Raw genomic sequence first — 72,089 nt, forward strand, 5'->3', positions numbered from 1 at the left:
TGTCCTCAACGCATGAGTTCTGCTAGTGGATCGGGATCACAAGTTGGATCTCAAGCTTCTATTTTTCCACGTCAGCAGCCAGCACCACAGAGTTCTTCTGGTTATCGTCCCCAGACTCAAGGGCAGGTGTTTGCTCTGTCTCAGGAGCAGGCTACGGAGGGAAGCGATCGCATGTTGGCAGGTAACTTCTTGTTATGTGGTATTCCTGCACTTGTATTAATTGATACTGGAGCATCGCATTCCTTTATTTCTAGTCGCTTCGTTAAGAGACATAGATTACCTTACGTATCATTAGATATGGATTTAGTTGTATCTACTCCGTTGGAGCAGAAGGTAGTAACTAAGCGTCTAGTGATGGGTTGCCTTCTGGAGTTTGAGGGTAATGTGTTATCGACTAATTTGATGATATTAGCGATGACGGATTTTGACTGTATCTTGGGAATAGATATGCTGACTTTGTATCACGCTACTGTGGATTGTTATCAGCGTCTGGTACAGTTTCATCCTGTTGAGGGTGATAGTTGGTACTTTTATGGTGAGGGTGCGCGACCTCCGATGCCACTTGTTTCGGCTCTGAAGGCATGTCATGTCTTGGAGTCAGGTGGGGAGGGCTACCTCATCTATGCAGTTGATATGTCCATGAGTAGTACGGGTATTGATCAGCTACCGGTTGTCAGCGAGTTTTCTGACGTATTCCCTGATGAGATTCCTGGTTTTCCTCCGGTTCGAGAGGTTGAATTTGGTATTGATCTAGTACCAGGAACTCCGCCTATATCCCGAGCACCTTATCGTCTGGCACCGTCAGAGATGAGGGAATTGAAACAGCAGTTGCAAGATCTACTTGATAAGGGATATATTCGTCCGAGTGTTTCTCTGTGGGGAGCACCTGTTTTGTTTGTCAAGAAGAAGGATGGATCGATGCGATTATGTATTGATTACAGGCAGCTGAATCGTGTCACCATCAAGAATAAGTATCCTTTGCCGCGGATTGATGATCTGTTCGATCAACTACAGGGTACTTCTGTTTATTCAAAGATAGATCTGAGATCTGGATACCATCAGATGCGGGTACGAGACTCAGATATATCTACGACTGCTTTCAGGACCAGATACGGGCATTATGAGTTTCTGGTGATGCCATTCGGTTTGACGAATGCACCGGCAGTCTTTATGAATCTGATGAATCAGATATTTCGAGATTATCTGGATAGATTTGTCATCGTTTTCATAGATGATATTCTTGTCTATTCTCATAATAAGGATGAGCATGCACAGCATTTGAGAATTGTTCTACAGACGTTACGAGATAAGCAGCTATATGCGAAATTGAGCAAGTGTGAATTCTGGCTTGATCGGGTAGTATTTCTCGGTCATGTGATTTCTAATGAAGGGATATCTGTTGATCCTAGTAAGATAGAGACAGTGCTGAACTGGTCTCGACCGACGACGGTTGCTGAGGTTCGTAGTTTCTTGGGTCTAGCGGGATATTACCGTCGGTTCATCGAGAATTTTTCACAGTTGGCAAGGCCTTTGACTCAGCTTACACGGAAAGATGTTACCTTCATTTGGTCCTCGGATTGTGAGGAGTCGTTTCATGAGCTGCGTAGACGTCTTACTACTGCACCTGTGCTAGCTTTACCTTCTGGATCAGGAGGTTATGTTGTTTATACTGATGCCTCTGGTCAGGGGTTAGGATGTGTTCTGACACAGCATGGACATGTTATTGCCTATGCTTCTCGACAGTTGAAGACGCATGAGAATAACTATCCAGTGCATGATCTCGAGTTAGCCGCCATTGTATTTGCGCTCAAGATTTGGAGACATTATCTTTATGGCGAGAAATTTGAGATATTTACGGATCACAAGAGTTTGAATTATTTATTCACTCTGGCAGAGTTGAATATGCGACAGAGACGTTGGATGGATCTCCTAAAGGATTATGATTGTGAAATCAAATATCATCCAGGTTCTGCTAATCTTACTGCTGATGCCTTGAGTCGGCAGGTGAGACTGTCTGCACTTCAGACTAATGAAATATCTCATATGATACAAGAGTGCTGTTCATTGAGTTTTACGCTCAAGCACAAGAAAGGGAGGAATGGTATTCGTTTGTATACTATTCTATCTGAGCCAGCATTGTATTCTCGAATCAGAGATGCTCAGATATCTGATGTTAAGACTCAGCGATTGACACGTCTAGCCAATGGAGTTAATACGTCTGGATTCCATTTTCAGGCAGATGGTTTATTGTGCCTATCCAATAGAGTGGTTGTACCTAATGTTGCGAAGCTCAGGAATGATATTCTATCTCAAGCTCACAGGAGTCGATTATCAGTTCATCCTGGAAGTATGAAAATGTATAAGGACTTGCAAACTAGATTCTGGTGGAAGGGGATGAAGCGAAGTGTGTATCAATTTATTTCGAGATGTTTGGTTTGTCAACAGGTCAAGGCTGAACATCGACGACCAGGTAGATTACTGCAGAATCTTGAGATTCCCGAATGGAAGTGGGAGCACGTGACTATGGATTTTGTCACCCACTTGCCTATGACTTCACGTCAGTGTGATGCTATCTGGGTCGTTGTTGACCGTTTGACGAAATCAGCACACTTTATTCCTTATAACCGGGAGTATTCTTATGATCGCATGGCACGCTTATACATCCAGGAGATAGTGCGATTACATGAGATTCCAGTAAGCATTGTCAGTGATAGAGATCCGCGATTTACCTCACGTTTTTGGGGTAGTTTTCAGGAAGCGTTGGGTACCACTCTGAGTTTGAGCACGGCGTATCATCCGGAGACTGACGGGCAGTCAGAGCGCACTATTCGTACGCTGGAGGATATGCTACGTTCTTCTGTCATGGATTTTGGTTTATCTTGGCAGGATCAGTTACCTTTGATTGAATTTGCCTACAATAACAGTTATCATCGTAGTATTGATATGGCACCTTTCGAGGCATTGTATGGTCGACGGTGTCGTACTCCGTTATTCTGGAATGAAGTCGGGGAACGGCAAGTCGAGGGTCCTGAATTGGTGCAGCAGATTGTAGACAAGGTAGATTTGATCAAGCATAGGATCAAAGTTGCTCAAGATAGACAAGCCAGTTATGCGAATATTCACCGCAGGCCACTTCAGTTTGAGCCTGGTGAATATGTTTTTCTGCGAGTATCACCTTTCAGGAAGGTGATGAGATTTGGTGTGAAAGGCAAGTTGTCTCCTCGTTACATTGGGCCTTTCCAGATACTGGAGAAGATCGGAGATGTTGCTTATCGTTTGGATTTACCGCCATCTCTTTCCAGTATACACAATGTTTTTCATGTGTCGTTGCTTCGACAGTACATAGCTGATGAATCTCATGTGATTCAATCTACTGATATTCAGCTAGAGCCAGATCTGTCTTTTGTTGAACGACCAATCTGTATCCTAGACAGGAAGGAGAAAGTTCTTCGGAACAAGACTATACCACTTGTGATGGTACAGTGGCAGCGCCGAGGCGTTGAAGAAGCAACTTGGGAAACTGAGAGTCGTATGCGAGCAGAATATCCTGAGTTGTTTGCTTTGTATTTTTGATTACCATATAAGATGTAATTACCGTTGTTGTAATAAGACATGGTTTGATGTTTCATATTGTTATCTTGATTTATCTTTAGATGTTATTTCGCGGACGAAATATCTAAAGGTGGGGAGAATGTAGTAACCCGGAACCCATTTTAAGATAATAATATGTTAAACATGATTAAGGGTTGGTAATTGATCTATTTCGGAGTGTTATTGGAATTCGGAAGAGGATTTTGGGCTTTTGACTTTGGGCCAGATCGGAAGCTCCGATCCCAGTTCGGAAGCTCCGATCCTGACCACTTCGGAAGCAGATCGGATGCACAGGGATCGGACGATCCGATCAGGAACGGAGGTTTCGATCTCAGCCAGCCAGCAATGCTCGATGACTCAGCCGTAAGTTTTGACAAGTGTTGATCGGGGGTTCGATCGGAAGTTCCGATCCCGGAACGGTGGTTCCGGTCCCGACGTGTCGGACATGCACAGAATGAGCTGGAATCGGAAGCTCCGAACCCGAGATCGGTGGTTCCGATCGTTGCCGAGATTTTGGCTATAAATAGGGCTCATTTGCTTCAGTTTTGAAATACGAATTTCCGCGTTTCCTTCTTCAGTTATATAGTGTGAGATATACACTTGAGGGCCCTATCGGTTAATAGTGAGGTTCTGAAATAACCACGGTGAGGTTATAGTCATTCAGGACTAGCGACTTCAAAGGGCTAACTACGGACGAAGGTATGGTCCGGGAATCTATTTAAGTTTTGGGAGTACTTATTAGCTTAGTTAAGGCTTATAGAATTTATGTAGTGATACGGTGAACTTTTGAATATAGGCTTGGAACCTAGGATCTATTATACTTGAACTAGCCTAGAGGTACGTACACATTGACTGAGATTGCCAGCGAGTATACATGTTTATATGTTGCATTTATTTGGCATTATTATATGGCATGTTATATGATTTACCGCTTTCTATATCCATATGTCATGTGCATATACACGTTGAGCCTATACCTTGTTATACCTGACTATAGAGCCGCTCAGCTCTATACTCGATAGTCTGTCACTGAGAGTACCGCGACGGCGGGGGCATTTATTTCTGTCTACTCTGGTGTACTAGACGAGTGTGGTTGCACCCAGAGGTTAATCCGTGCGGTGGCAGCACTCATATGGCGCCGGTTCTGAGCATGACTTTTCAGATGACCCTGTATCAGTCATCATGTTGCATGCATTATATACATATGTTTACTCATGTTTATGTACTGAGCGTAGCGCTCACGTCCTAGTTGTTATCTTGGACACCCTATTCCATGGGGCAGGTCGCAGGATGGACGGAGCTGGTAGTTCAAGGCAGGACTAGGGAGCAGGAGCTTTGAAAGTTTTTATACAGCACGATTTATTAGCTGTATAATGTTTACTTTAAGAATTTCGATATGGTTGTGTCACTACAGATTTAAGCCTGGATTATATTACTAAGCTGATATGTAAATTATGGATTATGTTTCCGCACGTTTTTACTCTGTTAAGTATTTTGCTGTATTAAGTTTAATGCATGCTATTAGTTGCCAGTTAGTAGGTGATTCCATGCAGGGTCACTACATATTCATATCTAGAATAGTGTATCACAACATGCTAGCATTTATAACTGCATAATCTAAATCATAAAAAACTCTAGGTTAATGCATAAATGCAATGCATGTGCCAAGGAAAAAGCTATCAAATCTGATACCAATAAGCTTAGTTCTTGGGATCTCGGGGAATAAAATCTTTAACTAACCACCGACTCTCCCAATTTAGGTGATGTTAAATATCTCAATTTCCCTGACTTTGGTGCAACTATAGTGAGTTATCTAGCTCTGGATATAAATCTATATTCCGTGCCATGAGTCATCTGACTCTGAAAGTAAATCTACATTCCATGCCACTCAACTACAGTTCTCCAAACGTCATATGCACTCTAGGCCATTCTGCCGTCTGTGCTATTCAAGGTAGGGTTCAAGATGAATGCAACATAATCTGTATGCATTAATCAAATAAATACTGATAAACATATTGAACACATAAGTCAATATTCATAGCAACAAAAGCAAGTAAATCACATAAGAGCACTTAAACAACTAAGTATGTGATTTCAGGATAACTCGAAAACCACCACGTTCTCGAGTTATTCTACCTGGCAAGAATAATGCCAACTCATACCTTTCATCGCGATTCAAACATCTTGAATCTGTTGCCAATGCTGAGTATCTCAAAGCTAGCCAAATCAGTCATACAATTCTGCTCATTTCAATCAATGCTACTTGAAGATATTTATGATTCAACTTCAAACACTTCAAGTCATTCGAACTCGAACTCGTCGATTCAACTTCGATAATCTTCAATTCAAATCTGAAATATATTATAACATATCTAAACATCAATTTCCAATCTGAATCGATGATTCTTTAGAGCTTATTCAGTTCAAATCTTGCTAATACAATCGGAATTCAAACCGACGTCGCAACTATTCGAGTTCGATAAATCTTTCGATTCAAATATCATTATATCTTCATTCTCAACATAATATCATATTCAATTCATCCACAATAAGCTTAAAGATCAGCTCTAGACATTCATAATGTCTATCAATTCAAAATCTTGAACCGACCGCGTAACGGTACGATTTCAAAAATCCCAAAGGCTTTAACATCTTCATAACAAGCATTTCAACTCAATAGCATTACAAATTCAGTAGCTTACACACGTGCATATCAATCCCTAAAAATCAGATTTCTAAAAAATCTTTCTAAATTCTAAAACATGTTCAAACGACGATCTTTTCACGATCCGTCTTAAATATGCTATCGTCGTATATGCTATAACATGTATATACAATCAAATCATAATTCTAACAACAACTTAAAATTCAAACATGGTAGAAATTTATAAAACTTACTTCAAAACGAAGCACTCGGAGCTGTGATCGCAAATATATGTTCAATCGAAAATTCTACCGGGCGGATCAAGTTTTAACCGAGTTTGAAAAGGAGAAAATATGGCTTAAAAACGTTGCTGGTTCTTCCTTCCTTCCTTTCTGCTGAACACACGTGAAATGCTAGGAAATATGTGTCAATTGTGATATATATTGGCCTATTTGCAGTTTAGTTCCTGAACTTTGGCCGAATTGCAATTCAGTCCTCGGACAAGCGATTTAATTCAATTTCAATCCTAAATAATTTAAAAATATTAGAATTTAATTCTAAACTCTAAATATTCTCAAATTAAATATTTTTGGATTAAAATTAAATCATTTCGGACCTTATCGCATTTTAGTCCTTGAATTGCTCAATATTTGCAAATGGGTCCTTGCTCGGATTTCATCCTCAAATTAAATCCTTGATATTTATCATCTTGGAATTTACATCTTAAATTTCATAAATATCAATTCAAATATTTTTAATCTTTTATTTTAAGAATTCCGGATATTAAAATCTTAAAATCCGAAAATCCTCAAATTAAATATTTCTGACCCGAAATTGAAATCTCTAATTTCCATATTCTTAAATTCATCTTTTCACTTTTATTCGAAATTTAAATCTTAAATCCCGTAATTAAGAACTTAATATTTTTGGGCCTTACACTGTTAGTGGTTGGAATTCCATCGATTTGGGTCCGGCATATCCACTGGTATTATGGTATAGGAGCCACCTCCTGAAGCGACGGTACAGCGTGCTACATACCAGGGCCCGATCTGTCTCTGTTATCTGATCCTTGACCTCGAGTTATAGGGAGTTCACTTTGCATGCATGTATACTCATACTCTCGTACTGAGCATTTTATGCTCACGTCTCGTACTCTGTGTTTCTGGACACCCTATTCCATGGGGCAGGTTTGCGATTGGACGAGGAGGGTGGATCCAAGAGGGGCTAGGCAGTTGTTGGCCAGCTGGAACTTCGCCTAGGTTTTTATTCTGTTGTTATTGGATTGATACGACTATTCGATTTGGTTGTATTATATTTGGGTATTTATAGATTCCTTGCCTTGGAATTGTATAATGTTTATGGTTTCCCCAGTTTTATTTTTATATCCATTTAAGTAAGTTAATTGCATGTCTAAGTTCTGTTTAGTAGGTGATCTAGGTAAGGGTCACTATATTTATGGTATCAGAGCATGCAAAGTATTCTTGGGATTTAGATTCTACATAAGATACCGTTATGTTAATTTTGTAGATGGCAGATCGTGACGACCAAAGTTCTCATGGCAGTATTGGTGGGCGTTGGGGTGATGCCGACCGGGAGCCTCATCGGGAACGCCGCCATGGTCATCGAGATGAGGATCGTTTCAGTGTTCATCGATTCTTGCAGACGGGGCCTAAGCCCTTGGTTGGGGGTGAGTCTCCGGAGGATGCGGAGAACTGATTAGACCGCATGGAGATGACTTTTCAGACTTTTCACTGCACCAAGGAGCAGAAGATGGAGACCCTGGGTTATCTTCTGGATGGACGTGCGCGCAGGTGGTGGAGGTTTACTTCTGCACCTTTTGTTGCGGCGAGAGGAGTGGCCACCTGGGCCGAGTTCCGCACAGCTTTTCAGAAGCTGTATTTTTCTCCTGCACTCCGTCAGTAAAAGGCGGGCGAGCTACTGAGTCTGCGACAGGGAGCCATTTATATTGATGAGTATCAGCAGAAGTTCTTTGATCTGCTATCCTATTGCCCCGAGATTGCTGACAGCTTTGGGATGAAGTATAATCTGTTCCTTCAGGGCCTTAACCCTGAGATCCATGACCGTATGGCGGTTGGAAACGACATGTCCTACGAGGGTTTGGTGAGCCGTTGTCACCAGGCGGAGGACAGCATTCGGCGAAATAGGTCTTTCTCTCAGTCGAGACCTGCTAGTTCTTTGGGTTCCCGTGCCCAATCTTTCAAGAAGTCTGGATCTACTTCTTCTTCCTCTGGATCTGATGGTGTTGTCCGTTTCGAAAAGAATGACAAGTGTAATCACTGTGGGAAGAACCATCCATCCGACAAGTTCCGTAGAGCTTCTGGTGCTTGTTTCCGTTGTGGAGAGATTGGTCATATCCGGAGGGATTGTCCACTATCTGGGGGAGGCGGTTCTAGTTCTGGTTCAGGATCTGGTTCTCAGGCCACCGTTCAGCAGAGGTCGCAGGGACAGCCTGCTGGGAGTTCTCATTTGAGGCCATGAGCTTCTGGCCAGGTGTTTGCCCTGAGACATGATCAGGCAGTGGAGGAGAATGAGAAAGTCATCGCAGGTACATTTCTGCTTTATGATATACCTGCTCTTGTACTTATTGACACTGGTGCATCTCATTCCTTCATTTCTGCATGTTTTGTTAAGAGGCATAAGTTACCATGCATTGCACTAGACGTATTGATGTTTGTTTCTACTCCGACGGGCCAATCTGCTTTGGCTAAGCGTCTAGTGATGGGTTGCCCTTTAGAGTTCGAGGGAAACATTCTGTTAGCGAATCTCATGGTTCTTGCGATGGACGACTTTGATTGCATTCTGGGAATAGATATGTTGACTAACTATCGAGCTTCAGTGGACTGCTATCAAAGATTAGCACGCTTTCATCCGGAGGGGAGTGATAGCTGGTTTTTCTATGGAGAGGGAGCGCGACCCCCGATGCCTTTGGTATCAGCTTTGAGAGCCTGTCGAGCTCTAGAGTCTGGCGGGAAAGGTTACCTTATCTATGCAGTTGATTTGTCCACTGAGAGCATTGGGATAGAGAGCATTCCAGTCGTGGAAGAATTTCCAGATGTATTTCCTGATGAGATTCCGGGTTTTCCTCCTGTTAGGAAAGTCGAGTTTGACATAGAGTTGATGCCGGGTACTTCTCCTATTTCTCGAGCACCGTATCGTCTGGCTCCGTCAGAGATGCGTGAGTTGAAGAATCAGCTACATGATCTTTTGGACAAGGGGTACATTCGTCCTAGTGTATCTCCTTGGGGAGCTCCTGTTTTTTTTGTAAAGAAGAAGGATGGATCGATGCGGCTGTGCATTGACTATCGGCAGCTGAATCGAGTCACTGTGAAGAACAAGTATCCATTGCCTCGTATTGATGACTTGTTTGATCAGCTGCAGGGCACTTCAGTTTACTCCAAGATTGACTTGAGATATGGGTATCATCAGTTAAGAGTCCGAGATCAGGACGTAGCCAAGACTGCATTCCGTACTCGCTATGGGAATTACGAGTTTCTAGTGATGCCATTTGGTTTGACTAATGCGCCGGCTATATTCATGGACCTGATGAACCGTGTCTTCAGGGAGTTTTTGAAAAAGTTTGTCGTGGTCTTCATTGACGACATCTTGGTGTATTCGCGTAATACGGAAGAGCATGTTTCTCACTTGCGGTTGGTACTGCAGACTCTTCGAGATGAGCAGTTATACGCCAAGCTGAGCAAGTGTGAGTTCTGGATGGATCGAGTGGTCTTTCTTGGCCATATCATATCCAGGGAGGGGATTTCTGTTGATCCAAGCAAGATTGAGGCGGTGCTTAATTGGTCGCGTCCGACGACGGTTGCTGAGATCCGTAGTTTTCTGGGTCTAGCAGGGTATTATCGTCGCTTCATTCTGAACTTCTCTCAGTTATCTCGACCTTTGACGCAGCTTACCCGCAAGGGTGTGGATTTCGAGTGGTCCTCCGAGTGTGAGAAGAACTTCTGTGAGCTTCGACGGCGGTTGACTTCTGCGCCAGTGTTGGCATTACCGTCAGGATCTGGAGGGTATGTGGTATACACTGATGCTTCTCTTCAGGGGTTAGGTTGTGTCCTGACTCAGAATGGGCATGTGATCGCATACGCTTCTATACAGCTGAAGCTTCACGAGGAGAACTACCCAGTCCATGATTTGGAATTGGCAGCCATTGTGTTCGCTTTGAAGATCTGGCGTCATTATCTATATGGCGAAAAATTTGAGATCTTCACCAACCATAAGAGTCTCAAGTATTTGTTCACTCAGGCAGAGTTGAACATGAGGCAGAGACGTTGGATGGACTTGCTTAAGGACTATGATTGCGAGATTAAGTACCATCCGGGAGCTGCTAATCTCACTGCTGATGCTTTGAGTCACAAGGTGCGACTATCCGCACTTCAGACTTGTTGGATGTCTAGTGCGATCAGTGACTGTTGTACTTCAGGATATACTTTCAAGCATAAGAAAGGTATGCAGGGTATCCAGATGTTTGCGATATTATCTGAGTCAGCGTTGTATTCGCGGATTCGAGATGCTCAGATGTCTGATTCAAAGACCCAGCGTTTAGCTCGTCTAGCTAACGAGGGTAGTTCGTCTGGATTTCATTATCAGTCAGATGGCTTTCTGTGTTTGTCTGGTAGGCTTGTGATTCCGCAGGATGTAGAGTTGCGAGAGGAGATTTTGTCTCAGGCGCATCGCACTAAGTTGAGTATTCATCCTGGGAGCAACAAGATGTACAAGGATCTACGTACTCGTTTCTAGTGGAAGGGAATGAAACGCAGTGTTTATCAGTTTTTTTTGAGATGTTTGGTGTGTCAACAGGTCAAGGCAGAGCACCGACGACCTGGAGGATTGCTTCACAGTCTGCATATTCCTGAATGGAAATGAGAGTTTATCACAATGGACTTTGTGACCCATTTGCCGGTATCCCCGAGGAACTGTGATGCTATCTGGGTTGTGGTGGACCGACTCACCAAGTCAGCGCATTTCATTGCCTATAGCCGGGAGTACAATGTGGATCGTATGGCTAGGTTGTACATTCAGGATATCGTTCGACTTCATGGAGTGCCTGTGAGCATTGTCAGCGATCGGGACCCCAGGTTCACTTCTAGATTCTGGGGGAGTGTTCAGCGTGCGATGGGTACTACCCTCAGTTTGAGTACTGCCTATCATCCGGAGACTAATGGTCAGTCATAGCGCACTATCCGTACTTTGGAGGATATGCTTAGAGCGTGCATCATGGATTTTGGTTCAGCCTGGCAGGATCATTTGTCATTGATCGAGTTTGCGTACAACAACAGCTATCATACTAGCATTGGAATGACATCTTTTGAGGCGTTGTACGGACGACGTTGTCGTACTCCACTCTTCTGGGAAGAAGTGGGGGAGAGACAGGCTGAGGGACCAGAATTTATCCAGCAGGGGGTAGACATTGTTGATCAGATCAAGAAACGGATTAAGACTGCACAGGATCGTCAGGATAGCTATGCTAACACCAAGCGTAGGCCTTTGCAGTTCGATGTCGGGGAGAAAGTGTTTTTGAGAGTGTCACCTTTCCGCAAGATTCTCAGATTTGGCCTTAAGGTCAAGTTGTCTCCCAGATTTATCGGTCCGTTTGAGATCTTGGAAAGCATTGGCGATTTTGCTTATCGACTAGCCTTGCCACTGCATCTTTCCAGTATTCACGACGTGTTCCATGAATCTCTGTTGCGACGGTATGCGGCGGATGAGTCTCATATTCTGCAGCGGTCTGAGGTTCAGGTGAACAAGGATTTGACCTATGTTGAGAAACCTATTCGTATCCTAGATTATAAGGATAAGATTTTGCAGAACAAAGTCATTCCTCTGGTTCTAGTTCAGTGGCAACGCCGAGGCACTGAGGAAGCTACTTGGGAGCTTGAGGACAGGATGCGTGAAGACCATCCTGAGTTGTTTTGATTTCATTCTTAAAGTTGTATTCAGTTGCAAACTCTGTAAACGTTTGATTTGAATAAAGAATGTTTTTGATTTCTGTATTACATTCAGTACTTAAGATCTGATTTCGAGGACAAAATATCTTAAGTGGGGGAGAATGTAGTAGCCCGTAACCAAAATCAGTGATTAAGGAATTAATCATAATTACTTGGGAAGGGTTCGGAAGCTCTGAAGATGAGTTCGGAAGCTCCAAACAGGATCGAAAGATTCGAAGGAGCGATCGGAAGCTTCGATCGAATTACGTCAGGCATGACGTGTGGCAGGATCGGAAGCTCCGATCAGGATCGGAAGTTTTGATTTCCTCTATCCGAAGTCAACCAGTGAGATTTTGACACGTGGCAGATAAGCGAGATCGGAAGCTCCGATGTCGGGATCGGACGTTCCGATCGAGGAACAGAGGTTCCGATCGTCGTCTATAAATAGGGGGTGCCGAGCTCACATTTGAGTGCACCGATCCCTCTCTTCTCTCTCAATTCCTTAGCCTTCTAACTCAGATCTAGGGAATTCTAGGCGTCTCGTGGGGAATCCGGAAGTGGCATAGCGATCCAGACGTCATAGCGGAGCTGTGGCCTAGTTTTTAGGAACTCGACATCAAAAGGCTAACGACGGACGAAGGTATAGCTTTTGCTTCCTATAAATATTTAGGAGTATGCAATAGCTTAGTTAAGGCTTTTAGAGCACTTTAATGATAGTAGTATCATTTGGCAGTGTAGAGCAGACTATAGGCGTGGACCTAGAGTTGGTAGAGTTTGCACTGATTTAAGGTACGAAAGTACTGTTCGAGATATCCTGACTGAGTATGCATGTATTATGTGACTGCATGGTTTATATGTCATTGATTTATGCTGCATTCATTTGCATACTGAGCTATCTCCTTCGAGATGTCTGTTAGTAAGGTTTTTTCCTATCCTGTTAGTGGTTGGACTTTCATCGATTTGGGTCCGGCATATCCACTGGTATTATGGTATGGGAGCCACCTCCTGAAGCGACGGCACAGCGTGCTACATACCAGGGCCCGGCCTGTCTCTGTTATCTGATCCTTGACCTCGAGTTATAGGGAGTTCACTTTGCATGCATGTATACTCATACTCTCGTACTGAGCATTTTATACTCACGTCTCGTACTCTGTGTTTCTGGACACCCTATTCCATGAGGCAGGTTTGCGATTGGACGAGGAGGGTGGATCCAAGAGGGGCTAGGCAGTTGTTGGCCAGCTGGAACTTCGCCTAGGTTTTTATTCTGTTGTTATTGGATTGATACGACTATTCGATTTGGTTGTATTATATTTGGGTATTTACAGATTCCTTGCCTTGGGATTGTATAATGTTTATGGTTTCCGCAGTTTTATTCTGATATCCATTTAATTAAGTTAATTGCATGTCTAAGTTCTGTTTAGTAGATGATCCAGGTAAGGGTCACTACAGTTTCCGTCAAAACCTAATTACTAAAAGCAGGATGGTGATTAATGATGATGATGATGATGATTTTCGGTTCAAATTTTGAAATTCAATTGGACATTATCACTATTTTTGAATTTCGATTAGTTTTTTGTGTGTAAAAATATCCATAAATATTATATATAATAATGTACCAAATTTTCGATTTAAAATTTGAAATTTGATAGAATGTTATCATTATTATTTAATATTGATTAATTTTTGTGTTTCAATTTGTATATGAAAATATCATTTAATAATAATAATAATAATAATAATGTCCCAACTTTCGGTTCAAAATTTGAAATTTTATCAGATTTTATCACTAATTTTTTTATTTCAGTTAATTTTTTAATGTGTATATATATATATATATATATATAAAGAATCTCCCTTTAGACATCATCTTTTAAATTGTCGAAATTGCCCTTATGTAATATAAATATTACAATTTTATTTTTATTTGTTTTTTTTTTTGAAATTTTGATATTTCAAATTTCCATATTTTTCTCAACTAAACATTGTAGATAAGATAAATTGATAAAAAAATTTAAATTTTTTATATTATTTTATAAATGTTAAAAAATAAATTTAAATATTATTAAAAAAATAATATTTATATATAACATACAATATTAAATATATTGTATGATTTTATACAGACGCAACGCGTGTGCGATTATACTAGTTAATTATTAATAGTAAAGTCGTGAATGACCGTTAGACCAATGGTCTGTTTTCTCATGTAATGAACGATCAAATTAGATTTAAAATTAAATGATAGTATGAACTAATTAATTCGTTCATTTTCATATGTTAACTTAGATATGATAATTAATTGGGAGGTATAGGAAAAAAAAACCAAAGAATGAAATTGTTAGAAATTTTTTTTAAAAAAAAAAAAAAAAAAAGAGATGATGTGAATGTAGGGACAGTTGGCGGAAGGGTATTGGAGGAACAAACGCGCTAATTGACATGATATGATATCCATGGAACATAGTGATAGGGCCACACACATGACTATCAATATCTCTTTGGGAACTTGGACCTCACCAAGCTCCACTTTCACTCTCCTTTCTTCCACCCAATCATGCTGTACCTTGTGCTTCCCACATTTGTACCTCCAAGTTGGAATATTATATATTGAGCATAGCTAGCTACTGGAAAAATATCAATACATATATAATATTATACATTGCATGTTTAGGGTTTTCTAACAGCATACATAAATACTGTTTCGTATGATGACTCGTCGAAAATTAACGATCAAACTAGAACATAAAGATTTTGAAATCTTGATCATTAAAACAATGTTGAATTAAGAAATTATAAAGTATATCCTTGTGGGGAACCATGAATAATTATCATAAATATTATATCCACTCCCACTACTATATCTACATATAAATGTATACTAGATATTCTTCAAAAATATATACACACACAGCTATATATAAATATATATATTATTAATGCATGATCGAAATGATAACATATTAGCTCGCTCTCCTTTTAATGGCTTTGGGTCGCTAGCCATATTCCCTGAAATCTAAATGATAGCAAAGCATATATATATATATATATATATATATATATATATAAATGTGGCCACAATGAAAGGCTACTCAACAAATGATTATCATTCTTTTTATCAAATCAATATTCTGTTCATGATGTGTTGTAAAATCTATCTTTTCCTTTTTTCTGTTAGAAATGTTCCAGCACAAATTCCATATATGAGCTACATAGGTACCACTTACAGTTCGAAACACCGCATATATAAAAGTACAACAATTGTTCGTCTTGTCAGTTTATTCTATCATGTTTATTCGAGTACATATATATACATATATATTAACAAGATAATAATAATAATAATAATAATAATAATAATAATAATAATAATAATCCCATTTTAATTAATTAAGCCGCGTGCATGGTTAATATATAGAGTAATTAATTAACCTTGTCATCATATGCACGTCTCTGTGATTAATTCAGCAAGAAATTTCAATCTTCGAGATTAAAAAAAAAAAGGTGACTTTTAGTGTCCCAGGTTCTTGGCCCACGTAGAAGAGACTGCATGCATTAATCGAGATTCCAAATATTTGAATCGTCTATTAATTTAATTCAAAAGGATATATAGTCAGTTAATTAAGCTGTTAGTGAGGTTTTCATGAATTTTTCAATTAAGAAAAAATAAATGGCATTTAGCTAGCTAGTGGCTGCAGAAATATAAATAATTAAATTAAGCGGGGTAAAATATTTCTTACCCTAGCTAGCTAGACTAGAAAATTAATAAAGTTATAAACAAGGGGAAGAAAATATTATCAATTAAATATGTTAATTAAGCATAGGGTTCAAAATGTATACATACATATACATGCACAAATATTAATTGATGAGTCTGATGTGAATTTGAAGGGTGGCAAGGCATGGCTTTGTGGGACAAACCACCACCGACCTAGCTATCACATTTTCTACACCGCTAGCTCTCCACCATTTAAATCTTTACACTAATCTCCATCCCCTTTTCTTTTTATTACTATTGAAATGCCATAAAGAAAAACATATACTTTTGTTTACATATATCCCAATTAAATTAATAGGGTTATATATATATGACTTATGATGATCCATTATTGATATATAATAGAAAATGAAATGGTCGTTTTTTGGCGGGACAAATGAGACGGCGATATTGTAGTTTCTTTTGGCACTTCAATTTTATTGACTCTAAAAGATGGACAAGACGAGACAAGAAAAGTATAATATATATATATATATAGGTGCTACTTCATTCCCCCATCCACGTGGCATCCCACCTATAATAACATTGCATTTTTCCGATATATATATGTTAATGTTGTTTGAATTTGATCGAGGCTGATCATGCATTAATATCGGTTTCATGTCTGAATTTCTATAGGCATGTTTAATTAATAAAAACCCTCCATTTAAAATACTACTACATGTACGTAAATATATATATATATATATATATATATATATATATATATATATATATATATTTAGCGACTACGCGACTACTGGTTTGTGTGATATTAATTAATTAACTAATTAATTAATACTGGTGCCTACATGGTACAAGGAGTGGGTTAGGTTGATAGGGTACGTACGTGTTTATAATCATCTCCAATTAACATATTTATATTTTAACATTCTTTGAAATGAAAACATAATAAATATAAATTATTTTTACTATTTCGTTTTTAACATTATATATGATATATATATAGTTTATATTAAAATTTTAGATAATAAAAACTTTGTCTCGGAAGATATATTTTAATTTTATTTAAATATATAAATAATAACGGTATAATATAGCTTTTGAACATTAAATTTTTTTTCCCAAACTTTGATAATATGTTGTAAATTAAAAATTTTATATTTCAGTATTTTTAAAAAAATTTGAGTCATATTTTTTTATATCTATATATACTAGCACTTGGGATATAATATATATAATACACATTTAATTTAATATCAAAATAAATCTTTCGTTTTACTTATATATGATATAAGAGATTGTGATATTATTTTAAAAATTTTAGTTGCTAACATATAAAAGTTTTTTTATTTATTTCAGTTTGTTAATGTTAGCTAAAATTTATAATATAAGAATTTATATCGTAAAAAAAATATTATTATAATAAATTAATTAAATTGAGTATTATTAATAGTACTGGTGCATATAAAATATTATAAGGACAGAATTTTTCTAATTTTAAATATATAATATTTTTTAAAATATGAAATTTTTGTTTCAAGATATTTAAATTATTTCTGATATTAGTTTTTTCGTTTTGTTCTAATTAACATGAATATTTGTCATATAATATATTTAAGAATTAACTATTGCTTCACATGTACTTCTCGACTTCTCGTCTCCTCCACCATTATTTATTTATTTCTTTGACATTTTTTGTTTCTTTTGTAATAAATTGATTCACATTTTATAAGTTGTTTTCCCAAATATAGAATTTTTATTGAGAATTAATGTATCATCGGGTTATTAAATAAACAAAAAATATATGCGTCCTCCACCATTAAAATACATGATTTTTTTTAAAAAAAATGAAGACTAATGAAGATTTAAGGATATATTTTTGAAAAAAAAAATGCATACAAATATGCTATAAGGAAGAAAATAATATAAAATGGTAATTGAGTCAAATCATATGTCAGAATATATTAAAATATAATAAACAATTGCTTTCACAGCGCGTGCAATTACAACAAAGATCAGAGGGGGCTGTGTGCAAAAAATTTTAAAAATTCAAGGATATATTTGTTTATTAAATTTGTATAGGGGGTTTTGTGGCAATTAAAATTTTTACAGGGAGTCCGATGCTATTAGCCCACATAAATAAAGCGAATGTGTAAACAAAATATGTGTGCATTATTATTTTTGTATTTTGAATTAAATAATATATATTTCGAGTTTCTTTAATTAATTTTATGATCGGAATATTTTAAATTATATATGTGATCCCTTCCAACTTCCAAGAATGTCTTGTCTATTTCCTTCTATATATGTATGTATTATCATATATAATTGTTAACGGAGGCCGGCCTAGTTGTTTTCAATGCTAAAATGGGTATTATTGAACAATTAAATAGCATTAATCATAAGTATGGCCGCTGGTTGACTGACTCCATTTTAATCGTAGTGTCTTTTTTTTTTTTTTTTTTTGAAATAATGTTTTAAGCGGGCTTTCTGTTGTATATATTATATATATATGTCCCCACACAAAATTGTATATATAAATATAGATAGGGGGTCATGTGATTTAAAATTAAAAAGGATAGTGCATGTACTGGAAATTGGATGGAGACATATGTCTGTATAGGTTGGGGTCACTTCTATCTAGGGGTGGGCACGGGTCGGGTAGTTCGGGTTTCGGGTAGTTCGGGTCGGGTACCCGATTAGTCGGGTAGTATTTTATACTACCCAAAACTGAACCGATAACATCGGGTACCCGACTCTTCGGGTAACCGATTAAGTCGGGTTCGGGTCGGGTTCGGGTTCGGGTAACCTAGTTTTTTAAAAAAAACAAAAAAATTAATTTTTAAAAAATAAAAATAATCAAAATAAATACAAACTTTCTCTCATTAAAGAATAAGGACACAGTCCCTTCCCTCATTCACCAAATCATGCATATTTTGTACTAAAATAATGGGCCTCATAATAAAAGTCCAAACCAATAGCCCAATTAATTTTTATATTTTTAAATAAAGTAATAAAAATCGGATAGTCGGGTACTCGATCGGGTAATTCGGGTAGCAGTTTGCTACCCGAAACCGAACCGACTTAATAATAGTCGGGTTCGGTTACTACCCGAACCCGATTAAAAAACCGAACAACCCGATTTTCGTATCCGATCGGGTTCGGGTCGGGTCGGGACCCGAACTACCCGATCCGATTGCCCACCCCTACTTCTATCTATCTATATATTTAATTTTACATGGTCGATATGAATGTATGTGAATGTGACAATTCCTCTAGCTAAGCTGTTGCCTATTGGTCGATGCTTTGAATTTTTTTTAAATAGATTATCAGTTTCTCTTTAATGTAATTTCCTTGATACAAAACGCGTAGACAACAATTTTGACTTCTCTTGATTATTTTATGGTTTTTCTAATAATTTTGATTTGTTGTAATTTCGAATTTTTTTAGGTGTAATTAAAGCATCAATTTCAAATACAATACAACAAAATCACATACATCGATCAGTCATCATATATGTAATCATGATTTGATTTATTGAAAGTTAAAATCCACATTAAGTAATATTGTATTTGACTCAGAATAGAATGTTAATCCATTTGCAATGGGCAGCACATAACAATAGTAAATCAATTAATGCTTCCGGAATTATCCATTACATCACAATTTCATATGAAAATATATATTAAACGACTGTTAATCAATTAATTAAGTTTAAAATTGTTTTAAACACAAAGGTCGTCTTGGTCAAATCATAGGAATCCGTCTCCACTCTCCACCCACAATTAGTGAAGAAAAAGGCTTTTAAAAAGAATAAAATATTTTTAAAAAAATGGATTGGAGAGTGAAGTAAAAATAAAAATAAATAAAATTAGGGGGATTAATAAGTTAAATAGTAATATGGTAATAAGAAAGTGATGAATGGGTCAGAAACAGGCTGGCCACTGACCAAATTTCGTGGTATCATATTCATACATATAGGCCCTTCTTTATGTCACGTGGCCTGCACTTGTAATTTTGAAATGGTATATAGATTTTTATAGCTTTTAATTTTTTGACAAAATTTCAATTTATTTCGAGACATTTTTCAGGACAATTATAAAAATATATTTAATATCATATTATAGAAATCTTCTAAACAAAAAAAAAAAGTCATCCAAATCACTTATTATTCATGTTAATCCTATTTATTTTGAATAATATAATATAATTGTTGTTTGTTTTACAGAAAAGAAAAATTCAAAAAAATGGCAAGAGCGAGGTGGTGTAATAGTTGAATCACGAAAATGGTAAAGTATTTTGTGATTCAAAGTGAGCGTGGGATGTGAATCGTGAACTCTTTCTCTTCTTCTATGCGTTCATCATTAATTACACTCTCGTGGATTTCAGCGTTATTTTATGTTATTATTTATTTTATTTTAATTCAGCATTCAAACTTTTCCTCCACACCCGCGCTCAAAAGCAAGAATCCGTTGATTGTTTTTTGTTTTTTTTAAAAATAATAATAATATCAAACACCTCTCTCTCCCCCACGATTTACATTTTCCCAGAGAGAGAGCGTCGCACTTTTTTGGACTGCATGAAAGCAAACACCCTTGTGTTTGAACCCCATATAAAAACCAATCCCATGTTTATTTATCTTTTTTTTTTATTGATTACACACTTGGATTGCAAGTTTTATCTCTGTACAGTACCCTTCTTTTTCAAATCTCGAGGCACCTATTAAGGTTCATTTACCATTTAGTTTGTTCTTGTTTATGTACATATAGGTTGTGGTGTGTGTTTTCAAGATTTTCGATCTTTGTCAAAGTCTTGATTAAGATGATTGTTTTAAATGAATTTGCTGTTCTGTTTCAGAAAGTGACGAACAAAAGGAACGGGGGAAAGGTCGAATCCTAGGCAATTTTGGATGGATAAAAGACCCACAGTGTAGTGTAGTCTTTGGTGGTGCTGTTCTGTTCCGTTTTGTGAGCTAAACAGTTACTGTTAAGAGAAAAGGGCAAAAGAGTTAATCTTTTTAGGGTCTTACTTTTTTGGTTGTATACATAATATTCACTCACTAAGAAAGGATCTTCCTTGAGCATGCAAGAGAGAAGAGGGATTCACAAGTTACATACACAATGAAGAAGAATTTGAATGATAATGATAATAATAGCAACAGGGATGGTGGTGGTGGTGAGATGTCCAAGCAGAAAGAAAGGCATATTGTTTCTTGGTCTCCCGAGGTCAGATTTTTTTCCATCTTTTTAGGTGTGCCTATTTGCTCATCGTCTGTCTCTTTCTCTCTGTTTTTTCGGGAGGGGATTTAATCTGTTTTATCTGATGATATTACAATCGTTTGCAGGAAGATGATATCTTAAGGGAGCAGATTCGGGTACATGGGACTGAAAAGTAAAAAAACTCGATTCTTTTATCTTGTATTTGAAATTTTCCTATGGGGATGTGATCAAATGATTTCGATTTGTCTGAAGATTTTTTTATTCCCTGTAAGTGAAACTGATGGGTGTGATTTTGTGATAGTTGGACTATTATTGCATCAAAATTCAAGGATAAAACGACGAGACAATGTAGAAGGAGGTTAGAATCAAGATAAACATAGGCATCTAGCTCTATTCTCTACTGTAAATCTATTTTTGCAATCTTTTGGATTCTTCTTCTTATATGATTTTGAATGTGCCGTTGTTATTCAGATGGTTCACTTATTTGAATTCTGATTTCAAGAAAGGAGGATGGTCGCCTGAGGAGGACATGCTCTTGTGTGAGGTGACATTATTTAAGCCTGTTTTCTACGCCCTCAATGCTTCCAAGATTGATATTTGTCCGATCATACTTTAAATATTATTCTTATCAGAAAGCTGATCCCCAAAGCGCTCCTGTGAAATTTTATTTAGAACTATTGATTTTGATCGGTGGCTGAATTACAAGTGCATTTCCCATTGGATGCCCTTTAGGAAAAAAATAGTTTCATGAAAGAGTATTTATATATTTCAACAATGTGAAAATTGGCATGACATTAAAATATAAGACTTAATCTTAAGCTTGATCTGATCATCAAAGTGACTTGTAGGCGCAAAAGATATTTGGAAATAGATGGACTGAGATTGCAAAGGTGGTTTCAGGCAGGTAATTACATGGAAATCAAGATTTTTCCTTGTCCCAACAAGTTGGGTGTATTTTTTGGCGTAGAAAACTAATAGTTGTTACTAAGGAGTATATCTATTTCTCAGAACTGACAATGCTGTGAAGAATCGATTCAACACTCTGTGCAAGAAGAAAGCAAAGCATGAAGCATTAGCTAAAGAAAACAGCAACACTTCATATATCAACTTAAACAACAAAAGGATTATATTTCCAAATGGGCTCGATACTTATACAGGATCAGAAAATGCTGCAACTCTTAAAAAGATAAGGTGTGTTACTCGTCATGTTCCACTAATTTGAAAATATGCTACTGGGACAATTCTCACGAAGAACAACCAATCTGGGATTTAGGATATCAAACACAGCGGAAAGTTGCTGCCGGGATGAAAAAGTGACTGGAGAATGTGGAAGTGCAAATCAACTTCTTAGACCTCCATTTGCAGTAATAGCTCAAAACTTTCGTAGTTGTGAGGGTAAAGTTGCATCTCAGCTGCACGACAGCCACATGAAGGAGGTGTCATCTGATGAATGTGAGTTCCAAAGATTGTTTTGGTTGTAGGATTTCTGGTAGATTGCGATAACCGAAAGGCACATTATGTGGAGATGGATAAATAAATGATGCGTAAAATAGTAATTAAATAATTAATAACCGTTCTCCATGTAATTGAAGTTCAAATATATAGATAATGTATTGCATGTGGACGCTTGCGCAGCTGCAAATGACAAAAGCCAAGGAACATTTCTTAAGAAGGACGATCCTAAAGTACTTGCATTGATGCAGCAAGCTGAATTACTTAGCTCACTTGCTATCAAAGTTAATTCTGAGAAGACAGAGCAGAGCCTAGAAAGTGCCTGGATGGTGCGTAGATACAATTTATCCTGTCTTGAATCTTGTCAGATTTTGTACACTATACCACACCAAAGGGAAACATGCACTCCAGCTTCAGCCTTCACATATTTTTTTGCATCATTTTTTGTCAATTGTATAAACCTGCAACATGAACTTGTTCCAGCTTCTTCAAAATTTTCTGAAACAAAACAAAGAAAGCGATCTGCTTATGCACAAGGACTCGGATACTAGTTGTCAACTGAAGAAGTTCAAAGAGTTGATGGAGAATATTACGTGTAGCAATGAATGCAGTGTTCCATCTTGGAGGTAACTAAGAGGCTAGTTTATGTTTAAATTTAATTTAAATTTTCATCCGATGCAAGATCTAATTAATATCTTTTCAGGCAACCCGATATGTATGAATCCTCCCCGGCCAGTTCTGAGTACAGTACAGGATCTACTCTGGTGCCTAATGCATTATGTGATAAAACAGAAGATTTTAATGCTGATATCTGTGCATTACCTCAGAACACTGGACAGGAACTGCAATCAGATCGAACAAATGACCAACATTGTCTTGCTGAAGAAAGTGGAATATATCATGGTGCAAGCACTGACCAAGGTGTGGAACAATTATTTTTTGCAGGATGATAAAATAACTTCTAGTGTTGATAATAGTGTCATATATTGTAGCAGATACTATGTTAAGTAATGAAGGGATAAAGCCTGATGATGGAGCTCTATGCGAATTTTCCAACGCAGAATTCAGTTCCCCTGCTCAAGTGACTCCAATGTTCAGAGCATTGGCTGCAACAATTCCCAGCCCAAAATTTTCAGAAAGTGTAAGAGTTCTGAGTTTCTGATACAAATGTGGCAAAGCACCAAATTATCAACACCATTTATAGCAATTATATCTGATTTTTGCATCCTGATGGCATGTGGGTCAGCTTACAAGGTCAAAAGTATATTTATGTACAAACATACTGGTAGAAAGATTTATGCTGAGGATTTGATAAATCAATCATTTTTATTTTGTTGATTTGAGTAGCCATGATGCAAAAATTTGATCATTTTTTTACTTGACAATTTTTTTACTTGGCTCAATGCTAAACCAGCAAAGCATGAATCATGCAGTGGATAAATTTAGCACTGGGGTAGTTTTGGACCTTTATCTTCTGATCGAAGGACTTGACAAATGAAATCTGAATGCCTCTGAAGAATAAATAAGTTATATTTGGGTAAACTTTGCCATAACTTTGTATCTTGGATAAGGTTAGGTGAGCACCATTTTATTAGGCTTTGGGAAGAATGATTTTGTAGAAGTTTCTTGAGTGTTCTACTGGATTTGCCAAGCAGCTAACAGAGATATGATAATCCTGATATGAATATGGGCTACCAAATCAATAGAGTGAAACTAGTTGCTATGGTATTTATAGAAGTTGTCACTGGCGTACAGTTTGAGATAACGTGGGCATGAAGGTTCTCTAATAAATCACTTTAATCATATTTTTCAAATGTGACGTTGCAATTGATCGATGAGACTCGAAGAATATTGCGCTAGCCAAACTCAGAATCACAGATGTATTGGAGAAGTTATTGAGTTGAGTTACAAATCACAGTTTGGTGTGACTTCTTTAATCTTTGTTTTCTATTTCAAATTTCCGCCTTCTTTCCTAAATACATCGTATAATTGGTATAAATTCATTCCACAGGAAAAGCACTTCTTAATGAAAGCACTTGGAATGGAAACAACTCCAAGCCCAATGACCACTACTTCACAAGCTCCACTGTGCAAGAGATCCCTCCTCCATTGTCTCTGACCAATTCCACTGATCAATCTCACACATTATAGCCTGTGGAGTTCAGATTCATCGCGACACCATCGGGAGTTTTTGAACCGTGCAGTGTTTTTTAATCTTTTTCAGAATTTTCAGTTCTTGGGTTGCAGTTATCTTGACCTGAGTTTTTCCAAATAGGCCTGCGAAGATCTACTTTGCAATCTAGTATGCTAATGGAGCATTCTAAGAAGATCAATCGCCATGATCTGCGTCCCGGAGTTTTCTATCTCATACTCACATTGGTTTTGGATGTTTCCTTGGTGTGTCATTCTTTTGTTTGTTGTGTCATGGAGCTCGGATATGGCTATCCATTGTTCCAAGATGTTTTTGTGGCTAGATAAGCCTATTGTACAGAACCAACACTGAAAGTTATTTGATATTAAGTGTAACTATACCTTGGCAACTCGCCAAGATTTACCCTTTAGAGATAATGATAGGAGAAAAACAAAGTTGTTACGAGTCAAAGGTGAGAGCAAAGTAGGAATGATCGGCCTCCTATTTGCTTTAGTGTGCAGAGTACTAAATAATATATATGTTTCACGGTGTATTCGGATATTGTTAATGTAATTCAAACTCATTGGAGTGGAAATGGAATAGAATTCCTTGTGTGCAGATATACATTTCATCTTGTTGAAAACTAAAAGAAGTGAATGCAATGTAGAAATGGTGATATGTATTGAATTGAATATTTAGCAGTCTATTATGGAAGCTAAGCTGAATTTTTTACTTACAGAAGGAAAAATTTCTTGTCTTTTCTCTGTGGCTTCTATCTTCTCTGCAAAGCTGCCTCTTAGGAGATTTGTAGCAGGGTGGGGTGAGGGGAAGGGGGTACCTGTGGGGAAGAATGGGCATCAAAATTATCTGTTATTTAACTTGGTTAGCAGTGGATGGTGGGAAACAAGTGTCATCATTACCAAAGCAAAAGTCACTGGTACAAGGGAGAGGGAAACCTGTACAAAATAAAGTTTGCTTTGGATGTAATTCAGGTGCTGAAAGTAGTTTATGGAAATGTATCTATCTGCAAGTTGAATACTAGAATATGAATTACCACGTACTGATTGCATTTACCAAATATTATTGTAATTATTTTTAACTCGAATATAATTAATTTTAAATTTTGAAAATATTTTATAATACTAGTAAAAGTATGTATTGGAGAGAAAGGTCAAACAAAAGGGTAAACGTAGTGAAAGTAATATAAACACAGTGATTTTACATGGACCTACAGACAGGCTACGGGCCTCAATTATTTTGGACAACTTTTAAGCAAATGTGGAGATTGTTGCTGTGACCCACTTAGTTTACCTAAGACTTTAAATAACGTATATCATTTGTGGGTAATTGTAGTAGTGGATAAACCTTTGAAATTTCATTAACACTTAGTCTTGGAAAGAAAAAAAATGCTACAACATTCCTAAAAAAATCACGATCTCTGTCATGTCGACTTCCTCTTCTTTTGAATTCTTTGCAGCTTCTTCGATTTCAGGTAAATCTGGTATGACAATCCAGAGAAAACCATTGCAACACTTCCCCATTGCCTTTCTGACAGGGGGTTTCCGCTAAGAACTGAAGACACCACGATGCTCACAAATTTTCGAGTGGTGGTAATAGTCGTGTTGGTCAAAGAACCAAACCTACTGATCGTCAAGAATATAAAATTTTGGCCCACTGCGCCACACAGACAGTAGAGAAGAATGTCCCATGCAGCTTCTGGGTGCAGCTTGCAGAATTGGATCGCATCGTATCCCATGGCATTTGGAAAGCCAAACATGAATATCACGTTGTAAATCGTACCCCATAAGTTCATTCCAAGCATTATATTCCAAGCATTTGTTTTCGGGTACCTGAATGCAAAAGTTGACCTTTTTGTCAATAACTTTTGATATAATTAAATCACAAGCGACGGGAAAAATATAGTCATAACTGTGGACAAAAGAGTTAGGCCAGCTCATGTGCTTTTCTAGCTGACCCAAATATTGTTCGATTTAGTATACGGAATTATCGAATTTCAGTGAATTGACGTATTCAAATATATTTTCAAGTCAAATTCGAACCCGAGTTATTTCAAGTGTCGAACATTGACTGTTCACTATCTTTACCTGGCTGTAATAGAATCCTGAGTGGCATTGGTGAATCCATCAAAAGCAAGGTTTAGAAAACAAAGCCCATATCCAAGGGGAGCATTTGGGCGGGCTAGTTTTCTTATTGTCTTCGAGCTAGTCTAGGAGAAAACAAAGTAAAAGATATATATTAATGTAGAAAACAGATAATAATGTGGAATCACCAACGGAACCATCAATTCCTGGATTGTTTCTCTCTAATTACCACTAACACTAATTTTTGCAACTCACATGGAATAACCGACAGATAACAGAGGTTGAATTTTTATTTTTAAAGTTAAATCTAACACTCTGAAGGGTTCACAAATACTAAAAAACAGGGTAACTAGGACACATACTTTCAAAAGAGCAAAACCGGAGACCCCTCCAGCCACAAGCAAGGTGCAAAAATACTCCGGGAAGGTATATTTTATACCATAGACTAATGTACCCATCAGCATCACTGCAAAAACAAATATGCTGATCAACAAGATCGCACTATGGAATTTTTAATGTCAAATTTCTAATACTATCACATAGTGGTACTCCAGATAAAGTCCCAAAAATAAGCCAAAGAGTACAACCAAATTCCGAGAATGCTAACGGAAAATCAGTGCCACTTCGGTTCAATGAAATAAAAAGTGAGGATATAAATTATAAATTAAGATTGAAATGAAGCAACAAACATTGACTTATTATATTTCCAAACCATAATGACATATGTTATGTCCTCCACGATGAGGAAGAGCTTATTCTAAGTTTCAACTGTCATTCTTCCAATTGTAATCGAAGAATTAAACACATGGGGTGCAAAGGCAGTATTTTTTTACCTTTGTAACAGCAATTTCAGTTGGCAGCAAAAGTAATAAGACAAAGATTGTAAATATTTAACTCAACATATATAGTAATTAAAAAATAATTACTTACCCGGAATCATTTTTGAGGATTTTGCCAGAACCTAACAAAATAATGGCAGAATTAGTTCAAAATCTTGAATGCCAGAAAAAAATCAGGCTTCATGGTATCTCAAGTGATCGATTGGTCGTGAGAGAGCTAACTGACAGTATAAAACTCAGGGGAAGAGGCAGTCACAGAACCATTTTAATTAAGGATATTTCTTATGTTAACCATAATCCAATTTAAAGCATACTGTGCAGGCATTTCTGCAAAATTTGTACATAATTCTAAAACACTATTTGGGTAAGAGGTGGAGTATTAATGATCCGCAAAAAAGCTCTCAAATGCCCATCCAGACAAGCTCATAAATCCAGTCGAAGATAACATATAAATACTCTTAGGTGAACTATTAAGACATCAATTTTATCATTTCTACGCCAGTAAGCCTAAGTGGAGATCAAAGTCCATTTCACATTTCAATAAAGCAATCAAAATTCCTCAATCACGCACCAAGCTAAAGACACATTTAACCATGTTACAATTAGATATTTAGATTCATTATTACATAAAGAAACTAAATAAAATGGTGATGGTTCTTATAATCTCGAACGTGCCTGAGCCGGGTAACTAATGTACTTCAACGCTTCGATCCCCATTGCTGGGCCAATTGTGTTGGTGATACCAGCACTCCAGTAACTCCACCAAGGAGCTCCACCATCTCCGCCATCAGACCAAATCTTTATCACTGTGCAACAATCACATCACAATTAGAAAGCATCCAGTGGGAAAATTCAGTTTTTACTGAAACTGGTTCATCACAAACTTACTTATAAATGACCAAATTAAACAAACTACATTTTGTGCTAAGTTCAAGAACGCCAAGTGCTCGAACCTCTTATTATCAGAACCAAATCTTTTAGTCGACCTAAAACAACATAATCAACGAATTTTCCATTACAATACATTAAACACAAAGCATATTAGGCAAATGGAAGTATGCTCAGAGCTAAATATATTCACATTTATATGTATAGAAAAGAATTCGCTTTTATCTTAAAAAATTGAAACTCCAACGACAACAACGCCGCCGGAACTGTATATTATAAACTAACAGGTAAAAAATCACAACGAAATATTGGGCTGAATAAAAGAAATTAATATGCTTACACGGTCTCTTGAAGAACGCCTTGATAAATATAAGCAGTCCAAATTCCGGCAACACAAAAGGAGAGGAGAAGTATGCGGCTAAGCCCGGCGCCGGGAGACTGCATTGCAACAAGATAACCCACCGGATCACGGCGTCGGAACAATAGGAAGCAGGTTTTAATATCCAGTGTAATTTTATTTTCGGGTTTTTTTAAGGAAGACGAAGTGGGACCCAGACACGTTGAGCTTCCACGTGGAGAGTTTCTAATGGTTATAATTGGTTTTAATGAACTTTGATTGGTCGATATGATGCGACCAATTTAGGCTTGTTATTCGGGTTACATTCGGGTCGGATTGTCATGCAATACCGGGTTTTATTAAAAAAGGATTGATTCGAAGTGGACCTCATTTCACATAAGTGGAGTCAATTTCATTAACTCATGCGTCGATTAAATTGAAAGATGTGCACGAGCGGCAAAGATCTGAAAAAAAGGAGCAGGGGAATCTCTTCACATATGACTTCGGGTCTTACCAACTCGCATATGCCCTTATAGGCGCAATACCGGGTTTTATTGTTTTAATTAAGGACATTGAAATATTTTATCGAGACTCTCGTGAAAAATAAAGAATATAAATTTTTTTAAAAAAAATTAAAAACAAACTCCGTAATTTTTTAATTTAAATTCCTTAAATAAATAGTGGAATTAATTAAAAAATAAAATATTATTACAAAATAGTTAGTTTTATAAGACGAAAGGAGTTTTAGATGAATTCAAATAGTTAGTATATAGTGATCTTCTATTATCTTACAATTCGATTAAAAATCAACTATTTTACTAATTCTATACTAAGGTACGTATTTTCTTGTGTCGAGGTTCATGAGATTTCATTCCTTGGTCGATGAATTCGCTAGCTCGTCGTGTATTTGTTAGTGGGATATGTGAACTGTGTAAATTGTATTTTGCCCAATTTTAAGAACCGTTTGGAAATACACATGATATCATTCTGGAATTGTCTGAAAACTCTTCGTAGAGATTTGTTCACTGATATTGCTCTAAAGAACGATGATCTTTAAGACTGAGGAAGTGCAACTGTTTGCGATGGTGTGTTGGGCCGTCTGGAGTGAGATTTGCGAAAAATACCATGCTCAAGGGGATTAATTAAAGATTTTAATATTGATTTGGCTTATAGTTTATTGGTTGTCTTTCATAATTCCTGAAAGAACGTGTATATCATGTTATTTTCTAATTAAGAATTTTAGAATTTTGTTTTTCTTTGACATGTGATTATATTGATCTCATGAGTTTAAATTAATCTTATCATAATTATTTTATCGTGTATATTTTAGTTGAATAACTTATTGATTTATATCTTATCAAGTCTGTTGATCAAATATTTTATCCTAACAACTTTTGTGTTTGAATTTTTTGGTAGGATTTCTAAAAAGATCTATTTAAGAACACTATCCTACAGAACGAGAGAGAGCAACGAAGCGAGATCAACACAGAGAGAATAGTTCAGAATATATTTGAGAGTTGATCGATATTTTTTCTGAAGAAACTTTATTGCCGATCGTTGTCGAATAATCGTGTTGCCGTAAATTTTTGGAGACACTTGAAGAATCACGCGAGTGAAATGTTGATTCGAAAGTGGTTCCTTGGTTTTTGTTTTTTAGGCACATGTGTTAAAAATCATATTGATTTTTCTATTCTAGTTTCCACTAGTTTTTATGATGTTCTTTATTTTCTCAATTTGTTGAAAAAAATAGGTTTTCATATATGTTCACTAGTTGGTTTTTGTAAACTGGTTTGTTTTTTTAGTGATCATTTTGGCATGAGGCACCGCACAAGTATTAATTACTTGTGCAAAAATATTTGTGTTATTTATTTTATGTTTAATTATTCTGCTGCATAAGTGTTTTTCGAAGTGTTGACAACACTGAAAATAACACTACCTCTGAAATTTTATATCTGGTATTTCTGTAATTATAGTAACCCGTATCCAGAATTAGCGATTAATGAGTATATTAATCGTGTAACCATGTTTAGATTAAGTAAAACATGATTAAGAAAATTCCAAAAGGGTTAACGGAGTCCAGAAATGGATTCAGGACACTCAAAATAGCCGGGAGGTCCCAAAGGTCCGGAGGGTTCGGAAGCTCCGAACCAAGTCAGGAGGCTCCGAACTGGATCGGAGGATCCGAACTCAGGATCGGAGGCTCCGAAGTGGATCGGAAGCTCCGTCGGTAGGATCGGACGCTCCGATCGGGACCAGGGCACACGTCATCGCTTATGTAAGCAAGGTGACGTCATGACTGACGTATTATTGGGGCGATCGGATGCTCCGAAGATGAGATCGGAGGTTCCGATCGTGTTCGGACGTTCCGAACCGGGTTCGGAGGCTCCGAACTTCGTCTATAAATAGGGGGCCGAGATTTCATTTTCAAGTGTACCTTTCCCTCTCTTCTCTCTGATTCCTAAGCCTTCTAACTCAGATCTAGAGAGTTCTAGGCATCCTATTGGGAATCCGGAAGTGGCATAGCGATCTAGGCGTCGAGGCGGAGTTGTGGCCTAGTTTTGAGGCAATTGTCATCAGCGGGCTGACGACGGACGCAGGTATAGCTATGGTCTCCTTAAATTATTTAGGAGTATGCAATAGCTTAGTTAAGGCTTTTAGAGCTTAAATAATGATGCATGGGTATATGCATTGTAGAGCTGATATAGGCTTGGAAACTAGAGTGGGACTGCTAGGAACTGCCTGTAGTAAGGTACGCAAGTACAGATTGAGATTGCCAGCGGGTTTTGCATGCTTATATGTTGCATTTTGTATATCATTTATTATGCAGCATGTAAATATCATATTATGCCTGTCCATCTTGTGAGATGAGCCACGTAGGGTCGCTCAGCCCTGTCTGGACGGTTGATGTCTAGGGCCCAGTGACTGACGGGTCATGGGTGGCTAGCATCGAGGGACACGGTCCACGTCCTGTAGGAATGAGCAGCGTACACAGGGTTTGCTCCCCGGGTTGTACCACTCATGTCCTAGGCGCCATTACTGAGCAGTTATATACAGTTATCCCTGATATGGATACCCATCATTTGCATGCATCATATTTGTATGTTTTACCCAGTACTTTCGTATTGAGCTTAGAGCTCACGTCCAGTCTTTTCTGTGTACCTGGACACCCCATTCGACGGGGTAGGTGCAGGTGCAGGATTGAGCACCAGGAGCTTGGAGTAGCTAGTGACCAGTGAAGACAGCAGGATTAGCTGTAGGTTTTGCCTTTAGGCTATTTATTCGAATTGGTTGTATAAATCGAATTTATTTAACCGGTTGTATTCTGCCGGTCTGTTTTTATTTAAGTCTTCCGCAGCGATTTATTTAATGCATGTTTAATTATGCTCTTAAACTCTGATTAGATAGTGGATCCGGGTAGGGTCGCTATATTTATTGGTATCAGAGCATATACATGCAAGAGACTTGGGATATAGTAATAAGACTTTGGGTTATCCTTATAGGATGGATGAGACCTTGGAAAAGGTGATGATATGGCGACTAGTTTGCCCAGAGACTATCATCATCGACAGGATTTCTAAAGATTTGGCTTATGGGATTCCAGCAAGTGCGGACAGAAGTGATGGATCATATCCGTGTTTTCAAGAATTCTACTCATGTGGATCCTAGTTTTGGATCGAGTACCGGATGTCAGAGGCAGTGGCAGAGCATTGGATGGGACGCACTTGATGCTTGCATCTGTATCGTCCATACCATGATGACACTACTCTGAAGATTCTTCACTAGTAGTTGGAGAGATTGTCAGATAGACCTTCACCAGAGAATGCCTCGAGTGCCTAAAACATGACAGGCTTCGAGAGTGAGGTCTTTAACCTCATGCAGAACATGGTTTTGCCGGTATGCTGATATCGATACGTTTGGTAAGCACGCGGGAAACTTCATGTTCAGAAGCATGATTTGGTTACAAGAAGAACGCTGATGGTAGATCGTGAGCAGAAGGAGTCGACTGACAAGCACTGACGCAGAGCATAGCTGGTTAGCTATCACGAGCCATTTCTCCGGAGTTCTTCGTAGGAGGACATGTAGAGAGACTTGGTCGGGAGTATGCTTGTATCGATGCGTGTATCGATTAGAAGCTTCATGCTCAAGAAACGAAGACTAGTACGATGATTTAAATACTGTATTGATGTAGTTGTAAACAGTATTTCAGTTGTAAATGAATCATCATACTTTAGTTGTATCATTTCAAGTTCGATTGTACATTTCATTGTATTTTGAGTACTGTATGTATTACATGGAATTGTAATTGAGAAAATGTACATAAATGGAAGCAATGATACATGTTTTATTTATCCAGAAATTCGTGAATGATTGCGAGTGATTTTGCTAGGATTGTCATTGTTTTAGTTGATTAGTATTCAACTGTGGTAACTCATGGGATTTGAGTGGGCCGACTGTGACTGTTTGACTTGTGGTTAGTCTAGGCGTTTTCCTAGGATTGACCTAGTTAGTCAGTGGACTATGTTAGTGCCAGCGATGAGTGAACTCATCTAGAGGCATTAAGGGTATTGTTCGGTTTAGAACGTTGGGCTTCATTCTAAGTTGTTTCCTTAGAATAGTAGGCTGTCTAACCTTTGTTAGGTTGAGGCTTGTGATGATGGATTTTTATCAGGGATACCAGGTCCAGTATATGCCGAGAGTTGTGGACTATAACCATGACTAGACGTGATGGGGCGCGATCCTATGCCAGTGTTACTCTGGGAGTCCTTGTACTTCAGAGGTTATCTGGGAGCCTTGGTGCTTCAGGATTGGCGGTGGGAAGGCTACTCAGTCTAGGGATTTGGTAGCAGTCACGACGAGGTATGACCTTGGATTAGATATCAAGTTTGATATCGATGGTTCGATATCGTCTGGTGTGCCAGAGATATAGTTTGAGTATTCTGCTGTAGGAACCAGTCATGGAGGGATTTCCTTGACAAGTGTATACTCTAAGCAGATAGGTTTTAAAATTTAAAGTTACTGCTAGACGTGCGGATCCAGTAGGCGGATAGATTCAACCAGCAATGACTAGGGGTTGTCATCAGAGTTGTGGTTAGAATTTCCTTGTGATAGGAATTATTCAAGATATTGGATGGGATGTTGTTACGAGGACTACACCATGATGATTGAGGATATCATCTGACTAGTATCATATTAAAAATATGATTGGATACTCCTGATATGAGACTTATTCAGGAGGGGAGAGTGAAGACTATCTGAGACGTTGACTCGGAGGTGAGTATTTCCAGCGATGTTAGTCTTTCATCAGTAATGGGGTTGTATCAGACGCTATGGATTGTATAAGACTAATTAAGGCATGAGGGAAGCGTGATGTCAGTATACGCTTGGTGGTGATTGTCCAGGTGGGTTATCGCGGTAAGCTACCTCAGTCTTAATTTGTTGCACAATCTTAGCGAGGGATATAATCAGGAGCATGTCCGGGATGTTGGGAATCTTTGGAATTCCTTAGGTATAACTTTGGACTTGACGAATCGCGATGTTCATTCTGAATGAACAAGGTAAGGATAGTGAGTCCGATGGTTGCGCTAAGTACTGCCTGATATTTTCAGAAGTTGAGCGTAGGATTTTCCATGGGATGGAATGGCCTTAGTTTATCTTGATGTTTGCCTTGAGTGAACAAGACAACGATTAGTAGTGCTAAGGTGGCACGAGATCTGTGCTAGTGACTACTAGTGGTTATTAGGTAACTCTGTTAGAGTTAGGATGATTAAGTTCAGAATACGAAGCAGCGGTTAGTAGTGCTGAAAAGGCGCAGGACTTGTGCCAAGTAAACTACTTATGTACTGTGATCTGACACCGTTTGGAAATGATTCCTTGTGGCAGCTAAGTCATGGTTAATGACCGAGCCATGTAGGTTGGATTATTAGTGGTGGTCTGATTTGATAAGTGCGAGCTTAAGTAGATCGACAAATTCGATTGGTTGAGCCAATCAGGGATGATCAGGATGTAGCAATTAAGAAATACTTGGAGTAATATTTTTTTGAATAGTGCTTATGGGATGAGTACTGGATACCATCTCAGAGCATTTGACAATTCGGATGATTTAGGATCTCTAGGTTTGCCAGAGACGAATCTATTGAAAGATTGCAATTGACTTGTATGATCAAGTTAGGTGATAAATTGACAGTGGAGACAACAAGGGAGTTGTTAGTTTCCAGTATAGTGCATTCTTGTTAAGAAGGAAACTGATATTGATCCAATCAATTGCTTAGTGATATCAATAGGTCAGGAAAGGATCATGTTGTTGTTTCATGTGAGAGTTTTCCATTGAACAACAATAGTAAATATTGTTGACCGGACATTTCGGTTAAATGAGGGAATCTATGTGTACCGTTGTGGTTGGATCCGACGAATGATAGGAAATGCTAATGGACATTAGTAAGGAAACATCAATTGTCTGATCTATGTGACATTAGCTGGGATCTAATTCTCGAGATCCGACAGGCTGTGTCACTAATCTTCTAGCGTGTGATGAACGATGTCTCTGAAATGATAGAGATAGTCAAGGATCGACTTAGTAGCCAACGAGGTTTGCCTTTGGGATAGAAGATTTCGCAAGATCGTGACGGATCGAAATTTTTCTTTCGAAGTCAGTGAGTCACATCTATGTGGATTGTTTTGTCGAGAATATTGCGCATTAGCAATAATCGATATTCGGATGTGCGTCGGTTGGAAAGTTATTTCGAGCACAAGTGTCTTCCAGGATTGACTAGGGAATCGACGAGTTAGATCGTTCAGTGCTAAGGACGATGCATTTAGCAAGGGAGCAATTTGACTATTGAGAATCCGTTGAGATTTAGTTCCAGGATTAGCATGTTCAACCTTGGGAGGTTGGTATGAGCTGATGGTATTATCAGAGACTCTGAGTTGAGTTATACCAGGTGCAATGACTGTCGAGTTTCGAGATGGAATAGGAAGCGTTTCCATATATCTGTGCATTGTGGAATGTCCCAGTCGAGCATATTGGTGGGAGCTTGCCTTAGTCTTGATGAGCGCACGGTGATTGCGGGTATGTATAACTATCAGGAGGACGTTTATCGATTGAATTCATAAGGTGAATAACCTATGATCGAGATGATGTAGATCATCAGAGGTGTGATGACTTCCATTACAATGTATGCGTGATTTCGCAGGCCAATGGCTAGGAGATGACGTAGAGTCATGAATTGCAAGTGATGATAGTTATCATCAAGGCACAGTGTTGAGGTTATACTAAGAAATGTGGAAATCAGAATGTACTAGACATGATGGTTTAAGTTCTCAGTATTCCTTGGGAAGCCGGTTATGCTTCAGGGAGAGTGGGGAGGATAACCAGTCTAGGGAACATTGTGAGCAGTTACGTTGGAGTACAGACTTGAGTCAACTGGATTACCTTAAAGCGAGATTCATGTTAGAATGTGTCAGCACAATGTTGGGATTAGTATTTTCCTGACTAGATGTGTTGAGCACCGAGAACTTTTGGAACCATTAGATGGTTAGTTCGATTAGTGATTCGACGATTGTCGTAAGCCAGTCAAGTTATGACTTGGTCCTCGTCAGTATAAGATTTTCTTTAAGACGATAATCTTGATCAAGCGGGTATTGTATCCTTCGTGGTCAGGAAGATCATGGTTCGATTGAAAGATGTATCAGTGTTACTATACGCTAGCGCAAAGGAAGTTTGATTGTCGACCAGTAGCGCAGTAATTTTCAACTGGGAAAATGTTAATGCGGTTCAGCATTAATAGAGCTTGCAGAGAATTCGACGGGAGTCTGAGTGTGTCGGAGGATATCTCGACCAGACACTCGAGCAAGGGTTTCTTGTACGTTCTCGAGGTTTTACCTTAGATTTCAAGGACGAAATCTTTTAAGAGGGGGAGAATGTAGTAACCCGTATCCAGAATTAGCGATTAATGAGTATATTAATTGTGTAACCATGTTTAAATTAAGTAAAACATGATTAAGGAAATTCCAAAAGGGTTAACGGAGTCCAGAAATGGATTCAGGACACTCAAAATAGCCAGAAAGGTCCCGAAGGTCCGGAGGGTTCGGAAGCTCCGAATTGGATCGGAGGATCCGAACTCAGGATTGGAGGCTCCGAAGTGGATCGGAAGCTCCGTCGGTAGGATCGGACGCTTCGATCGGGACCAGGGCACACGTCATCGCTTACGTCAGCAAGGTGACGTCATGGCTGACGTAATATTGGGGCGATCGGACGCTCCAAAGATGAGATCGGAGGTTCCGATCGTGTTCGAACGTTCCGAACCGGGTTCGGAGGCTCCGAACTTCGTCTATAAATAGGGGGCCGAGATTTCATTTTCAAGTGTACCTTTCCCTCTCTTCTCTCTGATTCCTAAGCCTTCTAACTCATATCTAGGGAGTTCTAGGCATCCTATTGGGAATCCGAAAGTAGCATAGCGATCCAGGCGTCGAGGCGGAGTTGTGGCCTAGTTTTGAGGCAATTGTCATCAGCGGGCTGACGACGGACGCAGGTATAGCTATGGTCTCCTTAAATTATTTAGGAGTATGCAATAGCTTAGTTAAGGCTTTTAGAGCTTAAATAATGATGCATGGATATTTGCATTGTAGAGCTGATATAGGCTTGGAACCTAGAGTGGGACTGCTAGGAACTGCCTGTAGTAAGGTACGCAAGTACAGACTGAGATTGCCAGCGGGTTTTGCATGCTTATATGTTGCATTTTGTATATAATTTATTATGCAGCATGTGCATATCATATTGTGCCTGTCCATCTTGTGAGATGAGCCACGTAGGGTCGCTCAGCCCTATCTGAACGGTTGATGTCTAGGGCCCAGTGACTGACGGGTCATGGGTGGCTAGCATCGGGGGACACGGTCCACGTCCTGTAGGAATGAGCAGCGTACACAGGGTTTGCTCCCCGGGTTGTACCACTCATGTCCTAGGCGCCATTACTGAGCAGTTATATACAGTTATCCCAGATATGGATACCCATCATTTGCATGCATCATATTTGTATGTTTTACCCAGTGCTTTCGTATTGAGCTTAGAGCTCACGTCCAGTCTTTTCTGTGTACCTGGACACCCCATTCGACGGGGTAGGTGTAGGTGCAGGATTGAGAACCAGGAGCTTGGAGTAGCCAGTGACCAGTGAAGATAGCAGGATTAGCTGTAGGTTTTGCCTTTAGGCTATTTATTCGAATTGGTTGTATAAATCGAATTTATTTAGCCGGTTGTATTCTGCCGGTCTGTTTTTATTTAAGTCTTCTGCAGCGATTTATTTAATGCATGTTTAATTATGCTCTTAAACTTTGATTAGGTAGTAGATCCGGGTAGGGTCGCTACAGTAATTAAGACGTCAAACCCTTTCAAGTAGTATCAGAGCCCAACACTTGACGATACTAAGTGAGATTCTGGTTTGTGTGTTTGACAGAGTTTATTATGGAAATACCATATTCCGGCACTACTCAACGACCACCAACCTTGGATGGATCCAATTATGCTATTTGGAAAGTTAGGATGCGAGTCTATTTCAAATTCATTGATGAAAAAGCTTGGCAACGAGTGCTACAAGGCTGGTGTGAGACCTCTATTCTAAACAACTAATCTCGGGATTAAACAACAATAAGGCATTCAAGATCCAAGATTAAAAGCAATAAAATAAAAAAAATTTTTTGAAATAGTGCCTCGCTCGATCGGTAAGATCTAACCGATCGAGCGAGCAACTTAGCAAAAGTTACTGCGAGAGAAAACTCCCAGCTCCGCTCGATCGGTAAGATCTTATCGATCGAGCGGCCACCAAAATTTCAAATAGTAACTCAGCAAAAGGACCTTCGCTCGATCGGTTAATTCTCACCGATCGAGCGGTGACAGCTCTGAATCAAAAACAGCAGAAAACATGCTGGAAACTCAAGTCCAATACATTCAAAATACCAACATGCATTACAATCACAAATTATCCGAATAATACATGAAGGACTAGAGTTGATCAACTACGCATAAGGCTAGAACATGCAACCAAAAAGTTTGCATAATCGATATAACATAAACTACGAAGTTCGAGATCTAAACATGTTCTAACATAAACTAGGTAGACATGCTGACACGACTCCTAGACCGAGTCCCACTACTAGCTCTCCCTCTTGTTGCTAAGAAGGTCTTCGCTGACTTGATCCTGCCCCACCTGTTGCCAAGTACACATATAAAACAAAGCAATAGCCGGATAAACCGGTGAGAAAGATACTCCCAGTAAAAGCAACATAACTAGTAATGAAATCAGTAAACATGTTTTCCAAACAACACGTAATCAATATCAACGTAATGAAATGCATGTCTTTAAATCGGGATATCAAATCTGATAAACGAGGGATTGCTGTTGTGATTATGGGATCCCGAGGATGAGATCACGTAACGACTCACCAACTCTCCCAATCGAGGTGGTGCCACGTATCCCACTCCCCTAGACTTTGAGCAACTATAATGAGTATGCTAGCACCAGGCGAAACAACTACGACCTAGGCCACTCAATCATAGTTCCCAAACGTCTAAACAAAAAGGGCAGTTCTGCCCGCTAAAATCAAAGTTGGCTCAAGATGAATGCATAACCAAAAACATAACATAAGCCTCATAACAAAACTCAACTAATCAACAAAATACGAGTTCAACATGCTAGAACAAGTATTGATGCAATATGTGATTTGAAAGGGAAACTCGGGAACCAACTGTCCCGAGTATGCTATCCCGCTAACGATGACTGCTTTTACCTTTCAATGTCGTAGCTCCAACTCTGGAAATGCTACAACAAAAGTCTTAAATCAAAAACTAAACTATCCCAACAACAACAACAACAACGGTACAAGGTAATCTCTTTACCGATCTTCGTCCAACTCTTGACGCTCAACAGCTGTTAACTCCGGGCTTGAAAAATCCAACGAACTGTACGGAGACAAAAGATGATCAACATCATCGAACAAACTCAAAGCCCAAAGTACAACAACTCAAATGGTTCGAAATCTCAAAACTCAAACCGACGGCATAACGGCTATAAACTGAACAAACCGGAAACGCAGACAGCAGTTCAATACCGATATCAATACGAATCAATGCTAAAATAACAATATCAAGGCAATTCCAACAAATCTCAAAACCCAATTTTCGAACAAGGCTACCCAATTTTCGAACAAGGCTTCCAAAAATCAAAACAATTCCGAACGACGCTCAAATTCAAAACCGAAAGATAATAAACGATCAGAACTCCGTCAAGAACAACATACTCGAATCTCAAGCAATTCTAACAACATCCAAAAACTAGAATGAATCCGATCGTAGAAAGACTTACGATATAACGGAGCTCTCGTTGCAGTGATCACTAATCTGCCTTCAGAAATAAATTCCAACGGCCGGATCGAGCTCGGACTGAATTCAGAAAGCATGGAGGCTCAATGAATCGGCTTCAATGGAGGAGGCGTGCTTGGGGAAGATGGAGGAGACTTGTCAACTTAATTCTAAGTGTAGATAATATATAAAACTCAATATTTGCATTTTAGTCCCTGAAAAATCCAAATTTTGCAAAAAGAACACTGATCAAAATCAAGTCGGCTCTTGAACTCTGTAATCTCCGATTAACTCAAATAAACTCATTTAAGATGAAAACGGGGCGTTACAATTCTCCCACACTAAGAAGAGATTTCGTCCTCGAAATCAATAATAATCGCAACTCATAAGATAGAATAAAGAACTAAAAACAGTAAGAAGAAGTCACGTCATCCGAATAACTCAGGAAAACGTTGTCTCATGTCGGATTCTGTCTCCCAAGTCGCTTTCTCGATCCCATGACGGCTCCACTGCACTTTCACCAATGGAATCAACTTGGCTCTGAGCTGTTTCTCTTTCCGATCAAGGATATGAATCGGTCATTCAAAATAACTCAGAGTCTCATCTAACTTGGCTTCATCAGGCTGAAGGATATGAGAAGGATCTGGATGATACTTTCGCAGCATAGAGACGTGAAAAATGTCGTGAATACCAGATAAGGACGGAGGAAGTGCAAGTCTGTAGGCAAGATCGCCTATCTTCTCGAGAATCTCGTACGGACCAATGAATCTCGGATATAACTTCCCTCTCTTCCCAAATCTGACAGTACCTCTGAAAGGAGAAATCTTAAGGAATGCACGGTCTCCCTGCTCAAAACTCAGAGGTCTACGTCTGACATTTGCATACTTTGCCTGTCTATCCTGAGCTGACTTCATTCTAGACTGAATGACCTTAACTTGTTCTGCCATAACTCTAAGCATAACCGGTTCCAAATCAGGTGACTCGGATAAATCATCCCAAAACAACGGAGATCGGCATTTCTTACCGTACAATGCCTCAAAAGGCGCCATACCGATACTCACCTGGAAGTTGTTGTTGTAAGAAAACTCAACAAGAGGCAAAGAATCTTGCCAACTAGTGCCAAAGTCTAACACTACCGCTCGCAGCATATCCTCTAATGTCTGGATAGTCCACTCTGACTGTCCGTCGGTCTGAGGATGATAAGTTGTACTCAGATGCAATCGAGTACCAAGTGCCTTCTGAAGACTGTGCCAAAAGTGCGAAGTGAATCTAGGGTCTCGGTCTGAAACGATCGACTTCGGCACCCCATGCAATCTCACAACATCGCTAACATACAACTCAGCCATCTGATCGTGACGATACGTCATCCTATACAGAATAAAACAAGCAGACTTCATCAATCGGTCGATCACTACCCAAATAGCATCGCATCCTCGAACAGATCGCGGTAGCTTCGTGACGAAATTCATAAAAATGTGATCCCATTTCCATTCAGGAACAGATAGACTGTGCAACAGACCTCCTGGTCGCTTTCGCTCTGCTTTCACTTGCTGACAGTTCAAACATCGAGATACAAACCTCGCAACATTGCTCTTCATATTTCTTCCACCAGAACTGATTCTTCAGATCGTTATACATCTTACGACCTCCAGGATGAACACTGAAACGACTGCAATGGGCCTCTCGGAGAATACGCTGTCTCAACTCCGAAATATCAGGCACAACAATATGGTTATTCAAAAACAAAACATCATCTCTAACCTGGAATTCAGACTGATGCCCAGATCGGACTTTCTCTACTAAAACCTGAATGCTCGGCTCAGACTTCTGTGCTTCTCTGATCGCAACAAACAACTCCGGCTCGGCTTGAATAGCAAACACTCTGATAGTCTTACTATCTGTTTCAAACTCTAAACCAGAAGTGCAACAATCATCGATCAACTGAGAAACACCGATAGTCGAAAGAGATAGAGAACAAAGCTTTCGGCTCAAGGCATCGGCAACTGCATTCGACTTTCCGGGGTAATACTTGATCTCACAGTCAAAATCCTTCAACAGATCTAACCATCTTCTCTGTCTCATATTCAACTCTGCCTGTGAAAATAAATACTTAAGGCTTTTATGGTCAGAAAAGATCTCGAAAGATTCACCATAAATATAGTGACGCCAGATCTTCAAAGAAAATACGATCGCAGCTAGTTCAAGATCATGAACCGGATAACAAGTCTCGTGCGGCTTCAGCTGCCTCGATGCATACGCTATCACATGCTTATGCTGTATAAGAACATAACCCAAGCCTCGATTAGAAGCATCACAATAGACTGAGAAACCCCCAGTACCTTTTGGAATAGAAAGAATTGGAGCACTGGTCAGTCTCTTCTTCAGATCAACAAAGCTAGCCTCACAATCTGCAGTCCAGACAAAAGGCACATTCTTCTGTGTCAGCTGGGTAATCTGCTTGGAGATAGACGAGAAACCCTCAATGAATCGGCGGTAATAACCAGCTAAACCCATGAAGCTTCGGATCTTAGGTACTGATGTCGGTCTAGGCCAATTCATAACCGCTTCAATCTTGCTGGGATCGACAGAAATCCCATCACCTGAAATGATATGACCGAGGAAGACAACCCGATCTAACCAGAATTCACATTTAGATAGCTTGGCAAACAACTGCTCAACTCGCAAAATCTGCAAAATGGTCCTCAGATGCTCTGCATGGTCAGTACGGTTCTTATAGTAGATAAGAATATCGTCGATGAAGATAATGACAAACTCATCTAAATAGCGCTGGAAAATACGGTTCATCAAACCCATAAAAACCGCTGGAGCATTAGTCAATCCGAACGGCATGACTATAAACTCAAAATGACCATACCTCATTCTGAATGCGGTCTTAGGAAAATCTTCCTCTCGTACTCTTAGCTGATGATAACCTGACCTCAGATCGATCTTCGAATAGACAGAAGAACCCTGCAGCTGATCAAAAAGGTCATCTATTTGGGGTAAAGGATACCTGTTCTTGACTGTAGCCTGATTCAATTTGCGGTAGTCGATACAGAGCCGCATAGAACCATCTTTCTTCCGAATAAACAGAACAGGAGCACCCCAAGGCGATACACTAGGTCTGATGTATTCCTTGGCAATAAAATCCTCAAGTTGTTCCTTCAACTCTCTCAATTCAATAGGTGTCATACGATAAGGAGCTTTGGAGATAGGTTGAGTACCTGGCACTAAGTCAATACTGAATTCGATCTCTCGAATAGGCGGCAATCCAGGAACATCTTTCGGAAACACATCTGCAAAATCTCTAACCACTGGTATATCAACCAATTCAGGGCTAGATTTCAGTACATCAACTACATAGACCAAAAATACTTCTGCACCTCTTTGTAACAAACGAGTCATAGATAACACTGAAATCAAAGGAATTCTAGATCGAGAACTCTTACCAAAGAATTTTCACTCTCTGTCATTTCAAGTCTGAACCTGACAACATTCTGAAAACAATCGACTGTTGCCCTGTACTTGGTTAAAGCATCTATACCAACAATAAAATCAAAATCTGACAGTCCAAGTACAAAACAATCGAACTCTAACAAATTTTCCTCAAAACAGAGTTCACAGTTCCTGACTAATCTGACAGAAAACAATTCCTCCATCCAAAGGTGAAGTAACAGCTACTACAGTAGGCAACAACTCAGAGGCAAAGCATGTAATAACACAAATTTCTCAGAGATAAAGGAATGGAAAGCACCTGTATCTATCAAGAAATGAGCAGAATAACCAAAAATCGAACAGTTACCTGCTATAACGTCGTCTGGTGCTGCCTGAGCCTGATCCTCTGTCAGTGCAAAGACACGTGTCTACTGTCTCGGAGGCTGGTTCGCACTAGAGTTACCTCCCTGTCTGTTCTGTTGCTGGGGATGAAAAGAGTGCACTGCAGAAGACTGCCTCTCAGGCTGAGATGTAGGTCGAGATGAACTTCCACTATGAGCTCGATCTCTGTTACGCTGAGGGCACACCTTAGAGAAGTGTCCCGGTTGTTGACAGGTGTTGCAGTTCCCGAAGACTCCCCCGCACTGATCCGGTGAGTGTCTTCTGTTGGAACACGCGTTCTCTGATCACACGGATGTGATACCCGGAGCAGCGAAAGTTAAATTTTTTTTTATTTTTCGATATGGAACAATTCCATATCGTGGATATCAAATCCTAACGATTAAAATTGTTGCAAGTAAAATAATAAACACAGTTAAATATTTTACCTCTTCAAGCTGAGGCTTGATTATGGACTCCAACAGAATTTAATCTGCTCTTCTTGTAAATCCCGGAAATCGATGACTTGCTCGATCAATCTCCGGAATTAGGTCCACGAACAGAAAACAGAAACCCTCTGATTGATTGCACTAGAAATCAATCAGATGTTTATCGAAGAGATTAAACAGATTTGATCTGTCAATTCAGAATGTAATTTTTCAAAAAAATCATAGACTGAATTATCTCAAAAAGGAGTAGAGGATTTTCGAAAAATCCCCTTGAAAATATATGTGTGTAATTCAAAAATTGCAAGAGGAATTGTGTGTAATTTTCGAACACTACACATGTATTTATAGATAATTTTTAGACTAGATTAAGTTATAATTGTATTAGGACTCTAACTCCTTAGGGCCCACAATCCATAACTTAAGCCTAACAAGCCAACCTGTTATTATAGAAATTAATATAAAATTCATCGTGACTCCGATTGATAAACTGATTTTACCAATGTGCACAGAAACCATATCTGCATCTTTTGAAGTCAAGATAATTTTTCTGAATCCAAATTCAGTGATTTCCAAAAATGCCCATCCCTATGTCATTTTAGAAAATTCCACTCCCTTTAGTTAAGAAGTCCATGTTGGAAAACGGTGTTCAGATCAATCAGAATTGATACCCGGTGCAGCGGAAGTTTTAAAATTTTATATGGAACGATTCCATATCATGGGTATCAAAACTTTATGATTAAATTGTGCGTGTAAAAATTAAATAACAATTAAATTTTTACCTTGAATCTCGAAACGAGATTATGGACACCAACAGATAACTCTGCTCTTGTTGTATATCCCAGGAACTGATGGACGAACAATTCTTCAATCAGGTCCACGAACAGAATTCGAATCCCTCTGATAGATTGCACTAGAAAATCTATCAGAAGTTTCTACGAAGAGAATTAACGAATTTGATCCGTTAAACCAGACTGCAAATTCGAAATTCACAGACTGGATTTCAGAGAGAAAAACACAGAGAGGGGGGCGGCCACTCTAGGTCTCAAAACCCTAGTGTTCGAAAATTATGAGACTTGTTCTGTAATTTCTGCACTGCAATAACTTATTTATAATGTGGGCTGCTAACAGCTTAGGGCCCATTAGTCATAAGTTAAAGCCTGACAAGCAAAGCCTGCATATTCACAAATTAATATAAAATTCATCGTGACTCAGATTGATAAACCAATTTCACCAATGTGCACAGAAACCATTTCTGCATCTTTTAAAGTCAAGATAAATTTTCTGAATCCGAATTCAGTGATTTCCAAAAATGTCCATCCCTATGTCATTTTAGGAAATCTTACTCTTCTACTCTGATATAAGAAGTCCTACTTCTTTGTTCATTAAATTTAACTCTTTAAATTTAACTATCTCAACGGGAATTAGAAATCTATTACTTGTGTGACCCTCAATGGTTCAGGGATACAGCTAGCCGTGGGCTCACAACTCCTTGTGACTCGGAACAACAATTTCCAACTTGCCCATCGAATCATGGTAAGAGCGCCTAGCAACATCGCCCCATGATTCCCTAGGTATCACTGATAGTTCCTGCAAGAACCAATAGATTTTGGTTAGCGTACAGTACGGTCCCTTCATCCATATATCCCGATCGAATCAACAACCATTGGTAAATCGAGAGTCGTTCGAGATTCGATAACTATGCAATACATCTTGAAGATCAAATAGTGACATCGCATGTGCTACTAAGAAAACCATTTCTTAAAACACATCATGTACTCTGGCCAGAGATTCGTCACACTAATATCTCCTCAGATTGCATAGAATATCCACACTCGCAAGTATGTGGTGAATCCTTGACAACAAAGCATCGACTCCTATATGTGTCGTAACTGTACCCAATCCCGACACCTGATGACCCCAATAGAGTCGGTAAACGAGTCAAAATACAGTACTAGCATATAGAGTCTCAATGATGTTTCAAGTAGTAAGGACTAATGGTGTACAACCAAAACCGCGGACTTTATCCACTCGATAAGTGATAACCACTTGGAAAGTCCGGATAGGGTAGTTCGATCATTCATCGAATGAATATTCATTTGCATGCTTTGAACATCTCTATGTTCCATACCAATGAAACGTGGTACTCCGCATCGCAAATGCAAGTCTCAATCTCGAGCGATCCTTATCCTTATTAACGGACGGCTCAATTGACTAGGAACTGTTTAGAATATACAGTGACTTTGAGATGTGTTTCATGATAGCCATCCCCATGTGCTACCACATCTTACATACACTATAGTATATTCAAGGTCTTCATCTAAACATCTTATAGTATGTCACAACATAATAATATGATAAAAGATAAAGTAAATGCCATTATAAAAGTGTAAATTATATTAAACAAAAGATTGTTTATACATAGAGTCATAAAAGCCCTTAGCCACAAGTTGGCTCACTGGGCACCCACTCTTTCAATCTCCCACTTGCCCTAAAGCCAACTAGTCATACTACGTAGTCCCATTTCTTCGCGATGTTTGTCAAATAATGGTCCTGGCAAGGTCTTAGTAAGTGGATCAGCGATATTGTCTGCAGAGGCCACTCTCTCGACAGTGATGTCTCCCCTTTCCACGATCTCCCGGATGATGTGATATTTCCTCAGTACGTGTTTGGATCTTTGATGAGACCTTGGTTCCTTTGCCTGAGCAACGGCACCCGTGTTGTCACAGTACACCGGGACTGGACCAACAGCTTCAGGAATAACGCCCAACTCTTGGACGAAATTCTTCATCCAAACGGCCTCTTTAGCAGCAGCTGATGCCACAATGTATTCTGCCTCAGTGGTGGAATCCGCTGTGGTGTCCTGCTTGGAACTCTTCCAAGAGACAGCACCGCCATTGAGCATGAACACAAATTCAGAGGTTGACTTCGAGTCATCCACGTCACTTTGGAAGCTAGAGTCGGTATAGCCTTCCAATTTCAGTTCTCTTCCTCCATAAACCATGAATACATTCTTAGTTCTTCTCAAGTACTTAAGAATATCCTTCACGACTTTTTAATGCATTTGACCGGGATTGGCTTGATATCTGCTCGTGACACTTAGAGCAAATGCCACATACGGTCTGGTGGATATCATCCCATACATGATACTCCCTATGGCTGACGCATATGGTACGTGTGTCATTTTTTCTATCTCTTCGTCAGTCTTGGGACACATAGACTTGGATAGAGAGACTCCATGACACATAGGTAGATGTCCTCTCTTGGACTCATCCATTGAAAACCTTTTCAATATAGTGTCGATGTAGGTAGCTTGAGTAAGTCCTATCATTCTCTTAGATCTATCTCTATAGATCTGTATCCCTAGAATATAGGATGTCTCACCCAAATCCTTCATCGAGAATCTACCTGATAACCATATCTTTGTTGACTGCAACATCCGTACATCATTCTCAATGAGTAAGATGTCATCAACATAAAGTACTAAGAATGTCACAGCATCCTTAACTACTTTCTTGTACACGCACGGTTCCTCCGGGTTCTTGATGAAACCAAAATCCTTTATTGTTTCATCAAATTTCTAGTTCCAACTTCTTGATGCTTGTTTGAGACCATAGATCGATCTATGAAGCTTGCATACCTTATGCTCGCTTCCCATGGATGTGTATCCCTCAGGCTGCGTCATATAGATCTCTTCCTTAATGTTTCCATTAAGAAATGCAGTCTTTACATCCATTTGCCATATCTCATAGTCATACCATGCTGCTATGGCAATAAGGATTCTTATGGACTTGAACATTGCGACTGGTGAAAAGGTTTCATCATAGTCAACTCCTTGTCTTTGAGTATAACCTTTTGCCACCAATCGTGCCTTGTAGGTCAATACCTTTCCATCAGGCCCAAGCTTTCTCTTGTATATCCATTTGCACCCAATTAGAACAATTCCATCGGGAGGATACTAAAGACCAAACTTGGTTAGAATGCATCGAATCTATTTCCGATTGCATAGCTTCAAGCCATAAATTTGAATCCGCATCAGAAATTTCTTCCTTGAAGTTTCTTGGATCACATCCAATGTCGGGTTCACTTTGATCCCCTTCAAGAAGAAAACCATATCTAATAGGAGGCCTAGAAGTCCTCTCGGATCTTCTAGTAATAGGCGTGTCAATCAATGGTTCCTGAGTTGTAGGATCATTATTTTGTATCTTGGGTTCTTCTCGAATTTCTTCGAGTTCCATCATCTTGCCTTTCTTATCCAATAAGAACTCCTTCTCCAAGAAGGTGGCATTCCTTGAAACAAACACTTTTGTTTCAGTAGGATGATAGAAATAATATCCGATTGAATTCTTCGGATACCCTACAAAATAACATAAGGTGGATCGACTATCCAACTTATCTCTCACTGTCTGCTTCACGTAAACAGGACATCCCCAAATCCTCAAGTACGAATACTTAGGAGCTTTGCCATTCCATAACTCGTATGGTGTTTTGTTCACTGCTTTAGTGTGAACGTTATTCAACAACAATTCCGCCGTTTCAAGAGCATAGCCCCAAAACGAAGGTGGGAGCTCAGTGAAGCTCATCATGGATCGAACCATGTCCAACAAAGTTCGATTGCGACGCTCTGAAACACCATTAAGCTGAGGTGTCATAGGAGGAGTCCACTGAGAGAGAATCCCATTCTCTTTTAGATAGCTCAAAAACTCGGTACTCAAGTATTCTCCACCTCGATCTGATCGAAGTGCTTTAATCCTCTTACCTAGTTTGTTTTCTACTTCAGCCTTGAATTCTTTGAACTTTTCAAATAATTCAGACTTATATTTCATCAAATATAAGTACCCATACCTAGAATAATCATCAGTAAAGGTAATGAAGTAGGTGTGACCAAATTTTGTACCAATACTAAATGGTCCGCAAACATCCGTATGGATCAAATCCAATAGATTTTGACTACGCTCAGGTTTTCTTTTGAAAGGAGATTTAGTCATTTTTCTTTTCAGGCAGGACTCACAATTAGCTAGAGAGTTAATATCAGACATATCAAACATGCCCTCTCCCACTAGCTTGTTCATCCTCCTTGATGAAATATGACCTAGCCTAGCATGCCAAAGGTTTGCCGGGTTTTGACTATCGATTTTCCTTTTGTTCGTTGTTACCGGTTTATCAACATAATTTATTGGAACGTCTTTTAATTTTAAGTTATATAGATCGTTTTCAAGTTGTCCATTTCCAATCAAACATTCATTCTTGTAAATATTGCAAATCTCATTCACAAAATTACAAGAAAAACCATCTCTATCAAGCATAGAAATAGAAATAATGTTTTTAATCAAGTCTGGAACAAATAAAACATCTCTCAAAAGTAACTTAAAATCGTTCTGCAAAATTAAATAAACGTCTCCCATAGCTTTGGCTTCAACTCTAGAACCATTTCTGAGCCTCAGCTGGGTCTCACCCATTCTAAGCTTGCGACTTCTTGTCATCACCTGCAAATCATTGCAAATGTGAGATCCACATCCGGTATCCAATACCCAAGAAGTTGTATTAAGTGAAACATTTATTTCAATATAAAACATACCCTTCGCAGTTCGCAACTGCTCTAGATATTCCTTGCAGTTACGTTTATAATGATCGGGTTTCTTGCAGTGATGGCAAACATCCTTGGACTTTTCCATGTTTGAAGCCTTTGTCTTGTTCTTCTTCTCGGGTCCGATTTTCTTGGATGGGGCAGAATGTTTCTTACCCTTTGTACTTGGCCCCTTCTTAGCAGAAGAAGAGGAGCCCACCAAGAGAACCGGTTTATCCTTCTTTAAAGTGGCTTCATAAGTTACAAGCATATTGACCATCTCTTCAAGGGAGGCCTTTATCTTGTTCATATTGAAATTCACCACAAAACCGTCAAACGATGAAGGAAGAGAGAGAAGTAATAAGTCCACATTGAGTTCATGCTCCAATACCAAATCAAGCGTTACCAACTTCTGAATGAGCGAAATCATGCGTACCCCATGATCACGGACCGAAGTCCCTTCACGCATGCGACACGTCATTAACTCTTTTACAGTAGCGAACCTTTCAGCTCTCGATTGAGCCCCAAAAAGTTCCTTGAGTTGTACGTGAATGTCAGCAGCATTCACGGTATCCTCAAATCGCCTCTGGAGTTCATCGGACATCGAAGCTTGCATATAGCATTTGGCCTTGATACATGGTCCCACCATGTATCAAGTTTGGCCAACTCTTCCGGACTTACATCAGCTGGTGCTTCCTTCGGAGGGGATTTTTCTAACACGTAGAGCATCTTCTCCGAAGTCAAGACAATCTTCAACTTACGGAACCATTCCGTATAGTTTGCGCCAGTCAGTTTATTTTGTTCGAGGATAGAGAAAAGTGGATTACGCGAATTCATCTTTGTGAAATACTGAAAAGAAACAGACAAATATCAGTGATTGTTTAATTAATTTACTAAGACATAAAATAGGCAAAATTTATTTTATGAATCTCACTCCCACTATTTTAACGATTTCACTACCCTCTAGTGAAAACGAAAAACATTTATTTAGTGGGAACATGGAGTCTAATTGACAAACTATAGTCCCGAATAATATCAGCCAACCATAATTTTCAAAAGGTAGAGCCCAATTGCTTCCAAAGCAACCTCCATGTTTTTACCTCATGTCCAATAAGGGCCCAATAATATGACGCCGTTTATTGTGACATGTCAAGATGACCCATCAATATCAAGTTGTGATGGACGGTCGCCATGTGGATCCCCAATAATATGAGCCAATCCCATGGGAGTTCCATCCAACTTACAACATGTGTCGATCCAATGTACAGCTTTCCGACGAACGCCCCCCCCCCCCCCCAATAATATGAGCCGGACCGTATCCGCGGGTAGCATCTCATACATTGATCGTTGATGGAAGGTAGGAACATTTAAACAATATTTAAATTTCCTTTATTTATCTTGATATAAATTTTAAATCATATTTAAAATGAGAGATTTTAATTTTGAAAATTTGTCTCATCATTTAAAATTTGTATGCTTGCGGGATTCATACAATTTAGTCTAAACATGCATACAACGATAATATCATATATTATATTTTAGGATGATCGATTCCATTACTAATCGACTCGTGGTTGCCAATCACGAGTCTAAGTCCAATCCTAGGTGATATGCAAGTATGCAATGCAATCCTATTATATTGTGCTTTCAATTTACATTTCTTCAGTCTTTATTGTCTGCTGGGCCCACCTTCGTCTTCAAATCTTCATCTCCCACTAAGTATAATGTATTTACAATAAATAACTATGAAAAGTAGGGGATACATTTTAAGGGGTGGGAACGGGCCATAAACCAGGCCCACTTTTATTACATATGACAATTCATATTGGGCCATAAACCAGGCTCATTAATAAATCCAACAACAATAAAAACAAATGTAAATTCCCTAACATACACCTACAAAATTGGTCATGGTAATCGATCATCCTTATCCAATAATATTTAATTCAAAATTAATTTATTGGATAACATGCAATGACAATTAAATTAAAAAGGATAAAATCATATTCCATATATAAAATCTTATTTTACATACAAAATCATATTTTACCTTTTTATCAAATAAAATCATAGTTTACATATAAAATCCAATTTTATACATAAAATCATATTTTACTCAATATTTCCATAAGATCATATCTTATCATCAATTGTACCAAAAATAATTAATTTCATAAAATCTGATTTAACGGATAAAATCTATAAATTTTCCAAAAATTCAAATTTATCCAAAAATCAATTTTAAAATTTTCGGACTCGAACAATTCGATCCGACGCCTCGTGGACTAATCAAAAACAATTTTCGATCGGACCAAAAATAAAATCTTAACATATTAAAATTTTAAATAAAAATAAAAATTAATTTTCCCGGGCCGCCCGGGACGATCCCGGGCAGCCCGCGCCCCAAAAAGGGCTCGGGCCGGGCACCGACGATCGCTGCCCTGGGCGGCGATCAAATCGCTGCCCTGGGCAGCGATCCTTGGGCAGCGATTGGATCGCTGCCCCGGGTTTGCCCATTAATTTTAAATTTTTAAAATCCTTTTGTTTCAAAAAACCAAGGCTTAAAAATTTTTGTACAATCGATTAATTTAATCGCTTGATCTGAGCAACCTGGCTCTGATACCACTATTGGAAAACGGTGTTCAGATCAATCAGAATTGATACCCGGTGCAGCGGAAGTTTTAAAATTTTATATGGAACGATTCCATATCATGGGTATCAAAACTTTACGATTAAATTGTGCGTGTAAAAATTAAATAACAATTAAATTTTTACCTTGAATCTCGAAACGAGATTATGGACACCAACAGATAACTCTGCTCTTGTTGTATATCCCAGGAACTGATGGACGAATAATTCTTCAATCAGGTCCACGAACAGAATTCGAATCCCTCTGATAGATTGCACTAGAAAATCTATCAGAAGTTTATACGAAGAGAATTAACGAATTTGATCCGTTAAACCAGACTGCAAATTCGAAATTCACAGACTGGATTTCAGAGAGAAAAACACAGAGAGGGGGGCGGCCATTCTAGGTCTCAAAACCCTAGTGTTCGAAAATTATGAGACTTGTTCTGTAATTTCTGCACTGCAATAACTTATTTATAATGTGGGCTGCTAACAGCTTAGGGCCCATTAGTCATAAGTTAAAGCCTGACAAGCAAAGCCTGCATATTCACAAATTAATATAAAATTCATCGTGACTCAGATTGATAAACCAATTTTACCAATGTGCACAGAAACCATTTCTGCATCTTTTAAAGTCAAGATAAATTTTCTGAATCCGAATTCAGTGATTTCCAAAAATGTCCATCCCTATGTCATTTTAGGAAATCTTACTCTTCTACTCTGATATAAGAAGTCCTACTTCTTTGTTCATTAAATTTAACTCTTTAAATTTAACTATCTCAACGGGAATTAGAAATCTATTACTTGTGTGACCCTCAATGGTTCAGGGATACAGCTAGCCGTGGGCTCACAACTCATTGTGACTCGGAACAACAATTTCCGACTTACCCATCGAATCATGGTAAGAGCGCCTAGCAACATCGCCCCATGATTCCCTAGGTATCACTGATAGTGCCTGCAAGAACCAATAGATTTTGGTTAGCGTACAGTACGGTCCCTTCATCCATATATCCCGATCGAATCAACAACCATTGGTAAATCGAGAGTCGTTCGAGATTCGATAACTATGCAATACATCTTGAAGATCAAATAGTGACATCGCATGTGCTACTAAGAAATCCATTTCTTAAAACACATCATGTACTCTGGCCAGAGATTCGTCACACTAATATCTCCTCAGATTGCATAGGATATCCACACTCGCAAATATGTGGTGAATCCTTGACAACAAAGCATCGACTCCTATATGTGTCGTAACTGTACCCAATCCCGACACCTGATGACCCCAATAGAATCGGTAAACGAGTCAAAGTACAGTACTAGCATATAGAGTCTCAATGATGTTTCAAGTAGTAAGGACTAATGGTGTACAACCAAAACCGCGAACTTTATCCACTCGATAAGTGATAACCACTTGGAAAGTCCGGATAGGGTAGTTCGATCATTCATCGCATGAATATCCATTTGCATGCTTTGAACATCTCTATGTTCCATACCAATGAAACGTGGTACTCCGCATCGCAAATGCTAGTCTCAATCTCGAGCGATCCTTATCCTTATTAACGGACGGCTCAATTGACTAGGAACTGTTTAGAATATACAGTGACTTTGAGATGTGTTTCATGATAGCCATCCCCATGTGCTACCACATCTTACATACACTATAGTATATTCAAGGTCTTCATCTAAACATCTTATAGTATGTCACAACATAATAATATGATAAAAGATAAAGTAAATGCCATTATAAAAGTGTAAATTATATTAAACAAAAGATTGTTTATACATAGAGTCATAAAAGCCCTTAGCCACAAGTTGGCTCACCGGGCACCCACTCTTTCAGTCCAACTTCTCTTTCATTAAATTTAACTCTTTAAATTTAACTATATCAACGGGGTTTAGTTATCCATTACTTGTGTGACCCTCAATGGTTCAGGGATACAGCTAGCCGTGGGCTCACAACTCCTTGTGACTCGGAACAACGATTTCCGACTTGCCCAACGAATCATGGTAAGAGCGTCTAGCAACATCGCCCCATGATTCCCTAGGTATCACTGATAGTGCCTGCAAGAACCAGTAGGTTTTGGTTAGCGTACAGTACGGTCCCTTCATCCATATATCCCAATCGAATCAACAACCATTGGTACATCGAGAGTCGTTCGAGATTCGATAACTATGCAATGCATCTTGAAGATCAAATAGTGACATCGCATGTGCTACTAGAAAACCATTTCTTAAGGCACATCATGTACTCTGGCCAGAGAATTGTCACACTAATATCTTCTCAGATCGCATAGGATATCCACACTCGCAAGTATGTGGTGAATCCTTGACAACAAAGCATCGACTCCTATATGTGTCGTAACTGTACCCAATCCCGACACCTGATGACCCCAATAGAGTCGGTAAATGAGTCAAAGTACAGTACTAGCATATAGAGTCTCAATGATGTTTCAAGTAGTAAGGACTAATGGTGTACAACCAAAACCGCGGACTTATCCACTCAAATAATAATAACCACTTGGAAAGTCCGAATAGAGTAGTTCAATCATTCATCATATGAATATCCATTTGCATGCTTTGAACATCTCCATGTCCATTACCAATGAAACGTGGTACTTGGCATCACAAATGCTAGTCTTAATCTCGAGCGATCCTTATCCTTATTAGCGGACGGCTCAATTGACTAGGAACTATTTAGAATATACATTGACTATAAGATGTGTTTCATAATAGTGATCTCTCTTTATTCACTATCTCATCTTACTTAAACTATAGTATATTCAAGGTCTTTATCAAAACAACAATAGTATATCACAATATAACAATATGAAGAAAGACAAAGAAAATGCCATTAATGAATGTAAATTATATTAAACAAAGATTGTTTATACATAGAGTCATAAAAGCCCTTAGCCACAAGTTGGCTAACCGGGCACCCACTCTTTCATCTTCCCCCACACTTGCTGCAGTACATGGATGAAGATCCTGAACTCTGTCCTGAACCAAACTGTCGGGAACCACTGGAACTAGATGAACTGTTCCCCTGCCTCTTGAACTGTTTCCCTTTTGCTTTATACTGATCCTTTATGTTTCCTCCACTGTTTCCACCTTCGTACCTCTGATGTTGGTTCTGAACTGAGGTGGCTGATTCTGATGCTGAGATGGTTGGTTCTGAAACTGTCTCTGCTGCTGAGACACCATCTGATTACCTCTCTGCCTCCACAAGCCTGCTTTTGCACCCTTTGCGTGATTCATGGCATCCGCAAAGTTATCTCGCCTAGCGGTGTTCACCAACATGAAGATGTCGGGATTCAAGCCGTTGATAAACTGATCAGCTTTGGCTTCTTCACTGTCGGCAATGTGCGGGGCAAAATGCAACAAACTATCAAACTTGGCTACGTACTCCTCAATGTTCAGATTCCCTTACCTCAGATTGGCAAAATCGGCTCCCTTGTCCTTTCGGTACGAAACAGGGAAAAACCGCTTATAAAACTCAGTTTTGAAAAGAGACCAATCAACAACTGTACCTCTGTTCTCCATGGATCTCTTGGTCGTGATCCACCAGTTCTTGGCAACACCACGCGGCTGATGAATGACTAACCTGGTTCGGCGGTCATCTGTATAATCCAGGGAATCGAACAGCTGATCAATGTCATCCAACCAACTCTCACAGTTAACTGGATTCTTAGTACCCATCAACAAAGGCGGATTAAAAGACTGAAACCTCTTCAGCAAGGTTTCCATAGGAGTTGCTGTAGCATCCAACTGATCAACTTCAGTACTAGCTTGCTCAGTCGCAGGAATAACTGGAGGTGGGTTTCTGTTTATCACTCGACGAGGACCCATCTGATAATCAAAGGTTAGGACACGATATAACTCAATTGCTACAATCGGTGCCCTTACAACCGCTTGGAATACCGGATACCAGTCGATAACAGAAACAGATATACTCAAGTAGATCATGCTTTATTATTTAAATCACATAACCACGTAATTCAAATAATTCTCAAACAATAAAGCATGCTCGCATGGAATTAAGTACACAGTTAAATAATTCAAATACATGCGAGGAGCCAATACACGCAGACTCGATCTATCCCGCTCACTCTAGTTCAACCAAGAATCTTAACGCTCTGATACCACTTAATGTAAGACCTCGGTTCTAAACAACTAATCTCGGGATTAAACAACAATAAGGTATTCAAGATTCAAGATTAAAAGCAATAAAAGAAATTTTTTTTTTTTTGAAATAGTGCCTCACTCGATCGGTAAGATCTAACCGATCGAGCGAGCAACTTAGCAACAGTTACTGCCAGAGAAAACTCCCAGCTCCGCTCGATCGGTAAGATCTTACCGATCGAGCGGCCACCAAAATTTCAAAACAGAAACTCAGCAAAAGGACCTTCGCTCGATCGATTAATTCTCGCCGATCGAGCGGTGACAGCTCTGAATCAAAAACAGCAGAAAACATGCTGGAAACTCAAGTCCAATACATTCAAAATACCAACATGCATTACAATCACAAATTATCCGAATAATACATGAAGGACTAGAGTTGATCAAATACGCGTAAGGCTAGAACATGCAACCAAAAAGTTCGCATAATCGATACAACATAAACTACAAAGTTCGAGATCTAAACATGTTCTAACATAAACTAGGTAGACATGCTGACACGACTCCTAGACCGAGTCATACTACTAGCTCTCCCTCTTGTTGCTAAGCAGGTCTTCGCTAACTTGATCCTGCCCCACCTGTTGCCAAGTACATATACAAAACAAAGCAACAGCCGGATAAACTGGTGAGAAAAATACTCCCAGTAAAAGCAACATAACAAGTAATGAAATCAGTAAACATGCTTTCCAAACAACACGTAATCAATATCAACGTAATGAAATGCATGTCTTTAAATCGGGATATCAAATCTGATAAACGAGGGATTGCTGTTGTGCTTATGGGATCCCGAGGATGAGATCACGTAACGACTCACCAACTCTCCCAATCGTGGTGGTGCCACGTATCCCACTCCCCTAGACTTTGATCAACTATAATGAGTATGCTAGCACCAGGCGAAACGACTATGACCTAGGCCACTCAATCATAGTTCCCAAACGTCTAAACAAAAAGGGCGGTTCTGCCCGCTAAAATCAAAGTTGGCTCAAGATGAATGCATAACCAAAAACATAACATAAGCCTCATAACAAAACTCAACTAATCAACAAAATACGAGTTCAACATGCTAGAACAAGTATTGATGCAATATGTGATTTGAAAGGGAAACTCGAGAACCAACTGTCCCGAGTATGCTATCCCGCTAACGATGACTGCTTTTACCTTTCAATGTCATAGCTCCAACTCTGGAAATGCTACAACAAAAGTCTTAAATCAAAAACTAAACCATCCCAACAACAACAACAACGGTACAAGGTAATCTCTTTACCGATCTTCGTCCAACTCTTGACGCTCAACAGCTGTTAAATCCGGGCTTGACTACTCCAACGAACTGTACGGAGACAAAAGATGATCAACATCATCGAACAAACTCAAAGCCCAAAGTACAACAACTCAAATGGTTCGAAATCTCAAAACTCAAACCGACGGCATAACGGCTATAAACTGAACAAACCAAAAACGCAGACAGCAGTTCAATACCGATATTAATATGAATCAATGCTAAAACAACAATATCAAGGCAATTCCAACAAATCTCAAAACCCAATTTTCGAACAAGGCTTCCGAAAATCAAAACAATTCCGAACGACGCTCAAATTCAAAATCGACAGATAATAAACGATCAGAACTCCGTCAAGAACAACATACTCGAATCTTAAGAGATTCTAACAACATACAAAAACTAGAATGAATCCAATCGTAGAAAGACTTACGATATAACGGAGCTCTCGTTGCAGTGCTCACTAATCTGCCTTCAGAAATAAATTCCAACGGCCGGATCGAGCTCGGACTGAATTCAGAAAGCTTGGAGGCTCAATGAATCATCTTCAATGGAGGAGGCGTGCTTCGGGAAGATGGAGGAGACTTGTCAACTTAATTCTTAAGTGTAGATAATATATAAAACTCAATATTTGCGTTTTAGTCCCTAAAAAATCCAAAATTTGCAAAAAGGACACTGATCAAAATCAAGTCGGATCTTGAACTCTGTAATCTTCGATTAACTCAAATAAACTCATTTAAGATAAAAACGGGGCGTTACAGCTGGAGTCCACCCAGAAGAACTGATGGAAAAGGAGATTTTCTCCTCAAACCAGAAACAGATTGGAATGCTGAAGAAACAGCAGCTTCAAACATGAATAACAAAGCCCTTAATGCTATATTTACTTCTCTTGATTCTAACATGTTTGAACTGGTGACTAACTGTGTTTGTGCTAAACAGGCTTGGGAAAAACTTCAAATGCACTGTGAAGGATCTGAAAGTGTGCGTCGAACCAAAAGAATGATTCTCACTACTCAGTTTGAAAATTTGAGAATGGAGGAAAGTGAGACAATTGATGAATATGAACGCCGCTTGAGGAAGATTGAAAATGAGGCAATCGATCTAGGAGATGTTATATCAAATGAACGCCTTGTAAGCAAAGTGCTGCGATCACTGCCCGAAAGATTTCAAATGAAGATATGTGATATTGATGAATCTAAGGATACATCAATTCTGAGTTTGGATGAACTGATGAGTTCACTGCGAACGTATGAGTTAGATATGAATATGGGGAGAAAAGACAAAGGTAAGTCTATTGCTCTACAAGTTTCTAACGACTCATACAATGATTTTGTTGATCTGACGCAGGAAGTAAATAAGTCTGACTTAGGAGATGAATCCATTGACTTGCTTACTAAACAATTTGGTAACTACTTAAAAAGGATGAGGGACTCAAAGAAATCTGGACAGAAATCTAAAGCTTCAATCACTCCTGCTGTTGGAAGACCCTTAAGAATTGGTGGACCAGAACAGAACACCACCCCATCTAAGAGTCAATTTCGAACACACAGTGAAGGAAAAGCGCTGGCTATATCAAAGAAAATTGATTCTGTGAAGTGTCATGAATGCACAGGTTTTGGTCACTATGCGAATGAGTGTCCAACCAGACTTTGAAGAGAAATGAATGCTTCCTTAAGCGATGATGAAGTTGAAGAGGGTATAGAACTAGGAGAAGAAGAAACTCACAATGCACTAACTGTTCTGATGCAAAAGAAAAGCAGTGTTGTTTTCAGTGTTGCAACACTTAGCCACAACACTCACAGAAAACAGAAGTGCTGGAATGCATCGGTAACTGAAGACTTGAATAATCAAGATGCTGATGAGGATGAGCTTTCTCTAGAAAATGTCCAGAAGATGTATGAAGAATTGTTTGCTGATTGGGTGACAAGGAACAAGTCAAATTCTACTCTATCAAAGGAGAACAGTGAACTGAAAGAAGCAGTGGCTAGACTTGAAGTTTTTCTGAGCAAGAAAGATTTGGAGTTGTACAGAATAAAAGAGGAACTTGGAAAAGCTACAGCTACACTTGCCAAGTTCAACTCAAGCAAAGTCAAACTGGAATCAATACTAATGATGGGACAGAATGATAGAACTGGACTAGGATTTGAGAACAATAAATTTGAAGTGGGGGAGTCATCAAAAACTGTGTTTGTCAAGGAGAACAATAGCTCTGCTAGTATTCCAAGTGAATCTCCTAAGCCAAAACCAATTCCATTGAAAGTACAAGTTCCTGCTCAGAGGACCAAGCATAGGAAGCGTCGGTACATCTGTCACTACTGTAAAAAACCAGATCACATAAAACCTTACTGTTTTAAGCTCAGGTATGATTATATGTTCTCGAATACCAGGCAAGTGTTGTCACCAGTGTTTCCAGCACTGCACCAGAACACTGCCAGGAAGAAAAATACTGAAAAAAATATTTGGGTTCCAAAAGCTAAATCTAATTGTAATGTTGTTTATGCTTCCTTGAAAACTAATGTTGCAGGTTATTGGTATTTTGACAGTGGGAGTTCTCGTCACATGACAGGATCGAAGAAGTATCTTGCTGATTATGTTGAACAAAATAAAGGAAAAGTGACATATGGAGGAGGAGCTAATGGAAAGATTGTTGGTAGAGGCACATTGAACGTAGAAGGACTGCCCAAGCTTCACAATGTTCTATATGTTAAAGGATTGAATGCTAATCTTATTAGCATTAGTCAAATTTGTGATGATGATCTTTATGTTAAATTCAATAAAACTCTTTGTGAAGTTTTTGATAAGAATAATTTTTGTATTTTGACAGGCACCAGATCATCGGACAATTGTTATCAACTTGGAGAGGATATTTCTTGCTAGCTCACCAAAGAGAAGGTTGACTATCGAAAGATGATTGAGTTAGTATGCATGAGTTATGTGTACTCACAGGTAAGTCACTCCTATTTTCATCTGTAATATTGTGCCAAATAAAACACCTATGGATCAAATGAAAAACTGTGTGAGGACAGTGTTGTAGGTTGTGTTGACAACAATGGATACTGCAAGATTACTGGTTGTATTTTGTGTTTGAATGTTAGTCATCTTGATGTTATGCTCAGCATATGTTTATGTGCAAGTTTTTATTGTGATAATTCGAGAAAAATTGATATTTTCAAAGATCCCATCTTGACACTCTTGCACAAAACACATTGACATTGGAAATCACTTGATTCAAGATTTAGTAGAGAAAGGTGTGATTCGAATGGATTTTGTTGGAACTAATAACCAACTGGCAGTTATATTCACAAATATTTTAGATTTAGAGAGATTCTCAAATCTTTGGAGTTCTACAACATGTTTGCATTAAAATTATTTGTTGGTGTTGTTGCCTGTGTTACAACATCATAGACAACACTGTTGTGTTTTCTTTTCATGCATGTTTAGGATTTTAGGCATTCTGCATTCATCTTGTGATGTGTAGTGTTTTAATCTCTGTTACTGTGATTCAACTAATGCCAAGTTTTTCAGCAAAATTTTTTATTGAAACACACTGGCCCTTGAAAATTGAACTCTGACTAAACCACGAAGTAGTTGAGGGATGTACGTGTATTCCATGTTCTTGTCCCATGTGAAAGGTGGTTTCGCAAATTCAGTGTTCAGTTTTTTAATAAGTTTGATGACCAATGACATATATACAAACTTTGTAAATCATCAGAAGAAAATGGAAAAAGCTACCTAATTGAGTCCAATGAAGACTGTTCTTTTAGTGTGCAGGCTACCACTTCTGAAAATTTTCTGAAATCGAGGGTAATAAAGTGTGTAAATCTCAAATACTTTTTGAAAAACTATGGTGTTGTTGATGATGATGTCAACACGAGAGACAACACTACACTTGTGAACATATCATGTGCATGTGGTTGCATTTTATTTCTATGTTACATTCTGTTTTTAGGCATAAAATAAGACATGCATATGCATTCAAAATTGTGAATATTTTATGTTCAGTGTTTGAGGTTCTAAGCAAACAAAATTTGGTAAAATAGTCTATTTACTGAAAATTGAATGTTTGTGATTGACAATGATTGAGTGGAGTTGAGCCGATGAGAAGTTATTCATGGGAATATTTGGCTGCAATTAATCTCGGATTATTGCCATAATTGGGTTGAATTTTATCTTTTTAATTCAAAAGTTTACCCATTGATTTTTTCTCATTGAAAAGTGTTTCTGCATAGGTCTTTTGGAAGGTGATGGATGATTGTTGAATTCTTTGTATTGTTCAATGTACGATTTGTTCATCCTATATTTTGCACAAACTATTTTGTGTTGTTCAGTTTGATCTCTAACTCTGAAACGTCCTCTACTTCTAAATGCGGAAATTTTTTTTTTTTTTTAAATAATACTATTATACATACATGCCCATACACATATGTATATAAAAATAAAAATGCTAAATATTAAATAATCTAAGAAAAATATTAAATAAATAAATTCTTAAAAATATTTCATGCATCATTTTAAAATAATAAATAACTCTACTGAAAAATATCATATGCGGAATAATAATAAAATAAAACATGTTTTCAAAATTAAATCATAATAAACTAAAAACTGCGAAGGTCACGGGGTCCACTGCTCCGTGATCTCATACGTCCTCACCACCGGTAGGAGCTACATCAAATTCATCATGCTCACCTGCACCATATAAGCGTAGTGAGCCTAGGGGCTCAACATGTCTAATCCTTTATAACAAGGTTAAAAATAATGCATCACGTAAATACTAATACATATACATGTACATGAGCATGTATGGAAACATTTTTCATAACATAAATGTTGAATCATAAATCTTACATATATCATAACTTTCTTCATCATACATAACATAATTGAGCAATGCATTTGAAACCTGAAGATGGTCCTATCCATAAGTGTGACGCTCATGTGTCGACTGATCAGTCTCATAAACCAACGTACGATGGCGGTGATAAATCACCTCCTATGGTAGTAAACTACCGAATCATATGGTGGATAACCACCCTTATGGTAGTAAGACTACCGGATCATATGGTGGAAAACCACCCCTATGTCACACATACTTCAATTTCCACCAAAAATATATTTTTATTGCTCAACATAACATAATCATAATCATATAAAATTTTCATGAATGCATGCACTGAAAATATGTCCGTAATATATATTTAATTAATTTTTAATAATATAATATACTTATACTTAAAATATGAATTTCATGCATAAAATAATTAAATATATATATTTCGGACTTATTTATTTTTCATGGGTTGGTCCAGACTGCTGGTCTCTCTACTAAACCCCTTAACTGACTTAAAGCCTGATAACTAACTTAAAGCCCATAATTAAATAATTAATTTTAAAAATTATAATTTTACTAAAATAAAATACTTAAATATTATTGGGCTTAAATAAAAATATTTAGGCCCATTAACTAATTAACTCATATAAACTCATGGACTGGCCCAATAAAATCACTGACTGGCCCAAAAATTCTTATGGGCCCACGAGCCCATAAAAATTATTGGGCTAACTTAAAAATAATTTAAAAAGCCCAAATAAAATTATTTGGAGGCCCAAATAATTTCCTAACTAATTTTAAAAGCCCAAAACCAATTAATCTCTTAATTAATTAGAAAATAAAATACCCGAGCCCGGCCCACCTAACCCGGACCCGGACTCTACTGACCCGACCCTAGACACCCCAGACCCGACCCAGCCCCAGCCCAGCCCAAAACCCTTCCCCAACCCGTGACCCCCTTCTCTTCCCTTTTTCTGCGCGAGCAGCAGCCCTTCCAGGGCTGCTGCCGCCTTGCTCCGGCCATGGCCGGCCGGAGCGTCGCCGGCAGGACCTTCCCAGGGTCCTGCCAGTCCTAACCCAGCAACTGGTCGGCTGGTTCATGGCCATGCATGGGCCAGCCGACCCTTCTTCCTAACAACCCTAAACTGTGCTCTCATAGGCCATCTCTTGAACCAGCTCGCCCATAGCCAAAAATCCCGTCTCAAGTCACAACCCAAACCGAGCCTAGGACCCTAAGGAACCCCTTGAACCATAGACCAGAGGCTAGTACCTTCCCATGCCATGAAAAAAACGTGTGTGGCATTCAAACAAACCAAGAACATGTAATATTTAGGAATAAAATTCAAGATCTTGTATGAACTTGTAAAAATCTGTACACAGCACAATGAATCTGACAAAAACTTGTATATAGCTTATATGGTGTTCAAGAAAAAGAATTAAACATGCCTTTGATTTTTAAAACGAAGCTAGACCGCGTGAACGACTCCGGGACGACGGACCTACGAAGAACTCGAATTTTTCCTTGAATAAATCGGCTATGGAGGCTTGAGTTGCTGCTGTGGGAACGTGAGGAAGGGATAGAGGAAGAGGATGGAGGCGGCTTAGAAGACAGACGTGAGTTTAGAGTTTAGGGTGTGGTTTAGGATAATTTTAGTATAATAAATATTAACTAATTAATATAGATAATATACCATAGAAAAATATAATTAAAACTCTCTAATAATAATAATAATCTGATAAGATATCTCCAAATCTTGAAATTATTAAATAGGCTAATTTTAAAAATTAATAAAAGTCACTAAAGAGACTAATTTTGGCTAAAAAAATAAACCCTTAAATAAATATATAATTAAATACTAAAATTTTCTTGACAAAATACCTTAAAATATTATTTTAAGGCTCATAAAACTCATAAAATATTTTTGGCTAAATATTTTGGTATCTCGTCCGTCCACGGTCCCGTCTACGGGATCAAAACCAATTAATTTCCATAAATCACGAAAATCACTAATTTTGGGTTAAATACTAAAATAACTTAAATCATGCATATAAATCACATAATAACACATAAATTCATTTAACCCTTATTTTAAAATTAATTTCTCCTAATTATGCATGCGGATTTACGTATTAAAATTCTGGGTGTTACAAACTCCCTGCTCAAACTTCTATTTCACTTACTTTCTTAAACTTCATATATGGCAGGAAAATATTTTGAATCTCATGTTTGGTGAAGAATTTTAGGTTGCTTCTATTTTGCTGAAAAAAAGGAGGAATATAGACCTAGCTTGGTCTGCATTTGGTGTTGAATCGTGTTTTGCCAACACGATATGTCAACACTGGTGAAGCTCCACGCTACACTGCTTCCGACACTGATTTTTTACAGTTCACTCTTTGTACTATGAAGCCTCACTGGCTGAGTATTTGTTATTTGGACTGAACATTTCTGGACAAAAATGGGGAGTGGTGACAAAGACAAATACTGCAAGTACTTTTGGAGCATATGAAGTTGATGAAACAGAATAATCGGAAGCTGTATTTGTTTCTCTTATTGGTTTTCTTGTTTGCTCTGATTCCTGATATAAGTGTTTTGCTCTGAAGTCTTATTTGCTTACATGATAAGTTGCATAAGTGCTTAGATATGCTTTTCTGCTACTTGCTGTTCTGATCTGTTGAGTGTTGAGAGTAAGTGTTGCCAACACTAACTCACAACACTTAGTGCTGACGTGAAAAAATTCAGGAGGAGCAGTAGTTATCTAACTCAGGGGGAGTTATTGCACTTGTGTGTGTTTTGTCCAGAAAGGCAAAAATGGGGAGTTTGAAAGAACGTGTATATCACGTTATTCTCTAATTAAGAATTTTAGAATTTTGTCTTTCTTTGATATGTGCTTATATTGATCTCATGAGTTTAAATTAATCTTATCATAATTATCTTATCGTGTATATTTTAGTTGAATAACTTATCTCTTGTTTAAAGAGATGATTTATATTATATCAAGTCTGTTGATCAAATATTTTATCCTAACAACTTTTGTGTTTGAATTTTTTTGTAGAATTTCTAAAAAGATCTATTTAAGAACACTATCCTACAGAACGAGAGAGAGAGCAACGAAGCGAGATCAACACAGAGAGAATAGTTCAGAATATATTTGAGAGTTGATCGAGATTTTTCTGAAGAAACTTTATTGCCGATCGTTGTCGAATAACCGTGTTGCCGTAAATTGTTGGAGACACTTGAAGAATCACGCGAGTGAAGTGTTGATTCGAAAGTGGTTCCTTGGTTTTTATTTTTTCGGCACATGTGTTAAAAATCATATTGGTTTTTCTATTATAGTTTCTACTAGTTTTTATGTTTTTATGATGTTCTTTATTTTGTCAATTTGTTGAGAAAAGTAGGTTTTCATATATGTTCACTAGTTGGTTTTTGTAAACTGGTTTGTTTTTCTAGTGATCATTTTGTCATGAGGCACCGCACAAGTATTAATTACTTGTGCATAAATATTTGTGTTATTTATTTTATGTTTAATTATTCCGCTGCATAAGTGTTTTTCGAAGTGTTGACAACACTGAAAATAACACTACCTCTGAAATTTTATATCTGGTATTTCTGTAATTGAGACGCCAAACCCTTTCAATTCCAATATCAACAGAAGGGAAGAACCGATAACTATTGAGCAAAAATGGACACTGAACTTGGATTTAGCTCAATCCAAAAGCTGTGTTCAAGACGGAAGATTGTCCAAACTTATATATTACATTATCAAGAGATATATCCAACCGATAGGTGATATCTTGGCACACTCCTCATATGTCCAAGAATAAAACAACTAGAGTGTGGAGACCCAAATACGAGCTATCGAACACATAACGATGGAGCCTGGTCTGAACCTGATCCAAATACCTATAGTCTATACTCTATCGAAATAGTATCAAGAGAAAAAAATTCTAATTGTGTTCTACAGGATAACACAAACCTTTAAATAACCGTAGGTATAACAAATTCTCTTCAATCAAGAAATAATAAAAAGATATTCTATCAAAAAATAAGATATATTTAAATCTACAAGATTGACATCAAATATTCACAATTATCAAAAATATTATCTAAACCACATCTAATCTACATAAACCACCCGTCCAAAATCAATGGAGGCTGGATATGGATGCTAGGTTAGATGATGCGAAATAGAGGTATAATGTGGGGCTATGATTAAGGATTCGCAAGCGTAGGTTGAGGTGTTGTGGCTAGTATCGTTAGGCATCCCGGTTTGGTGAAAGAAACATAATTTGTTGCTATCCGACATAGTATGGAGTTTTGCTTGAGAATCAGGCTTAAAGATGTTCATATCTTTTCATACTCTACAATTGGTGCAATTATTGATGCAGCGAAAGACTTAGTTTGAACGGTGTTATAACGAAGGACATCCAATCTACGTTGGAATCAAAAATGTTTTTATATATTCAACAAATGAGAAAAAAGGTTAACCGAGTGGCTCAACTGGCTCACCATGTTATTTATTTTCATCAAAAGTTGAATGGTGTAATGACGACTTTCTTTCTTGGCAATATTGTAAACCAAGACTTTACACAGTAATATATATGTTTGCCTTCCCAAAAATAAAATTCTTTTAATCTCTTTTCAGACTTTTCTCAAACAATATATCATTACTTATCCATTATTATTAACTAGTATTCCACCCGTGCGATGCATGGTGTGTTATTTTTATTAATTAGTTGTAAAAATTAATAAGAATGAGTGTTTGAATAAATAATTAAAATACAAATAAATTAAGTTTGAGTTTGGATAAAATGATTTGAAATCTTTGGATTTAATTTTATGTTCATTGTTTAGATAACTTGCACAAAAAAAAAATTCAAAGTCATTTTATATTTATTTACACCAATGTTTTCATAACCGAACGTTGTTCAAACCGATCTTCTTTAAAAAAAATGGTCCAACCGATCGCACGCTATAATTGAGTTAATCACAACGGATTTCAAATTATTAGAATATTGGAATCATTTGAAATTCATTGTGGTTAAGGGTGTTTGGGAGATCTTATAAGCTCTTTAAATTTTGTTTGGTAATTTTTTTTAAAAAAAAAAACAGTTTATATGACGTCGAAATAAGTTGTTTGACATCTTATAAGATGATTTTTTAAAAAAAAAATTGTTTCACCCCTACTTTTTAAGAAATGTCTTATTTTAATATTTACTTCTCCATATTATCTTTGTATATTTTGTTAAATGTTCTCCACCCATTTTTCACATTAGCTTAAAAAATTAACAACCACCCATTTTTTGCATTAACCTAATGTAATAATAATAATTTTATTTTTAATATAGACATTTATGATAAAATTATAAAATTATTTTTGTGTATATGTAATTACTTACATTACCTTCATAGTATTATATTTTTTTTGGTAATTTTGACAATAAAAAGATCTCACAATATTAAACATATCAACAACTTTAAGTTGTTTAAAAGAAGTTCATCCAAACATCTTAAAAGTTTATTTTTTAAAAAATAATACCTAACTGTATAGACGCTCCTAGAATAGCATATAAGATGTTACAATAAGTTTGATACATGCAATACTTGTATTATATAAAACAATTAAAGAGAAATTTTTTTAAATGTTAAAATGAATTTTTTTAGTTTTTAAACATTAAATACCAAGATAGAAAAATAAAATATAAAAATAATGCTAATATAATGTATATCACGAAAAAATTTGATAAGATGATACAATAGTATAAAATGTTCTTATATTACTATAATAAAAAAATTAATAAAATATTATTTTATCAAATTTTTAATTTAATCATAACAATGTAATTATATCAAAATAATCACCCTATTGAAAGTAAAAATTGAAATTTGTTTGATCATGAAAAAGATTATTTTAAATTTTGTTTAAACGCAATTATATTTTTTTCTATAATTAGATTAAATAGTCTATCATTTGTAATATTGACTTTTTTGAATCTCTGCTAGCAAAACAACGCACCTATTAAAAGTCAAAAAAAAATTATTTTTACTTTTTTTTAAATTCAATCATATTTTTATCTATATTTTAAAATATTTATATAAAATAGTCTATCACTAATAATATCATTTATTTTTTAAAATATCTGCTACGTAGATCTATATATGCATCAAAACAACCACTTTATTGAAAGAAAAAATTAAATTTTTTTTTATAAATAAAAATACTATTTTAAATTTTGTTTAAATTTCATCGTATTTATATATATATTTTAAATTTTTTAGATTAAATAGTCTATCACTAATAATATCATCTTATTTTTTTAAAAAAATAAGTATTATCATAATATGTAATTTTAAATTCAACCTTATCTTTATTTGTATTTTTAAATTAAATAATAATGTCTTTACTATCTTTAAAAAGAAATTTTGAGCAGACTTTAGTTTCTATTTTTAACAGATTTGTATGCTTTTGTATAGATAGATTATAAAAAAATTTCATAAATTGTTTATCACACATAATATCATCTTTTTTTTTATATTTGTTGCGTATATATATATATATGGTCAAAACAACCACCCCATTAAAAATAAAAAATAAATTTTGTTTGATTACAAAAAATATTATTTAAAATTTTTTTTAAATACAATCGTATTTTTATATAAACTATTTAATCTAAAAATTTTACAATATCACTCATAATATCATCTTTGTTTTTGAGTATGTACTGCCCATATGTATATCTACATATAAGCAAAACAACCATCATATTAAAAACAAAAATTAAATTTTGTTTGATCACGAAAAATACTATTTTAAATTTTTTTAAAATTTAATTGTATTTTTATCTATCATTTAAAAATTTTAAATTCAATAGTCTATGATTCATAATATCATTTTTTATATGTATATATGCTAAACAACCGTCTTATTAACCAAAAACTAAATTTTGATTGATTATGAAAAATACTATTTTAATTTTTGTTTAAATTCAACCGTATTTTAATCTATATTTTAAATAAAAAATTTAATTTTTTTCATTATGAAAAAACTATTTTAAATTTTGTTTAAATTTAATAGTAATGTTATCTGTATTTTAAAATCTTTAGATAAAAATGTCTGTCACTTGTAATATCATTTTTTTATTTCAATATTATCTTTATCTATAATTTTAAATTTAATATTATCTTTACTTGTATTTATGCATTTATTATTTTTTGAATAAAATTTTATGCGGAAAAATTATACTTTTTTTAAGTATATTTTTCTGTTTATATATATATATATATATATTTATTTTCAATGTCAATACATGAAAAAATAAAAAAATTTCTTTTAGCATTGAAAAGATAATAAGGAAACAATTGTATTGTTGAATTGACAAGATTATCTTGGAAACGTGTATAAGCCTTATTTTGACATATATCTTTTTGTTGAATCTGACATTTTGGTGATAACAAACAACAACTCATTGTATAGGAATGTGCTACCAATCTTTTGTATTTCAGGAATCTACTACAACTCCTACCGCAACCGTCTAAACCCTTCAAGTTATCTACCGGAAGCTTGTCAACCGCCTTTGTCTCTCGACCGGTTGCAGTCACAAGCCTATCAACTGGTTATTCAAACCAGCAGAGGATAAATCTATCTACCGGTAGAGTGCCAACTGCTTATCAAGATATCTCAAGACAAGTACTTGTGACAAGACGTTCATTGCAAAATCTTTATCAAAAGCAGAACCGGCGTATCAGAAGATCTGTTGACTCTTGCATCGAGACAACAGGTTGCACTAAAATGGCAAAAACGCAGAATGGCTACAGATAAAGCATTCGACCGTTTATACCAGTTTTGGACCCTGGAAGTTGTCTGCATTTAAAGAAGTGTACGATCTTTATGCAGAATCATCAATGCATTTATGAAGCATTAAATGTGCATTCAATGCAACATCAGAACGTTCAAAATAAAGACGTTGATGATTGACCTATATAAAGGGAAGATTGCTCAAGAAGTGACAAGAAGACAAGAAACACGAAAAATCTCAATCAACTCAATCACTTGAATACTATCAGAAGTCCTCATCTGATATACTGAAGCAATACTTGAGCACACTTACAAGATCATTCACTTGCTGCTCAAATAAACCCTCGCCTACAGTTTACATATCTGATCTTCAAGGATCATCCTAGGGTTTCCAAGCCTCTCGACCGCTCTGCAGTTTGAGAAGCTCAACCGAACTATACTCATTATTGAAGAGACTTGAAGCTACTCTGAAAGCTTCCACCAGTCTGATAAGAACTGAGAATCTTATCTGTGTAAATCTAGGAGTTTCGGATTAGGCATTGGATAAGTCCTAAGTCTGAAGTGGGTGTATTGCAAGACGTTGTAATAACCAAAGTCTTCTAGTGAATTCCTTCCTAAGTGGAAGAAGGGGAGACGTAGAAGGATTAAGCCTTCGAACTTCCAAAAATCGTGCCTTAGTCTTTACTGCTATTTATCTTACATATTGCTCATACATTGTGTTCTAAACTTTGCATCACTAAAACCTCTGAACTATTTCCGCACTATTTAAGTTGTTCAAACCGTTTTAGAAGTTGAGAAAACAGATTAAGTGAACTAAACTTCACTTGATCATTTTGAAAAGAAAGAAGAAAAGTTTCAGAGTGTATTCACCCCCCCCTCTACCCTCTGATCCGATCCCAACAAGTGGTATCAGAGCGGGTTCCTTTCTCAACTGCTGATCTAAAGTTTTAAAATCATGACTTCTTTCAACAAAATTCCTATGTTTTCTAAAGAAGATTATGATGACTGGAAAATTCGCATGCAGGCACATCTTGCAGCACAGGACGATGACATGCTATATGTCATAACAGACGGTCCCATCAAAATCATGAAGGTCAACCCAGCTCTAACCGATGGTGCAGGACAAATGATTGAGAAACCAAGAGCTGAGTGGACTACTGAGGACAAAAAAAAGGCCAATCTTGACAATGTGGCCCGGGACATCCTATACAAAACACTGGACAAGAACATGTTCAGCAAAATCAAGTCATGCTCCACAGCAAAGGAGATTTGGGAGAAGCTCACTCAGCTGTGTGAAGAAAATGACCAGACCAAGGAAAACAAGCTCACCATGGC

General features: G+C 37.6%; 3 protein-coding genes across 8 annotated transcripts; 2 read left to right on the top strand and 1 right to left on the bottom strand.

The window, feature by feature from the left end:
- The first annotated feature begins 20,313 nt into the window (after positions 1-20,313).
- LOC140880166 (transcription factor MYB124) lies at positions 20,314-25,329 on the top strand. Of its 6 annotated transcripts, none has more exons than XM_073284348.1 (13): positions 20,314-20,634; positions 20,765-21,132; positions 21,252-21,298; positions 21,428-21,484; positions 21,598-21,670; positions 21,975-22,030; positions 22,135-22,317; positions 22,400-22,578; positions 22,732-22,907; positions 23,062-23,204; positions 23,282-23,499; positions 23,571-23,719; positions 24,590-25,329. In XM_073284348.1, the coding sequence occupies exons 2-13, from the start codon at positions 21,028-21,030 to the stop codon at positions 24,695-24,697; spliced, it is 1,494 nt and encodes a 497-aa protein (XP_073140449.1). In that variant the 5' UTR covers positions 20,314-20,634; positions 20,765-21,027; the 3' UTR covers positions 24,698-25,329. The 6 variants fall into 6 exon arrangements, with proteins under 6 accessions (XP_073140449.1, XP_073140454.1, XP_073140450.1 ...); XM_073284353.1 differs by having other exon boundaries at positions 23,640-23,719; XM_073284349.1 differs by having other exon boundaries at positions 20,314-20,622.
- A 587-nt stretch (positions 25,330-25,916) lies between these two features.
- On the bottom strand, positions 25,917-29,023 carry LOC140881847 (UDP-galactose/UDP-glucose transporter 3). The gene is made up of 7 exons (XM_073287469.1): positions 28,879-29,023; positions 28,539-28,636; positions 28,326-28,456; positions 27,742-27,772; positions 27,174-27,277; positions 26,815-26,936; positions 25,917-26,559 (listed from the first exon to the last, which is right to left on the bottom strand). Exons 1-7 carry the CDS (start codon positions 28,980-28,982, stop codon positions 26,151-26,153), a joined length of 999 nt encoding a protein of 332 aa, XP_073143570.1. The 5' UTR covers positions 28,983-29,023; the 3' UTR covers positions 25,917-26,150.
- A 29,959-nt stretch (positions 29,024-58,982) lies between these two features.
- On the top strand, positions 58,983-59,783 carry LOC140878217 (uncharacterized). The gene has a single exon (XM_073281824.1). The coding sequence runs from the start codon at positions 58,983-58,985 to the stop codon at positions 59,781-59,783; it is 801 nt and encodes a 266-aa protein (XP_073137925.1).
- The last annotated feature ends 12,306 nt before the right edge of the window (positions 59,784-72,089 follow it).

This window comes from Henckelia pumila, chromosome 2 (genome assembly GCF_033568475.1).
Source record: "Henckelia pumila isolate YLH828 chromosome 2, ASM3356847v2, whole genome shotgun sequence".
NCBI lineage: Eukaryota > Viridiplantae > Streptophyta > Magnoliopsida > Lamiales > Gesneriaceae > Henckelia > Henckelia pumila.

Coding starts and splice junctions, on each gene's coding strand:
- LOC140878217 (XM_073281824.1), top strand. CDS start 58,983: ATGAATAACAAAGCCCTTAATGCTATATTTACTTCTCTTGATTCTAAC.
- LOC140881847 (XM_073287469.1), bottom strand. CDS start 28,982: ATGCAGTCTCCCGGCGCCGGGCTTAGCCGCATACTTCTCCTCTCCTTT. Junction 27,773..28,325: donor ACATTAGTTACCCGGCTCAG/GCACGTTCGAGA, acceptor TTATTTTGTTAG/GTTCTGGCAAAATCCTCAAA. Junction 26,560..26,814: donor CAGGATTCTATTACAGCCAG/GTAAAGATAGTG, acceptor TTTTGCATTCAG/GTACCCGAAAACAAATGCTT.
- LOC140880166 (XM_073284348.1), top strand. CDS start 21,028: ATGAAGAAGAATTTGAATGATAATGATAATAATAGCAACAGGGATGGT. Junction 21,485..21,597: donor ACGAGACAATGTAGAAGGAG/GTTAGAATCAAG, acceptor GTTGTTATTCAG/ATGGTTCACTTATTTGAATT. Junction 22,908..23,061: donor GCCTAGAAAGTGCCTGGATG/GTGCGTAGATAC, acceptor AACTTGTTCCAG/CTTCTTCAAAATTTTCTGAA.